This window comes from Hemiscyllium ocellatum, chromosome 20 (genome assembly GCF_020745735.1).
Source record: "Hemiscyllium ocellatum isolate sHemOce1 chromosome 20, sHemOce1.pat.X.cur, whole genome shotgun sequence".
Taxonomy (NCBI): domain Eukaryota; kingdom Metazoa; phylum Chordata; class Chondrichthyes; order Orectolobiformes; family Hemiscylliidae; genus Hemiscyllium; species Hemiscyllium ocellatum.
The window spans coordinates 74,210,548-74,282,636 of record NC_083420.1 but is presented as its reverse complement, the minus strand read 5'-3'; positions in this window follow the sequence as shown (position 1 = coordinate 74,282,636).

Here is a 72,089-nt window from a genome sequence, read left to right as displayed (position 1 = left end):
TTACTCTTTTATCCCCAATCTCCTACAGTCCAAAGATGTGAAGGTTAGGTGAATTGGCCAAGCTAAATTTCCCGTAGTGTTCAGGGATGTATAGATTCGGTGCATCGGTCAGAGGAAATTAGAATAATAGGGTCGGGAAATGGGTGTGGTTAAGAAACTCTACAGAGGGTTGGTGTGGACTTGTTGGGCCGAATGGCCTGTTTCCACACTGTAGGGATTCTAATTTTCCCACCTGCTGTCAGTTCTAATGTAGGGTCACTGGACCTAGAATGACCCTTGGTGTGTGCAGGAGGAGGAAACGGGAAAGGGGAGTTGGATCCAGTTTAGACTGGGAGGGTTTAATTACACTCTGTACAGGTAGTTCGGCTTGAATTAGAAACTCTTGGTCCCACGGTTACAGCAAATGCGAAAACGGCTGTGGCCCTCAGGCGGTGATAGGTCCTGGGGTATGGCCGCCATCTTTATTGGGGGCAAGATACAGCGAGGCACATGGACATGTCCTCTTCCTGGGTGGGGGAGAGGTGATTTGAAGAGGAACATTTATACATCAAACACATTCCAAGAGAAATATTTATCTTTACTGTTCAACCTGCACTGACTGTGAGTTTTGTTTTGTGAAATCATTTTATAGGATACTAATTGAGAATAATTGAGAGAGGGATCTCAAAAGCCATTTTCTATCGTCAGCAGGATCATCAGGATCTGAATACCATTGACATTTAACTGGAGAAAGTAGAAAGGTGTGTCTGTTCTGTCTGTGGAAAAGTATCTGCTTTTTTTTCAAGCAAAAAAAAACAGAAAGATATTCAAATTAGTGGTTGGATCACCCTTGGGGTTCGTGCTCAATTTTGGGCCCTGCAGCTGTGGAAGGAGGTTATTGGCCTGAGAGGGAGCACAGATTTATCCAAATTACACCTCGTCTCTTAATAGTAACTATCAGATTTAGACCCAATCACCTACTTCATAATGTTAACGTGTAAAATCCTCATTTTCAATTCCCTGCAAACTTCTCATTAAAATTCCTTATGGACTCAAATTCCCGCGCCATTTCGGGTGGATATGTTCCAGGTTCTGACAACTGTCTGTTCATTCAGAAACTGCTGAGGTCCATGACTATGGGGTTACAAAGGGCTGAATTCAAAGATGAGGTGCAGTTCCTGAGCTCCTATTGAGATGCATTGAAACAGTACAGGAAGTTAAGGGCAGTGTAGGTGTGAGCAGACAATGAATATGACAGGGCTGCACTGTGAGGGCTGCTTGGTTCAGTGAGAGTGTTTTGGATTTGGGTGTAAACCGAGCGAGGGGAGACAGGGAGAACGTGAACCAAGCTTCAGTTATAGTTGAGGCCATTCAGAGATTCACATGGTACCAATGGGAACAGCCAATTGGAAGCGATAACTGCTGAGTTTTTTTTAAACAGTTTTTAAAGTATAAAATGTCAGCTTAAGTAAAGATGGGGGCTTTTGATTATAATGGAAATGATTGAAGGAAGGTTGCTAGCTCATTTAAATTCTCCTAATGGGAATAACTAACTGAAGCTAGAGAGACATTGTGACAGGAATCCTCAGACCAATGGTGTGTTCCTCTTGCACAATGTGGGAAATAAGGGACACTTCCAGTGTCCGAGACGGTCATGTGTGCAGGAAGTGTGTCCATTTTCAGACACTGGGAAACTGCTTTTCAGACCTGGAATTGAGAGTGGACTCACTGTGGAGCAATATTGAGAATGTTATGGACAGCACATTTAGTGAGTTATTCACACTGCAGGTGAGGGTTACACAGGCAGAAAGGGAATGGGTGACCATCAGATCAACTAAAAGTGTCAGGAAGGATGTGCAGGACTCCCCAGTGATCGTTCCCCTTCTCAAACAGATATTGTGCACCGCTTGGGATTCTATAAGGGGGGAACAGGTGGGGTGGCCTCTCAGGGGAAATCAGCAACAGCCAGGTTCATGATACCACAGATAGCTCCGCTGCACAGAACGGGAGGAAGGAGAATGGCAGAGCTAGAGTGACAGGGGATTCAGTAGTCAGGGTCAGAGACAGGTGCGTCTGTGGCCACAGACATGAATTTAGGACAGTGGAATTGAACCCAGGTCCATTTATTGATAAGTGCACAGACCAATAAAGGTCAGCATCCCAAATGCAACCTTCAGCACTTGATCACCCTGAAACTCTACTTTCCGGGGTCTGTGCACTTGTTCTGAGCCCTTCAGAGGGATTGAATGCGATAAGGACAAAACAGGAACAGGGTTGTGTTGTAGATCTACAAAATAATGGTCACCCTTCCTTCTCGGTATCCCCCCTCTGTCTCCCACACCACCCACCCACCCCCACCCCCACATCGTACCTCCTCCCCACCGCATGGAAAATACCTTGTTTATTTACCATATCCATGCCCCTACTAATTTTATAAACTTCTATAAGGTCACCCATCAGCATCTGATGCTCCAGGGAAAACAGTGTATTCATCCTCGCCCTATAGCTCAAATCCTCCAACCCTGGCAACATGCTTGTAATAAATTTCTGACCCCTTTCAAGTTTTGCAATGTCGTTTTGATAGGAAGAAGACCAGAATTGCACGCAATATTCCAAGCGTGACCTAACCATTGTTCTGCACAGTCGCAATATGACCTCCCAACTCCTATACTCCGTGCTCTGACCAATAAAGGAAAGCATATTAAACACCTTCTTCACTATCCTATCTACTTGCGATTCTGCTTTCAAGGAGGTATGAACCTGCACTCCAAGGTCTCTTTGTTCAGCAGCACTCCCGACGACCTTACCATTAAGTGTATACATCCTGATAATATTTGCTTTTCTAAAATGCAGCATTTATGTAAATTAAACTCCATCTACCAGTCCTCAGCACATTCAACCATTTGATCAAGATCCCATTGTAATCTGAGGTAATCCTCTTCACTGTCCACTACACCTCCAATTTTGGTGTCATCTTATTAACAATACTTCCTATATTTACATCCAAATTATTTATATAAACAATGAAAATTAGTGGATCCAGCACCGATCCTTTGTGACACCCCACTGGTCACAGGTCTCCAATCTGAAAAGCAACCTTCCACCACCACCCTCTGTCTTCTAGCTTTGAGCCAGTTTTGTATCCAAATGGCTAGTTCTCTCTGTATCCCGTGAGATCTAACCTTGACAACCAGTCTCCCATGTGGCACGTTATTGAACACCTTACTGAAGACCATGTAGATCATTTCCACCGCTTTGCACTCATCAATCCTCTTTGTTGTTACTTCAAAAAAAAATGACTCATGTTCATGAGACGTGATTTCTCACATACAAAGCTGTTATTAATATCCAGGACTGAATTCTGTACATTGGGGTCTGCGTCACCCAGTTATGGGTGTTAATATTCTGGGTAATGTTAACGTACACCAGCTTGGTGTTAGTGACTTTGTATTGAGTCTTGTTATTATCACCAACACTGGTGAGTTCCTTTTTAAAGGCTATCCCTATATCCCTAACCCCGCTTCCATCTGCTCTGTCTCCTCCATCCCCACCATAGACAGTAAGTGGGAGGAACTCATGCAGTTTCCATGTGAGTGAGATTGAGAAAATCTTCCCTTCTTTCCACTAGCCCACCAGAAAATGGTGGCAGCGTCCTTACCTCTGAACCAGGAGGATCGGGCTCAGAGTTGAATAACAGCATCTTTGAAAAGGCTGATTGGAAAACATGCCCAAGCCACCAGGGCATACTGTCTCCCAGCTGTCCCTGCCTGAGCCTCCAAACAGAACCTTCCTGTAGTTTCTCCCCTGTCAGACACTCCCATTGCTGTTTGTCTAGGGTCCCCTCCTGCTGCTGCACTGCTCCTGTCCCTCACTGACCTATCCATCCCCCAGTGTTCTCTACATTCATTCATTGATTACAATCCCATTGTCCCAGTCCTCCAGCCCCGCCCCCTCCACCCTATTGGGCAGCAAATGCTGTCAATCACCCAGGCTCCTGTGTGATCTGGAGCATGTGCTGTTGGAGGGGAGACCAGTGCACGAACGCAGTGCTGGGCAATTGTTGGCGTATGTGCAGGGCGGGTCAGTGCCGGAAGGGAGGCTGTGGGTGTGTGGGATTAATCTGTCATTGGCAGTTTCCTCCCTCTGGGAACAGGACCCAGGGAAATGGCCCCTGCCCTGATATCGAGACAAGTGGTCGGCTATCGGTTGGGGAGCATTTTGCAGAAAGTTATCAGAACTCCTGTGAAGATTCAGGCATGTTATGGAAAGGAACAAGGATGGGCCTGTAACTAAAGTTCTAATTTTGTTCATTTTAGTTCAACCAGATATGATTTGGCCAGTGTGTGCAGGATGGTTCTCATGTGAGGGTCTGTGTGGGGCAAATAAATAAGATGTTCCAGATTGAAGGGAAAAAAATCAGTTTGGTTCGGACCAGGAAGGAAACCCTGGGAGGTGGGGGGAGGATTCACCAACATCCAGGAGGATCTGAGTCAGATTCATTGACTTGATTAGATTAGATTTCCTACAGTGTGGAAACAGACCCTTTGGCCCAACCAGTCTACACCGACCGTCGGAAGAGTAACCCTCCCAGACCCATTTCCCTCTGACTAATGCACCTAACACGATGGGCAATTTCGCCTGGCTGATTCACCTGACCTGCGCATATTTGATTGTGGGAGGAAACCTTTTTTTTGGTTATTAGTCTGGAGGCAGGAGCTTGGAAGCTGATTTCAAAGAGAAGAGAGATAGTGTGAGAACTGGGTGTGGAGGAAAAGGGGTGAGGAGATTGGTTTGGATTTCATTTCATAGAAGCGAGCAATTGTGAGACTGAGATTTAAAGCTTTGGGGGAACAAAGACACTACAATTTAATATTATAATTGTCTTATGAATTTCGATCCTGTGTAAACGTTGCTGACTTGTTTTCTCTGTTGTAGAGTACTGAAAGGGCGGATTTGTGGATGAGAAATTCCAGTTGAACTTCATGTTCAGTTTTGATAGTTACTTGACCCGTGCCGGTCTGAATATCATTGGCCTTTTCATGTGGAAGGAAAGGTGTGTATTCTGTCCGTGGGCGAATATTTCAAATGTCAGTGTGGACTGGAAAAATTAATGAGACACAGCCAAGTCCATGTTAGTGTGGCGACAGTTGAGAGAGATTTCATTTGTTTTTAAAAGTCTGAAAAACATGGCACATTTTCCAGAGACAATTAAGCCACAGATTTGTTTTGTATGAGGACAAGTTTTTAATTGACCATGCAACCAGAAAAGCCACAAGGATACCTGCACCATGGAAAATACTATGAAAACGGGATTGTTATTAAGGAGTTAATTATCAATCATGGCTTGTAATCCATTGGCGTTGTCACGTCGGTTCCAGTGCCGTGGGGAAACACTGGAAATGTGATGGATGCAGTGTAGGTTTCAGTTATTAAACTGGAAAACGTGCAGGCGAAATTTACAAGAATTTTTGTTAGGGCTCAGCGGTCTGAGTTATAGGGAGAGGTTCGACAAGCGAGAATTTTTTTTTTAAAGCAGAAGAAACAGAGGGGGGGAATCTTTTCTGGAAGTATATAAGACCATGAGAGGCTTGGGTACGGTGAGTGCACTAAGTCTCTTTCCCAGGGAATCAAGGAGGGGAGGGCATCAGTTTAAGGTCAGAGGAGAAATTATGAAAGGGAACATGAGAGGCACCTGTTTCACCAGAGGGTGGAATGGATATAGACTGAGCTGCCAGTGGAAGTGGTTGAGGTAGGTACATTAACAACATGTAAAAGACATTTGGACAAATACATGGATAGCAAAGGGTCAGAAGCAGATGGGCCAAGTGCAGGGAAATGGGGTTCGCGTGGATGGACATACTGGTCAGCATGGGCCAGTTTGGGCAAAAGGGCATGTCTCTGCTGTAGGACTCTGACTCCAAGTATATTTACTATTTCTCCCGCTATCTCTGGTAGCACCCTGGGATGTATTCCATCAGGGCAAAGAGACTTATCTACCTTTAGCTCCATTAGCTTGCCCAGCTCCAAATCTCTCGTGATAATAGTTGTTTCTTTGTCCTCATCTTCCTCAGTTTCCTTATCAATTACTGGCATGTTCCTCGTATCCTCCACTGTGAAGACTGACTGCTGTGTACTCATATTGCTAAACCCTGCTGTATAAGAATATCTAGGTACAGAACTCTGAGCGGTCTTCTTTGAATCTTTATTGATGAGACATGGCAGTCACCTGGATAGTGTACACGCAAAACACCTCCAGGTAGCATCAGGTACCTCCCCGCCTGTTCGATGTATGGCTCCCATTCTTATACCTTTGTGGTTTGTGGTTTTGAATGGATGCTGTCTCTCAATATTATCTCCATGGCAACGGCAGTTAAACAGTCGAGTTCAGCTCAGCAGTTTGTGATCAAACCACAAACCCCTCCCCCACGCCCCTGTGGCTCAGTCAGATTTCTGACAGGCACTTCAGTTTCAGTGGGGCTGTCTGTCAGGATTCTGATGTGGAAGAACTGGTGTTGTAGCGGGGTGGACAAAGTTAAAAGCCACACATAACCAGGTTATAATCCAACAGGTTTATTTGGAAGTTCAAGCTTTTGGAGTGTGCTGTGATTTTTAACTTGATCAGGATTATCTCTATGGTAACAGTTGAGTGCTTCAATAATTATAGAGGCCATATGTTCCCCACACAATAGGGGAACATGTGTCTAAACTGCTATTCTGGCCCTGGGGTTAGCTACTCCTCACTTTTCTCCCTCAATCCCATCTTGCTTTCTGTTGATCTGTAAAGTTTTTCTGATCTCCTAGTCTCTCATTGGTCTTTGGCAATTTGTATGCTTTCTATTTCAATTTGATAGACTCCCTTATTTCCTTAGCCACCCATGACAGATTACTACTTTTCCTAAAGTACCTTCATTTTCACTGATATACACTTTTTGTGAGCAGTTTGAAAAATTCTTTGATATTCCTCCACTGTCTGTCAACTGTCCCACCGTAAACCCTTTGCTTCCAGTCTACAACTCCTGCCTCATCCTATTGTAGTCTCCTTTATTTAAGCATAGGATCTGGATTGGATTTAATCTTCCCACTTTCCAACTGTATTCTAAATTTGACCATATTTATCACAAGTCTTTTGTCAGATTACGAGGTGAGGCGATGTTACCTGGGTGTTTTGGTTTTCATTGTCAGAGACCTTGGCTTTGTAATAAAGTACAGGATAAATATTCACAACAGAGTATTCTGGACGGTGTGAATGTAATGCACAGTCTAAAACCATAAATCACTGTCTCCCCTCAGTTTAAAATTACAAAATCATTATCTCCTACACGCTCCCTCACCTTCTAAGTTAGGAACGCTAATCCACCTGACTATCCTTCTTTTTCCATAAATCTAATTTGGTGAAGGTGGTGAGTTCTGAATTCAGCTTTCCAGTTATTACCGTAAGAAGATAAGCACTGGGCACAGGAGAGGCAATGCAGCCCTTCGAACCAGCCCTACCATTTAATACGGTGATGATTGAGCTCACCTCGGTCTCAGCTGGGTTTTCCCACCTGCTCTCTCTCACCCTTCAACTCATTACAAATTCAACATCTGTATCTCTTCATTAAATTTGCTCATTGTCCTGGCATCCACCACATTTTGAATAGGGAATTCCACAGATTCACAGCACGTTGAGATAAGTACATTCTTCTTCATGAGAATAGAACAGAGTCCCTAAAGTGCAGAACCAGGGTATTCGTCCATGGAGTCCACACCGACCCTATAATGAGCATCCCATTCAGACCCTGCATTTCCCGTGGCTAATTGCCTAACCAGCACATGCATGGAAACTGGGCAATTTCGCATGGGCAATCCACATAATCTGCATATATTTGGATTGTGGGAGGTAACTGGAGCACGGCTGGAAACTCGTGCAGACAATGGAACGTGTAAACTCCACACAGTTGCCTAAGGCTGGAATCAAACCCAGTTCGCTGACGCTGTGAGGCAGCAGTGCTAACCACGCAGCTACCTCTGCTTAAAGTCTGCTCCTCCTTATTAACCTCTCTATCACCCAATTTGCTAAATCTATATTCCTCACGTCAGAAATCAGGTCGTGGAAACGAATGTCTCAGTGAAACCCAATGACAGCCCACATGTCCTGTGTGTCTGAATGGGGATTTGATAGACAACACCCTTCAGCCCACACTTTTCATTCACTTTCCAGAGACAGGGCTCAAGTAGCTTCCTGGGGACTACAACTCCCACAATCCCTGAGGCAGGGACCACACGTGTGTGGGGAGACCCGGCACTGTACATGTACAGAATGTGGGCGGGTTTTGTAGCATTTGCTTTGGGGGAACAAGCGGAAAGTACTTCACATTGTTATTGGCTGGAGGCAGGACACATCCGCTTTTAGTATTGATCTGCTGGTGAGTTAAGGTGTCACCACACCCACGTGGGACCAAGTTCCATCCCCAATGCGTCATAATGCTTGGGAAACGAACAATGGGAAAGCAAGAAGGATCTAACCCATTCTCCCAGCCTGAAGGTTCCTCTTCTGTCTAGGATCTGCCACCTCCCTGTCTGTTTCCTTGTGTTTCATTCTGCTGTTACATTATTGACTTGCAGCAAGTGAAGGGAAAGGAAGTGAACCCAGAGAGGGTGCAGAGTCTTACCAGGACCTGAAGTTGGTGGCATGGATCTGTTTATCAGCAACTCCATGAGAATGGGGAGGGTGTACATTAGGGGTAGCAGAGTCAGAATGAAGGGAGAGAGTAAGTGGGCTGCAGGGTTACAACTTTAGGGGAAAAAGATATTCCAGAGAAACTAAAATTGTCTGTTCTGAATTTCTAATCTGTACATATTCATTTATTCAGGGTACTAGATGGTGAAAATTCACAGACTGAAATCTCAAAATCATGTGCAGATTATGATTAAGTTAACCAGCATTTGACGAACTAAAGACTGAGAATCACTCGGCTAAAATCCTGTAACATTCCCTCACAGCATTATCAGTCTATCTGCGCCAAATGAACTGCAAATGGTTCGAGACAGCAACTCACTACCATCTTCTGAAGGGTAACTAGAGATGGGGAATAAATGCTGGCTGAGCCAGTGATGCGCATGGTTGATGCCATGGTTGCCCATGAAAATGGTTTCTATCTCTATTTACTGAAACCCGATTGTTACTGCAGGATGATGAGGAATGCTGAGTGCATGCTTCAGGAGGCGGAATCATCACATTACCCCTGCCTACACCCACACATTAACACAGCAACGTCACTGCAACAAAAGGCAATGAAGCTAAAGGAGGACTTGATATAGTTCTTAAAGGTAAAGGCAGCAAAAGGGATTGGAATGCAGCAGGTACAGGAGACTGAGCTGGATGGTCAGATGTTTCCCATTGAATGGTGGCGCAGGATTGAAAAGCCGAAAACCCCCCTCCTGCCCCTATCTCCCAGGTATGTATATAACCATGGAGCCCGGGTAGGAAGAAGTAGGCAGGACAGGGACTCTCCAGGAGATTGCACTTCCACATCAGTTTTCAGTGAGGGATGGTTTGATGGATTTTGTTTAACATTTGTCTTCAATGCAAAGTTTGTAAATTTGGTTTTAAAAAATGTAAGAGTTTATTTCACGATAAATAGAACGAAAAGAAAAAAAAAACAAAACTGTTTGAATATAACAGTTATAAAATTTCAAACACCATATAAAACAAAATCACGACGACACCCAGACACTATCACTTTCCAGTTACTGAAACTCCAGGGAGATATTCCCTCCCTGTTGGAACCTTTGGTTTGATTTAACTGCTTTTCAGTTCTCGTTCTGTGAGCTGTGGAGTTTTATTTTTTTCCCCATTTCTCCGACCAAGAAGTGTTATCTCAGCAACTTTCCCACCATCATCATTGCACCATTATAGCAGTAAGCCACCCGAATAACCAATTGAATATTTACAAAGAAAGCCCATTACAGGCAAAGAAAACTATTACAAGTGGCAAAGTGGGAAAGGACGAAATCAAAGTAGAGTTGGGGGTGAGGGGTCAGCGGTGGAGATAAAGGGATGCCCACCTCTAGCTAAAGGCATCAAGAGCATTGGTACATACCACATGCTCCTTCTCCAAGGACACCCTGCTGTGTAGGCTTTATCCTCAATCATAGAATAGAATTCCGACAGGAAGGAGAGCATTGGCCTATCAAATCCCACTGACCATGCGAAGAGCATCCCACTCAGAGCAATCCATCGCTGTAACACTGCACTTCCCATGGCTGATCCAACTAGTCTTCACAAACCTCGACACTTTGGGCAATTTAGCACGACTGATCCACCAAACCTGCACATATTTAGCCGCTGGGAGGAAACCAGAGCACCTGGAGGGGACCCACACTATCATGGGGAGAATGTGGAAACTCCACACAGGCCGTTGACCAAGGCTGGACTCGAACCTTGTACTGGTGCTGTGAAGCAGCAGTGCTACAATAACAATTTAAATTAAAATAGATGCCCCCTGTTCATTGTCACATGGCTGTTTGTGGAGACTTGCTGCCAAAAGAGACATCCCAAAGTTCAGAAAGTGGCAATAAAAATTCAGTCAACTCCAGCCCAGTTAATGTGATTAACAAACACAAGATCAATACTCCAACAGTGTCACCATTAACAAGGTCCAATCCTGATTCTAATGAACAGTAACATCAGAATCAGAGTCCTGCAGTGATGTGAGAACTCTACCACACACGGAGCGGGGGATGACCACTTCCCTGTGTCCACTCACTGGCCTCACAGTCGTGGTGAAGATTCGGCAAAGCCCTTGTCACGCAGAGAAGAAAACACCTCCTACCCAGTGTGAACCTGCTGGGGTCTCGGAGGCAGGATGAATCACTGAATCCCCTCTCCCACACTGAGCATCTGAATGGCCTCTCCCCTGTGGGGGCTCACTGGGGTCTCAGGGGGCAGGATGAATCACGGAATCCCCTCTCCCACACTGATCATCTGAATGGCCTCACCCCTGTATGGGCTCACTGGGGTCTGAGTGGGGGGAAGGATGAATCACTGAATCCCTTTGCCCACACTGAGTATCTGAATGGCCTCTCCCGCTGTCTGGGCTCACTGGCGTCTCAGGGGGGCAGGATGAATCACTGAATCCTCTCTCTCACACTAAGCATCTGAAAGGGCTCTCCCCTGTGTGAGCTCACAGGGGTCTCAGGGGGCAGGATGAATGACAGAATCCCCTCTCACACACTGAGCATTTGAATGGCCTCTCCCCTGTCTGGGCTCACTGTGGTCTCGGGGGGGGGGGGGAAGGATGAATCACTGAATCCCCTCCCTCACACTAACCATCTGAATGGCCACTCCCCCAGTGTGGGCTCACGGTTCTGAGAAGGGCAGAAGGAATCACTGCATCTTCTCTCCGAAACTAAGCATCTGATTGATTTCTCCCCCTGTGTGTTCTCACTGGGGACTGAGGGGTGCATGATGAATCATTGAATCCCTTTGCCCACACTGAGCATCTCAATGGTCCCTTACACTGTGTGGGCTCACAGGGGTCTGAGGGGGGCAGGATAGATCACTGATTCCTCTCACACACTGACCATCTGAATGGCTTCTCCCCTGTGTGGGTTCACTGGGGTCTGAGGGGGGCACAATGAATCACTGAATCCACTCTCACACACTGAGTATCTGAATGGCCTCACCCCTTGTGTGAGCTCATTGAGGTCTCGGGGGGCAGGAAGAATCACTGAATCCCCTTTCCCACACTGAGTAACTGAATGGCCTCTCCCCCTTTGTGAGCTGACTGGGGTCTCAGGGGGCAGGATGAATCACTGAATCCCCTCTCACACACTGACAATCTGAATGGCTTCTCCCCTATGTGGGCTCACTGGGGTCTGAGGTGGGCAGGATGTATCACTGAATCTCCTCTCCCACACTGAGTATCTGAATGGCCTCTACCCCTGTGTGGGCTCACTGGGGTCTCAGAGGTGCCAGGATGAATCACTGAATCCCCTCTCACACACTGACCATCTGAATGGCCTCTCCCCTGATTGTCGTCACTGGGTTCGGACGGGAGCAGGATGAATCACTGAATCCCCTCTCACAGACTGACCATCTGAATGGCCTCTCCCCTGTGTGGGCTCACTGGGGGCTGAGGGGAGCAGGATGAATCACTGAATCCCCTCTCAAACAATGACCATCTGAATGGCCTCTCCCCTGTGTGGGCTCACTGGGGTCTGAGGGGAGCAGGATGAATGACTGAATCCCCTCTCAAACAATGACCATCTGAATGGCCTCTCCCCTGTGTGGGCTCACTGGTGTCTTTGGGGGCCAGGATGAATCACTGAATCCCCTCTCCCACACTGAGTATCTGAATGGCCTCTCCCCCGTGTGAGCTCACTGGGGTCTGAGGTGGGCAGGGTGTGTCACTGAATCCCCTCTCACAGGTTGACCATCTGAATGGCCTCTCCCCTGTGTGTCGTCACTGGGTTCGGAGGGGAGCAGGATGAATCATTGAATCCCCTCTCACACACTGACCATCTGAATGGCTTCTCACCCCTGTGTGGACTCTCTGGAGTCTGAGGGGGGCAGGATGAATCACTGAATCCTCTCTCCTTCACTGACCATCTGAATGGCCTCTCGCCTGTATGGGGTCACTGGGGTCTGAGGGGAGCAGGATGAATCACTGAATCCCCTCTCACACAATGACCATCTGAATGGCCTCTCCCCCTGTGAGGGCTCACTGGTGTCTGAGGGGAGCAGGATGTATCACTGAAACCTCTCTCCTCACTGAGTAAGTGAATGGCCTCTCCCATGCCTAGCTCACTGGGGTCTCAGAGGGGCCAGGATGAATCACTGAATCCCCTCTCCCACACGGAGTATCTGAATGGCCTCTCCCTCTCCCCCGTGTGAGCTCGCTGGGGTCTGAGGTGGGCAGGATGTATCACTGAATCCCCTCTCACACGCTGACCATCTGAATGGCCTCTCCCCTGTCGGGGCTCACTGGGGTCTCAGGGGGCAGGATGATTCACGGAATACCCTCTCCCACACTGACCATCTGAATGGCCTCACCCCTGTGTGGGCTCACTGGGGTCTGAGGGGTGGGGGAAGGATGAATCACTGAATCCCTTTGCCCACATTGAGTATCTGAATGGCGTCTCCCGCTGTTTGGGCTCACTGGCGTTTCAGGGGGGCAGGATGAATCACTGAATCCTCTCTCTCACACTAAGCATCTGAATGGCCTCTCCCCTGTGTGAGCTCACAGGGGTCTCAGGGGGCAGGATGAATGACTGAATCCCCTCTCACACACTGAGCATCTGAATGGCCTCTCCTCTGTGTGGGCTCACTGGGGTCTGAGGGTGGCAGGATGAATCACTGAATCCTCTCACCCACTCTGAGCATCTGAATGGCCTCTCACCTGTGTGGGCTCACTGTGGTCTCGGGGGGGGAAGGATGAATCACTGAATTCCCCTTCCTCAAACTGACCATTTGAATGGCCACTCCCCTTGTGTGGGCTCACCGGGATATGGGGTGGGGGGGGGGTCGAGATAGGATAGGTTATTGAATCCCCTCTCATACACTGAGCATCTCAATGGTCTCTTACACTGTGTGGGCTCACTGGGGTCTCAGGGGGCAGGATGAATCACTGAATCCCCTCTCACACACTAACCATTTTAATGGCCTCTCCCCTGTGTGGGGCAGTTTGGTCTGAGGGGAGTAGAATGAATCACTGTATCCCCTCCCACACACTGACCATCTGAATGGCCACGCCCCACCCACCCCTTGTGGGCTCACTGGGGTCTGAGTGGGGCAGGATGAATCACTGAATTCTCTCTTCCACACTGACCATCTGAATGGCCTCTCCCCTGTGTGTGCTCATTGGGGTCTCAGGGGGCAGGATGAATCACTGAATGCCCTCTCACACACTGACAATCTGAATGGCCTCTCCCCATGTGTGGGCTCACTGGGTATGAGCGGTGGCAGGATGAATCATTGAATCCTCTCTCCCACACTGACCATCTGAATGGTGTCTCCCCTGTGTGGGCTCACTGTGGTCTTGGGGGGGGATGAATCACTGACTCCCCGACCTCACACTGACCTACTGAATGGCCACTCTCCCAGTGTGGTCTCACGGTACTGCAAAGGGCAGAAGGAATCACTGAATCCTCTCTCCGAAAGTGAGCATCTGAATCGTCTCTCCCACTGTGTGGTCTCACTGGAGTCTGAGGGGGGCAGGATGAATCACTGAATCCTCTCTCCCTCACTGACCATCTGAATGGCCTCTCGCCTGTGTGGGCTCACTGGGGTCTGAGGGGAGCAGGATGAATCACTGAATCCCCTCTCACACAATGACCATCTGAATGGCCTCTCCCGCTGTGAGGGCTCACTGGTGTCTGAGGGGAGCAGGATGTATCACTGAAACCTCTCTCCTCACTGTGTAAGTAAATGGCCTCTCCCCTGCCTAGCACACTGGGGTCTCAGAGGGGCCAGGATGAATCACTGAATCCCCTCTCCCACACGGAGTATCTGAATGGCCTCGCCCTCTCCCCCGTGTGAGCTCGCTGGGGTCTGAGGTGGGCAGGATGTATCACTGAATCCCCTCTCCCACACGCTGACCATCTGAATGGCCTCTCCCCTGTGTGGGATCACTGGGGTCTCAGGGGGCAGGATAAATCACTGAATCCTCTCTCACACACAGACAATCTGAATGGCCTCTCCACCTGTGTGGGCTCACTGGGGTCTCAGGGTGCAGGATGGATCCTGAATCCATTCTCACACACTGACCATCTGAACGGCCTCTCCTCTGTTTGGGCTCACTGTGGTCTCGGGGTGGAAGGATGAATCACTGAATCCCCTCCCTCACACTAACCATTTGAATGGCCTCTCCCCCAGTGTGGGCTCACTGGGGACTGAGGGGGGCATGATGAATCATTGAATCCTTTTGCCCACACTGAGTATCTGAATGGCCTCTCCCCCTGTGTGAGCTCACTGGGGTCTCAGGGGGCAAGATGAATCACTGAATCCCCTCTCACTCACTGACCATCTGAATGGCCTCTCCCCTGTGTGGGCTCACTGGGGTCTGCGGGGGGCCGGATGAGTCACTGAATCCCCTCTCCCACACGCTGACCATCTGAATGTCCTCTCCCCTGTGTGGGATCACTGGGGTCTCAGGGGGCAGGATAAATCACTGAATCCTCTCTCACACACAGACAATCTGAATGGCCTCTCCACCTGTGTGGGCTCACTGGGGTCTCAGGGTGCAGGATGGATCCTGAATCCATTCTCACACACTGACCATCTGAACGGCCTCTCCTCTGTTTGGGCTCACTGTGGTCTCGGGGTGGAAGGATGAATCACTGAATCCCCTCCCTCACACTAACCATTTGAATGGCCTCTCCCCCAGGGTGGGCTCACTGGGGACTGAGGGGGGCATGATGAATCATTGAATCCTTTTGCCCACACTGAGTATCTGAATGGCCTCTCCCCCTGTGTGAGCTCACTGGGGTCTCAGGGGGCAAGATGAATCACTGAATCCCCTCTCACTCACTGACCATCTGAATGGCCTCTCCCCTGTGTGGGCTCACTGGGGTCTGCGGGGGGCCGGATGAGTCACTGAATCCCCTCTCCCACACGCTGACCATCTGAATGTCCTCTCCCCTGTGTGGGATCACTGGGGTCTCAGGGGGCAGGATAAATCACTGAATCCTCTCTCACACACAGACAATCTGAATGGCCTCTCCACCTGTGTGGGCTCACTGGGGTCTCAGGGTGCAGGATGGATCCTGAATCCATTCTCACACACTGACCATCTGAACGGCCTCTCCTCTGTTTGGGCTCACTGTGGTCTCGGGGTGGAAGGATGAATCACTGAATCCCCTCCCTCACACTAACCATTTGAATGGCCTCTCCCCCAGGGTGGGCTCACTGGGGACTGAGGGGGGCATGATGAATCATTGAATCCTTTTGCCCACACTGAGTATCTGAATGGCCTCTCCCCCTGTGTGAGCTCACTGGGGTCTCAGGGGGCAAGATGAATCACTGAATCCCCTCTCACTCACTGACCATCTGAATGGCCACTCCCCCAGTGTGGGCTCACTGGGGTCTGAGGGGAGCAAGATGTATCACAGAATCCTCTCTCCCTCACAGAGTATCTGAATTGCCTCTCCCCTGTGTGGGCTCATTGTGGTCTCAGGGGAAAGGATGAATCACTGAATGCCCTCTCACACACTGACAATCTGAATGGCCTCTCCCCATGAGTGGGCTCACTGGGTCTCAGCGGGGGCAAGATGTATCACTGAATCCTCTCTCCCACACTGAACATCAGAATGGCCTCTCCCCTGTGTGTCCTCACTGGGGCCTCAGGGGGCTGGATGAATCCTGAATCCCCTCTCACACACAGAGCATCTGAATGGCCTCTACTCTGTTGGGCTCACTGGGGTCTGAGGGGGTCATGATGAATCACTGAATCGTCTCTCCCACTCTGAACATCCGAATGGCCTCTCCCCTGTGTGGGCTCACTGTAGTCTCGGGGGGGAGGAAGGATGAATCACTGAATCCCCTACCTCACACTAACCCTCTGAATGGCCACTCCCCCAGTGTGGTCTCATGGTTCTGAGAAGGGCAGAATGAATCACTGAATCTTCTCTCCGAGACTGAGCATCTGAATGGCCCCACCCCCTGTGTGGTCTCACGGGGGACTGACGGGGGCAGGATGGATCACAGGATCCTCTCTCCCTCACAGAGTATCTGAATTGCCTCTCCCCTGTGTGGGCTCACTGGGGTATGAGGGGAGCAGGATGAATCACTGAATCCCCTCTCACACAATGACCATCTGAATGGCCTCTCTCCCTGTGAGGGCTCACTGGTGTCTGAGGGGGACAGGATGTATCACTGAATCCTCTCTCCCTCACTGAGTAAGTGAATGGCCTCTCCCCTGCGTAGCTCACTGGGGTCTCAGAGGGGCCAGGATGAATAACTGAATACCCTCTCCCACACGAAGTATCTGAATGACCTCTCCCCCGTATGAGCTCGCTGGGGTCTGTGGTGGGCAGGATGTATCACTGAATCCCCTCTCACACGCTGGCCATCTGAATGGCCTCTCCCCAGTGAGGGCTCACTGGGGTCTCAGAGGGCAGGATGAATCACTGAATCCTCTCTCCCGCTCTGAACATCTGAATGGCCTCTCCCCGTCTGGGCTCACTGTGGTCTCAGGGGGGGAAGGATGAATCACTGAATCCCCTCCCTCACACTAACCATCTGAATGGCCACTCCCCCAGTGTGGTCTCGCTTCGGTCTCAGGGGGCAAGATGTCTCACTGAATCCCTACTCACACACTGATCATCTGAATGGCCTCTCTCCTGTGTGGGCTCACCGGGGTCTGCGGGGTGCAGGATGAATCACTGAATCCCCTCTCACATACTGACCATCTGAATGGCCTCGCCCCCTGTGTGGGCTTACTGGGGTCTGCCGGGAGGAGGATGAATCACTGAATCCCCTCTCACGCACTGAGCAACTGACTGGCCTCGCTCCCCGTGTGGGCTCACTGAGGTCTGAGGGGGGCAGGATGAATCACTGAATCCTCTCTCCCTCACTGAGTAAGTGAATGGCCTCTCCCCTGCGTAGCTCACTGGGGTCTCAGACGGTCCAGGATGAATCCTGAATACCCTCTCCCACACGGTGTATCTGAATGACCTCTCCCCCGTATGAGCTCGCTGGGGTCTGTGGTGGGCAGGATGTATCACTGAATCCCCTCTCACACGCTGGCCATCTGAATGGCCTCTCCCCGGTGAGGGCTCACTGGGGTCTCAGAGGGCAGGATGAATCACTGAATCCTCTCTCCCGCTCTGAACATCTGAATGGCCTCTCCCCGTCTGAGCTCACTGTGGTCTCAGGGGGGAAGGATGAATCACTGAATCCCCTCCCTCACACTAACCATCTGAATGGCCACTCCCCCAGTGTGGTCTCGCTGGGGTCTCAGGGGGCAAGATGTCTCACTGAATCCCCACTCACACACTGATCATCTGAATGGCCTCTCTCCTGTGTGGGCTCACTGGGGTCTGCGGGGTGCAGGATGAATCACTGAATCCCCTCTCACATACTGACCATCTGAATGGCCTCGCCCCCTGTGTGGGCTTACTGGGGTCTGCCGGGAGGAGGATGAATCACTGAATCCCCTCTCACGCACTGACCATCTGACTGGCCTCGCTCCCCGTGTGGGCTCACTGAGGTCTGAGGGGGGCAGGATGAATCACTGAATTCTCTCTCCCACACTGACCATCTGAATGACCTCTCCCTTTTGTGGGCTCACTGGGTTCTCAGAGGGGGCAGGATGAATCACTGAATCCTCTCTCACACACTGAGCATCTGAATGACCTCTCCTCTGTTTGGCTCAATGGGGTCTGAGGGGGGCAGGATGAATCGCTGAATCGTCTCTACCACTCTGAGCATACGAATGGCCCCACCCCTGTGTGGGCTCACTGTGGTCTGAGGGGGGCAGGATGATTCATTGAATCCTTTTGCACACACTGTCTCCCCCTGTCTGGGCTCACTGGGGTCTGAGGAGGGCAGGATAGATCACTGAATCCACTCACACACTGACCACCTGAATGGCCTCTCCCGTGTGCGTTCACTTGGGTCTGAGGGGGGCACAATGAATCACTGTCCCCTCTCACACAATGACAATCTGAATGGCCTCTCCCCCTTTGTGAGCACAATGAGGTCTCAGGGGGCAGGATGAATAACTAAATCCCTTCACCCTCACTCTCAATCTGAATTGTCTCTCCCCTGTGTGGGCTCAATGGGGTCTCAGGGGGCAGGATGATTCACTGAATCCCCTCTCACACATTGACCATCTGAATGGCCTCTCCCCTGTGTGGGCTCACGGGGTTCGGAGGGGAGCAGGATGAATCACTGAAACCCCTCTCAAACACTGACCATCTGAATGGCCTCTCCCCTGTCTGGACTCACTGGGGTTTGAGTGGGGCAGGATGAATCACTGAATCCTCTTTCCCTCACGAAGTAAGTGAATGGCCTCTCCCCTGTGTAGCTCACTGGGGTCTCAGAGGGGCCAGGATGAATCACTGAATCCCCTCTCACACACAGACAATCTAAATGGCCTCTCCCCTGTGTGGGCTCACTGGGGTCTCAGGGGGCAGGATGAATCCTGAATCCACTCTCACACACTGACCATCTGAACGGCCTCTCCCCTGTGTGGGCTCACTGTGGTCTCGTGGGGGAAGGATGAATCACTGAATCCCCACCCTCACACTAACCATCTGAATGGCCACACCCCAAGTCTGGTCTCATGGTTCTGAGAAGAGCAGAATGAATCACTGAATCTTCTCTCCGAAACTGAGCATCAGAATGTCCCCTCCCCCTGTGTGGTCTCACTCGGGACTGAGGGGGGCAGGATGGATCACAGAATCCTCTCTCCCTCACAGACTATCTGAATTGCCACTCCCCTGTGTGGGTTCACTGGGGTCTGAGGGGGGCAGGATGAATCACTGAATCCTCACTCCCACACTGACAATCTGAATGGCCTCTCCCCTGTGTGTGCTCACTGGGGACTCAGGGGCTGTATGAATTCTGAATCCCCTCTCACACACTGAGCATCTGAATGGCCTCTACTCTGTTGGGCTCACTGGGGTCTGAGGGGGGCAGGATGAATCACTGAATCGTCTCTCCAACTGTGAGCATCCGAATGACCTCTCCTCTGTGTGGATTCACTGTGGTCTCGGGGGTGTAGGATGAATCACTGAATCCCCACCCTCACACTAACCATCTAAATTGCCACTCCCCCAGTATGGTCTCATGGTTCTGAGAAGGGCAGAATGAATCACTGAATCTTCTCTCCGAGACTGAGCATCTGAATGGCCCCACCCCCTGTGTGGTCTCACGGGGGACTGACGGGGGCAGGATGGATCACAGGATCCTCTCACCCTCACAGAGTATCTGAATTGCCTCTCCCCTGTGTGGGCTCACTGGGGTCTGAGGGGAGCAGGATGAATCACTGAATCCTCACTCCTTCACTGAGTAAGTGAATGGCCTTTCTCCTGCGTAGCTCACTGGGGTCTCAGAGGGGCCAGGATGAATCACTGAATCCCCTCTCCCACACGGAGTATCTGAATGGCCTCTCCCCCGTGTGAGCTAGCTGGGGTCTGAGGTGGGCAGGATGTATCACTGAATCCCCTCTCACACGCTGACCATCTGAATGGCCTCTCCCCTGTGTGGGCTCAATGGGGTCTCAGGGGGCAGGATAAATCACTGAATCCCCTCTCACACACAGACAATCTGAATGGCCTCTCCCCCTGTGTGGGCTCACTGGGTCTGAGGGGGGCAGGATGAATCACTGAATCATCTCACCCACTCTGAGCATCCGAATGGCCTCTCCCCCGTGTGGGCTCACTGTGGACTCGGGGTGGGGGGGAAGGATGAATCACTGAATCCCCGACCTCACAAAAACCATCGGAATGGCCACTCCCCCAGTGTGGTCTCACGGTACTGAGAAGGGCAGAAGGAATCACTGAAACCTCTCTCTGAAAGTGAGCATCTGAATGGCCCCGCCCCTTGTGTGGTCTCACTGGGTTCGGAGGGGAGCAGGATGAATTACTGAATCCCCTCCCCCACACTGAGTATCTGAATGGCCACTCTCCCTGTGTGAGCTCACTGGGGTCTCAGGGGGAAGGATGAATCACTGAATCCCCTCTCACACACTCTCAATCTGAATGGTCTCTCCCCTGTGTGTGCTCACTGGGGTCTCAGATGTGCCAGGATAAATCACTGAATCCCCTCTCACACACAGACGATCTGAATGGCCTTCCCCCACTGTGGGCTCACTGGGGTCTGAGGGGAGCAGGATGTATCACTGAATTCTCTCTCCCTCACTGAAAATCCGAATGGCCTCTACACAGTTCAGGTTCACTGTGGACTCAGTGGGGAGGATGAATCACTGAATCTCCTCTCACACACTGACCATCTGAATGGCCTCTCCCCGGTGTGGGCTCACTAGGGTCGGAGGGGGGCAGGATGAATCACTGAATCCCCTCTTACACACTGACCATCTGAATGGCCTCTCCCCCCGTGTGGACTCTCTGGGGTCTCAGGGAGGCAGGATGAATCCCTTAATCCTCTCTCCCTCACTGACCATCTGAATGGCCTCTCCCCTGTGTGGGTTCACTGGTGTCTGTGGAGAGCAGGATGAATCACTGAATCTCCTCCCACACAATGACCATCTGAAAGGCCACTCCCGCTGTGAGGGCTCACTGGTGTCTGAGGGGGACAGGATGAATCACTGAATCCTCTCTCCCTCACTGAGTAAGTGAATGGCCTCTAACCTGTGTAGTTCACTGGGGTCTCAGGGGGACAGGATGAATCGCTGAATCCCCTCTCCCATACGGAGGATCTGAATGACCTCTCCCCTGTGTGTGCTTACTGGGGTCTCAGAGGGGCCAGGATGAATCACTGAATCCCCTCTCACATGCTGTCTATCTGACTGGCATCTCCCCTGTGTGGGCTCACTGTGGTCTCAGAGGGGGCAGGATGAATCACTGAATCCTCGCTCCCACACTGACCATTTGAATGGCCTCTCCCCTGTGTCGGCTCACTGGGGTCTCAGGGGACAGGATAAATCACTGAATCCCCTCTCACACACTGATCATCTGAACGGCCTCTCCTCTGTGTGGGCTCACTGTGGTCTGTGGTGGGGCAAGATGAATCACTGAATCCTCTCTCCCACTCTGAGCATCTGAATGGCCTCTCCCCTGACTGGGCTCACTGTGGTCTCGGGGGGGAAGGATGAATCACTGAATCCCCTACCTCACACTAACCATCTGAATGGCCACTCCCCCAGTGTGGTCTCACTGGGGACTGAGGGGGGCAGGATGGATCACAGAATCCTCTCTCCCTCACAGAGTATCTGAATTGCCTCTCCCCTGTGAGGGCTCACTGGTGTCTCACGGGGAAGGATGAATCACTGAATCCCCTCTCCCACACTGAGTATCTGAATGGCCTCCCCCCTGTTTGAGCTCACTGGGGGCTGAGGGGGTAGGATGAATCACTGAATCCCCTCTCCCACACTGACCATATGAATGGCCTCTCCCCCTGTGTGGGCTCACTGGGGTCTGAGTGGAGCAGGATGTATCACTGAATCCTCTCTCACTCACTGAACATCCGAATGGCCTATACACAGTTCAGGCTCACTGAGGTCTCGGCGGGGAGGATGAATCACTGAATCTCCTCTCACACACTGATCATCTGAATGGCCTCTCCTCTGTGTGGGCTCACTGGTGTCTCAGGGGGACAGTATGTATCACTGAATCCTCTCTCCCTCACTGAGTAAGTGAATGGCCTCTAACCTGTGTAGCTCACTGGGGTCTCAGGGGGGCAGGATGATTCACTGAATCCCCTCTCACACACTGAGTATCTGAATGGCCTCTCCCCCTGTGTGAGCTCACTGGGGTCTCAGGGTGCAGGATGAATCACTGAATCCCCTCTCACACACTGACCATCTGAATGGCCTCTCCCCCTGTGAGGTCTCACTGGAGTCTGAGGGGGGCAGGATTTATCACAGAATCCTCTCTCCCTCACAGAGTATCTGAATGGCCTGTCCCCTGCGTGGGGTCACTGAGGTCTGTGGGGAGCAGGATGAATCACTGAATTCTCTCTCCCACACTGACCATCTGAATGACCTTCCCCTGTGTGAGCTCATTGTGGTCTCAGGGAGCAGGATGAATCACTGAATGCCCTCTCACACACTGACAATCTGAATGACCTCTCCCCTGTTTGGGCTCACTCAGGTCTAAGGGGACAGGATCAATCCTGAATCACCTCACACACTGAGCATCTGAATGGCCTCTCCTCTGTGTGGGCTCACTGGGGTCTGAGGGGGACAGGATGTATCACTGAATCCTCTCTCCCTCACTGAGTATCTGAATGGCCTCTCCCCCTGTGTGTGCTCAATGGTGTCTCAGAGGGGGCAGGATGAATCACTGAATCCCCTCTCACACACTGAGTATCTGAATGGCCTCTCCACTGTGTGGGCTCACTGTGGTCTCCGGGGGGAAGAGTGAATCACTGAATCCACTCCCTCACACTAACCATCTGAATGGCCACTCCCACAGTGTGGTCTTATGGTTCTGAGAAGGGCAGAAGGAATCACTGAATCTTCTCTCCGAAACTGAGCATCTGAATGGCTCCTCCCCCTTTGTGGTCTCACTGGGGACTGAGGGGGGCAGAATGGATCACAGAATGCTCTCTCCCTCACAGAGTATCTGAATAGGCCCACCCCTGTGTGGGCTCACTGGGGTCTGAGGGGGGCAGGATGAATCACTGAATCATCTCTCCCACTCTGAGCATCCGAATGGCCTCTCCCCTGTGTCGGCTCAATGTAGTCTCGGGGGGGAAGGATGAATCACTGAATCCCCACCCTCGCACTAACCATCTAATGGCCACTCCCACAGAGTGGTCTCACGGTTCTGAGAAGGGCAGAAGGAATCACTGAATATTCTCTCCGAAACTGAGCATCAGAATGGCCTCTGCCCCTGTGTAGGTTCACTGGGTTCTGAGGGGGGCAGGATGATTCATTGAATCCCTTTGCACACACTGAGTATCTGAATGGCCTGTCCCCTGTATGGGTTCACTGGGTCTGAGGGGGGCACAATGAATAACAGCATCACCTCTCACACACTGAGTATCTGAATGGCCTCTCCACCTGTGTGAGCTCACTGGGGTCTGCGGGGAGCAGGATGAATTACTGAATCCTCTCTCCCACACTGACCATCTGAATCGACTCTCCCCTGTGTGGGCTCCCTGGGCTCTGCGGGGAGCAGGATGAATCACTGAATCCTCTCTCACACACTGACCATCTGAATGGCCTCTCCCCCCTTGTGTACTCTCTGGCGTTTGAGGGGGGAAGGATGAATCACTGAATCCTGACTCCCTCACTGACCATCTGAATGGCCTCTCCCCTGTGTGGGCTCACTGGGGTCTGAGGGGAGCAGGATGAATCACTGAATCCCCTCTCCCACACTAAGTATCTGAATGGCCTCTCCCGCTGTGTGAGCTCACTGGGGTCTCAGGGGGAAGGATGAATCACTGAATCCCCTCTCACACACTCTCAATCTGAATGGTCTCTCCCCTGTGTGTGCTCACTGGGGTCTCAGATGTGCCAGGATAAATCACTGAATCCCCTCTCACACACTGACCAACTGAATGCCCTTCCCCCCGTGTGGGCTCACTGGGGTCTGAGGAGAGCAGGATGTATCATTGAATTCTCTCTCCCTCACTGAAAATCCGAATGGCCTCTACACAGTTCAGGCTCACTGTGGACTCAGTGGGTAGGATGAATCACTGAATCTCCTCTCACACACTGACCATCTGAATGGCCTCTCCCATGTGTGGGCTCACTGGGCTCGGAGTGGTCAGGATGAATCACTGAATCCCCTCTCACACACTGACCATCTAAATGGCCTCTCCCCCGTGTCGGCTCACTGGGGTCTGAGGGGGACAGGATGTATCACTGAATCCTCTCTCCCTCACTGAGTAAGTGGATGGCCTCTCCCCCTGTGAGGGCTCACTGGTGTCTGAGGGGGACAGGATGAATCACTGAATCCCCTCTCACACACTGACCATCTGAATGGCCTCTCCCTCCGTGTGGACTCTCTGGGGTCTGAGGGAGGCAGGATGAATCCCTTAATCCTTTCTCCCTCACTGACCATCTGAATGGCCTCTCCCCTGTGTGGGTTCACTGGTGTCTGTGGAGAGCAGGATGAATCACTGAATCTCCTCCCACACAATGACCATCTGAATGGCCTCTCCCCCTGTGAGGGCTCACTGGTGTCTGAGGGGGACAGGATGAATCACTGAATCCTCTCTCCCTCACTGAGTAAGTGAATGGCCTCTAACCTGTGTAGTTCACTGGGGTCTCAGGGGGGCAGGATGAATCGCTGAATCCCCTCTCCCACACGGAGTATCTGAATGGCCTCTCCTCTGTGTGTGCTTACTGGGGTCTCAGCGGGGACAGGATGAATCACTGAATCCCCTCTCACATGCTGTCTATCTGACTGGCATTTTCCCTGTGTGGGCTCACTGTGGTCTCAGAGGGGGCAGGATGAATCACTGAATCCTCTCTCCCACACTGACCATTTGAATGGCCTCTCCCCTGTGTGGGCTCACTGTGGTCTCAGGGGGCAGGATAAATCACTGAATCCCCTCTCACACACAGACAATCTGAATGGCCTCTCCCCTGTGTGGGCTCACTGGGGTCTCAGGGGGCAGGATGAATCACTGAATCCCCTCTCACATGCTGTCTATCTGACTGGCATTTTCCCTGTGTGGGCTCACTGTGGTCTCAGAGGGGGCAGGATGAATCACTGAATCCTCTCTCCCACACTGACCATTTGAATGGCCTCTCCCCTGTGTGGGCTCACTGTGGTCTCAGGGGGCAGGATAAATCACTGAATCCCCTCTCACACACAGACAATCTGAATGGCCTCTCCCCTGTGTGGGCTCACTGGGGTCTCAGGGGGCAGGATGAATCCTGAATCCCCTCTCTCACACTGACCATCTGAACGGCCTCTCCACTGTGTGGGCTCACTGTGGTCTGAGGTGGGGCAGGATGAATAACTGAATCCTCTCTCCCACTCTGAGCATCTGAATGGCCTCTCCCCTGACTGGGCTCACTGTGGTCTCGGGGGGGAAGGATGAATCACTGAATCCCCTACCTCACACTAACCATCTGAATGGCCACTCCCCCAATGTGGTCTCATGGTTCTGATAAGGGCAGAATGAATCACTGAATCTTCTCTCCGAAACTGAGCATCTGAATGGCCCCTCCCCTTGTTTGGTCTCACTGGGGACTGAGGGGGGCAGGATGGATCACAGAATCCTCTCTCCCTCACAGAGTATCTGAATGGCCTCTCCCCTGTGTGGGCTCACTGGTGTCTGAGGGGGACAGTATGAATCACTGAATCCTCTCTCCCTCACTGAGTAAGTGAATGGCCTCTAACCTGTGTAGCTCACTGGGGTCTCAGGGGGGCAGGATGAATCACTGAAACCCCTCTCCCACATTGAGTATCTGAATGGCCTCTCCCCCTTTGTAAGCTCACTGGGGTCTCAGGAGGAAGGATGAATCACTGAACCCCCTCTCACACACTCTCAATCTGAATGGTCTCTCCCCTGTGTGTGCTCACTGGGGTCTCAGAGGTGCCAGGATGAATCACTGAATCCCCTCTCACACACTGACCATCTGAATGACCTCTCCCCCTGTGAGGGCTCACTGGTGTGTGAGGGGGGCAGGACTTATCACAGAATCCTCTCTCCCTCACAGAGTATCTGAATTGCCTCTCCCCTGTGTGGGTTCACTGGGGTCTGAGGGGGACAGGATGTATCACTGGATCTCCTCTCCCTCACTGAGTATCTGAATGGCCTCTCCCCCTGTGTGTGCTCAATGGTGTCTCAGAGGGGGCAGGAAGAATCACTGAATCCCCTCTCACACACTGAGTATCTGAATGGCCTCTCCACTGTGTGGGCTCACTGTGTTCTCCGCGGGGAAGGGTGAATCACTTAATCCACTCCCTCACATTAACCATCCGAATGGCCACTCCCGCAGTGTGGTCTAATGGTTCTGAGAAGGGCAGAAGGAATCACTGAATCGTCTCTCCGAAACTGAGCATCTGAATGGCTCCGCCCCCAGTGTGGTCTCACTGGGGACTGAGGGGGGCAGAATGGATCACAGAATGCTCTCTCCCTCACAGCGTATCTGAATGGGCTCTCCCCTGTGTGGGCTCACTGGGGTCTGCGGGGAGCAGGATGAATCAATGAATCCGCTCTCACTTACTGACCATCTGAATGGCCTCTCCCCCTGTGTGGGCTCATTGGGGTCTGAGGGGGGCAGGATGATTCACTGAATCATCTCTCCCACTCTGAGCATCCGAATGGCCTCTCCCCTGTGTCGGCGCAATGTAGTCTCGGGGGGGACGGATGAATCACTGAACCTCCACCCTCACACTAACCATCTGAATGGCCTCTCCCACAGTGTGGTCTCACGGTCCTGAGAAGGGCAGAAGGAATCACTGAATAGTCTCTCCGAAACTGAGCATCAGAATGGCCTCTGCCCCTGTGTGGGTTCACTGGGGTCTGAGGGGGGCAGGATGATTCATTGAATCTCTTTGCCCACACTGAGTATCTGAATGGCCTCTCCCCTGTGTGGGTTCACTGGATCTGAGGGGGGCACAATGAATCACAGCATCCCCTCTCACACACTGACCATCTGAATCGCCTCTCCCCTGTGTTGGCTCCCTGGGCTCTGCGGGGAGCAGGATGTATCACTGAATCCTCTGGCCCACACTGACCATCTGAATGGCCTTCCCCGTGTGGGCTCAATGGTGTATGAGGTGGGCAGCATGTATCACTGAATCCTCTCACCCTCACTGAAAATCCGAATGGCCTCTCCCCTGTGTGGGCTCACTGGGTTCTCAGAGGAGCCAGAATGAATCAGTGAATCCCCTCTCACACACTGACCACCTGAATGGCCTCTCCCCCTGTGTGAGCTCACTGGGTCTCTGGGGGCAAGATGAATCACTGAATCCCCTCTCACACACTGACCATCTGAATGGCCTCTCCCCCTGTGAGGGCTCACTGGTGTCTGAGGGGGGCAGGATGAATCACAGAAACCTCTCTCCCTCACAGAGTGTCAGAATGGCCTCTCCCCTGTGTGGGCTCATTGGGGTCTGAGGGAAGCTGGATGAATCATTGAATCCCCTCTCACACACTGACCATCTGAATGGCCTCGCTCCCCGTGTGGGCCCTCTGAGGTCTGAGGGGGGCAGGATGAATCACTGAATTCTCTCTTCCACACTGACCATCTGAATGGCCTCTTCCCTCTGTGGGCTCATTGGCGTCTCAGGGGGCAGGATTAATCACTGAATGCCCTCTCGCGCACTGACAATCTGAATGGTCTCTCCCCATGTGTGAGCTCACTGGGTCGGAGCGGCAGCAGAATGAATCACTGAATCTTATCTCCCACACTGACCATCAGAATGGGCTCACCCCTGTGTGGGCTCACTGGGGACTCAGGAGGCCGGATGAATCCTGAATCCCTTCTCACACGCTGAGCCTCTGAATGGCCTCTCCTCTGTTGGGCTCACTGGGGTCTGAGGGGGGCAGGATGAATCACTGAATCGTCTCTCCCACTCTGAGCATCCGAATGGCCTCTCCCCTGCGTCGGCTCACTGTAGTCGCGGGGGGGAAGGATGAATCACTGAATCCCCTACCACACACTGACAAACTGAATGGCCACTCCCCCAGTGTGGCCTCACGGTTCTGAGAAGGGCAGAAGGAATCACTGAATCCTCTCTCGGAAAGTGAGCATCTGAATGGCCTCTCCCCCTGTGTGGGCTCACTGGTGTCTGAGGGGGGCAGGATAGATAACTGGATCCTCTCACACACTGACCATCTGAATGGCCTCTCCCCCTGTTTGAGCTCACTGGGGTCTGAGAGGGGCCACGATGAATCACTGATCCCAATCTCACACACTGACCATCTGAATGGCCTCTCCCCTGTGTGGGCTCACTGGGGTCTCAGGGGGCAGGATGAATCTTGAATCAACTCTCACACACTGAGTATCTGAATGGCCACTCCCCCTGTGTGAGCTCACTGGGGTCTCAGTGGGAAGGATGAATCACTGAATGCCCTCTCACACACTCTCAATCTGAATGGTCTATCCCCTGTGTGTGCTCACTGGGGTCTCAGATGTGCCAGGATAAATCACTGAATCCCCTCTCACACACTGACAATCTGAATGGCCTTCCCCCCGTGTGGGCTCACTGGGGTCTGAGGGCAGCAGGATGTATCATTGAATTCTCTCTCCCTCACTGAAAATCCGAATGGCCTCTACACAGTTCAGGCTCACTGTGGACTCAGTGGGTAGGATGAATCACTGAATCTCCTCTCACACACTGACCATCTGAATGGCCTCTCCCCCGTGTCGGCTCACTGGGGTCTGAGGGGGACAGGATGTATCACTGAATCCTCTCTCCCTCACTGAGTAAGTGGATGGCCTCTCCCCCTGTGAGGGCTCACTGGTGTCTGAGGAGGACAGGATGAATCACTGAATCCCCTCTCACACACTGACCATCTGAATGGCCTCTCCCTCCGTGTGGACTCTCTGGGGTCTGAGGGAGGCAGGATGAATCCCTTAATCCTCTCTCCCTCACTGACCATCTGAATGGCCTCTCCCCTGTGTGGGTTCACTGGTGTCTGTGGAGAGCAGGATGAATCACTGAATCTCCTCCCACACAATGACCATCTGAATGGCCTCTCCCCCTGTGAGGGCTCACTGGTGTCTGAGGGGGACAGGATGAATCACTGAATCATCTCTCCCTCACTGAGTAAGTGAATGGCCTCTAACCTGTGTAGCTCGCTGGGGTCTCAGGGGGGCAGGATGAATCGCTGAATCCCCTCTCCTACACGGAGTATCTGATTGGCCTCTCCTCTGTGTGTGCTTACTGGGGTCTCAGAGGGGCCAGGATGAATCACTGAATCCCCTCTCACATGCTGTCAATCTGACTGGCATCTCCCCAGTGTGGGCTCACTGAGGTCTCAGAGGGGGCAGGATGAATCACTGAATCCTCTCTCCCACACTGACCATTTGAATGGCCTCTCCCCTGTGTGGGCTCACTGGGGTGTAAGGGGGCAGGATGAATCACTGAATCCCCTCTCACACACAGACAATCTGAATGGCCTCTCCCCTTGTGTGGGCTCACTGGGGTCTCAGGGGGCAGGATGAATCCTGAATTCCCTCTCACACACTGACCATCTGAACGGCCTCTCCACTGTGTGGGCTCACTGTGGTCTGAGGTGGGGCAGGATGAATCCTTAATCCCCTCTCACACACTGACCATCTGAACGGCCTCTCCTCTGTGTGGGCTCAATGTTGTCTGAGGTGGGGCAGGATGAATCACTGAATCCTCCCTCCCACTCTGAGCATCTGAATGGCCTCTCCCCTGACTGGGCTCACTGTGGTCTCGCGGCGGGAAGGATGAATCACTGAATCCCCTACCTCACACTAACCATCTGAATGGCCACTCCCCCAGTGTGGTCTCATGGTTCTGATAAGGGCAGAATGAATCACTGAATCTTCTCTCCGAAACTGAGCATCTGAATGGCCCCTCCCCTTGTGTGGTCTCACTGGGGACTGACGGGGGCAGGATGGATCACAGAATCCTCTCTCCCTCACTGACCATCTGAAAGGTCTCTCCCCTGTGTGGGCTCACTGGTGTCTGAGGGGGGCACAGTGAATCACTGAATCCTCTCTCCCACACTGAACATCTGAATGGCCTCTCCCTTGTGTGAGTTCACTGGGGTCTGAGGGTAGCACAATGATTCACTGAATCCCCTCTCACACACTGATCATCTGAATGGTCTCTCCCCCTGTGTGAGCTCACTGGGGTCTCAGGGGAAGGATGAATCACTGAATCCCCTCTACCACACTGAGTATCTGAATGGCCTCTCCCCCTGTTTGAGCTCACTGGTGTCTGAGGGGGAAGGATGAATCACTGCATCCCCTCTCCCACACTGAGTACCTGAATGGCCTCTTCCCCCTTTGTGAGCTCACTGGGGTCTCAGGGGGAAGGATGAATCACTGAATCCCCTCTCACACACTCTCAATCTGAATGGTCTCTCCCCTGTGTGTGCTCACTGGGGTCTCAGAGTGGCCAGGATGAATTACTGAATCCCCTCTCACACACTGACCATATGAATGGCCTTCCCCCTGTGTGGGCTCACTGGGGTCTGAGTGGAGCAGGATGTATCACTGAATCCTCTCTCACTCACTGAAAATCCGAATGGCCTGTACACAGTTCAGGCTCACTGAGGTTCAGGGGAGAGGATGAATCACTGAATCTCCTCTCACACACTGATCATCTGAATGGCCTCTCCTCTGTGTGGGCTCACTGGTGTCTGAGGGGGACAGTATGTATCACTGAATCCTCTCTCTCTCACTGAGTAAGTGAATGGCCTCTAACCTGTGTAGCTCACTGGGGTCTCAGGGGGGCAGGATGAATCACTGAATCCCCTCTCACGCACTGACCATCTGAATGGCCTCTCCCCCTGTGAGGGCTCACTGGTGTCTGAGGGGGGCAGGACTTATCACAGAATCCTCTCTCCCTCACAGATTATCTGAATGGCCTCTCCCCTGTGTGGGCTCACTGAGGTCTGAGGGGAGCAGGATGAATCACTGAATTCTCCCTCCCACACTGACCATCTGAAAGGCCTTCCCCTGTGTGAGCTCATTGTGGTCTCAGGGGGCAGGATGAATCACTGAATGCCCTCTCAGACACTGACAATCTTAATGACCTCTCCCCTGTTTGGGGTCACTGGGGTCTAAGGGGGCAGGATGAATCCTGAATCACCTCTCACACACTGAGCATCTGAATGGCCTCTCCTCTGTGTGGGCTCACTGGGGTCTGAGGGGGACAGGATGTATCACTGAAACCTCTCTCCCTCACTGTGTATCTGAATGGCCTCTACACTGTGTAGGCTCACTCTCGTCTCAGGGGGGCAGGATGAATCACTGGATCCCCTCTCCCTCACTGAGTATCTGAATGGCCTCTCCCCCTGTGTGTGCTCAATGGTGTCTCAGAGGGGGCAGGATGAATCATTGAATCCCCTCTCACACACTGAGTATCTGAATGGCCTCTCCACTGTGTGGGCTCACTGTGGTCTCCGCGGGGAAGGGTGAATCACTGAATCCACTCCCTCACACTAACCATCTGAATGGCCACTCCCCCAGTGTGGTCTTATGGTTCTGAGAAGGGCAGAAGGAATCACTGAATCGTCTCTCCGAAACTGAGCATCTGAATGGCTCCGCCCCCAGTGTGGTCTCACTGGGGACTGAGGGGGGCAGAATGGATCACAGAATGCTCTCTCCCTCACAGCGTATCTGAATGGGCTCTCCCCTGTGTGGGCTCACTGGGGTCTGCGGGGAGCAGGATGAATCAATGAATCCGCTCTCACTTACTGACCGTCTGAATGGCCTCTCCCCCTGTGTGGGCTCATTGGGGTCTGAGGGGGGCAGGATGAATGACTGAATCATCTCTCCAACTCTGAGCATCCGAATGGCCTCTCCCCTGTGTCGGCTCAATGTAGTCTCGGGGGGGGACGGAAGAATCACTGAATCCCCACCCTCACACTAACCATCTGAATGGCCTCTCCCACAGTGTGGTCTCACGGTCCTGAGAAGGGCAGAAGGAATCACTGAATACTCTCTCCGAAACTGAGCATCAGAATGGCCTCTGCCCCTGTATGGGTACACTGGGGTCTAAGGGGGAAGGATGAATCACTGAAACCCCTCTCACACACTCTCAATCTGAATGGTCTCTCCCCTGTGTGTGCTCACTGGGGTCTCAGATGTGCCAGGATAAATCACTGAATCCCCTCTCACACACTGACCATCTGAATGGCCTTCCCCCTGCGTGGGCTTACTGGGGTCTGAGAGGAGCAGGATGCATCACTGAATCTCCTCTCTCCCTCACTGAAAATCCGAATGGCCTCTACACAGTTCAGGCTCACTGTGGACTCAGTGGGGAGGATGAATCACTGAATCTCCTCTCACACACTGACCATCTGAATGGCCTCTCCCCTGTGTGGGCTCACTGAGTTCGGAGGGGGGCAGGATGAATCACTGAATCCCCTCTCACACACTGACCATCTGAATGGCCTCTCCCCGGTGTGGGTTCACTGGGGTCTGAGGGGGACAGATGTTTCACTGAATCCTCTCTCCCTCACTGAGTAAGTGGATGGCCTCTCCCCCTGTGAGGGCTCACTGGTGTCTGAGGGGGACAGGATGAATCACTGAATCTCCTCTCACACACTGACCATCTGAATGGCCTCTCCCCCCGTGTGGACTCTCTGGGGTCTGAGGGAGGCAGGATGAATCCCTTAATCCTCTCTCCCTCACTGACCATCTGAATGGCCTCTCCCCTGTGTGGGTTCACTGGTGTCTGTGGAGAGCAGGATGAATCACTGAATCTCCTCCCACACAATGACCATCTGAATGGCCTCTCCTCCTGTGAGGGCTCACTGGTGTCTGAGGGGGACAGGATGAATCACTGAATCCTCTCTCCCTCACTGAGTAAGTGAATGGCCTCTAACCTGTGTAGCTCACTGGGGTCTCAGGGGGGCAGGATGAATCGCTGAATGCCCTCTCCCACACGGAGTATCTGAATGGCCTCTCCCCTGTGTGTGCTTACTGGGGTCTCAGAGGGGCCAGGATGAATCACTGAATCCCCTCTCACATGCTGTCTATCTGACTGGCATCTCCCCTGTGTGGGCTCAATGTGGTCTCAGAGGGGGCAGGATGAATCACTGAATCCTCTCTCCCACACTGACCATTTGAATGGCCTCTCCCCTGTGTGGGCTCACTGGGGTCTCAGGGGGCAGTATAAATCACTGAATCCCCTCTCACACACAGACAATCTGAATGGCCTCTCCCCTTGTGTGGGCTCACTGGGTCTGAGCGGGGGCAGGATGAATCACTGAATCCTCTCTCCCACACTGACCATCTGAACGGCCTCTCCTCTGTGTGGGCTCACTGTGGTCTGAGGTGGGGCAGGATGAATCACTGAATCCTCTCTCCCACTCTGAGCATCTGAATGGCCTCTCCCCGACTGGGCTCACTGTGGTCTCGTGGGGGAAGGATGAATCACTGAATTCCCTACCGCACACTAACCATCTGAATGGCCACTCCGCCATCGTGGTCTCATGGTTCTGAGTAGGGCAGAATGAATCACTGAATCTTCTCTCCGAAACTGAGCGTCTGAAAGGCCCCTCCCCTTGTGTGGTCTCACTGGGGACTGAGGGGGGCAGGATGGATCACAGAATCCTCTCTCCCTCACAGAGTATCTGAATTGCCTCTCCCCTGTGTGGGTTCACTGGGGTCTGAGGGGGGCAGGATGAATCACTGAATCCTCTCTCCCACACTGACCATCTGAATAGCCTCTCCCCTGTGTGGGCTCATTGGGGTCTGAGGGGGGCAGGATGAATCACTGATTCATCTCTCCCACTCTGAGCATCCGAATGGCCTCTCCCCTGTGTCAGCTCAATGTAGTCTCGGGGGGGGAAGGATGAATCACTGAATCCCCACCCTCACACTAACCATTTGAATGGCCACTCCCCCAGAGTGGTCTCACGGTTCTGAGAAGGGCAGAAGGAATCACTGAATAGTCTCTCCGAAACTGAGCATCAGAATGGCCTCTGCCCCTGTGTGGGTTCACTGGGGTCTGAGGGAAGCAGGATGATTCATTGAATACCTTTGCCCACACTGAGTATCGGAATGGCCTCTCCCCTGTATGAGTTCACTGGGTCTGCGGGGGGCACAATGAATCACAGCATCCCCTCGCACACACTGAGTATCTGAATGGCCTCTCCCCCTATGTGAGCTCACTGGGATCTGCGGGTAGCAGGATGAATTACTGAATCCTCTCTCACACACTGACCATTTGAATCGCCTCTCCCCTGTGTGGGCTCCCTGGGCTCTGCGGGGAGCAGGATGAATCACTGAATCCTCTCACCCTCACTGAAAATCCGAATGGCCTCTCCCCTGTGTGGGCTCACTGGGGTCTCAGGGGGCAGGATGAATCACTGAATCCCCTCTCACACACTGAACATCTGAATGGCCTCTCCCCTTTGTGTGCTCACTGGGTTCTCAAAGGAGCCAAAATGTATCACTGAATCCGCTCTCCCACTCTGAGTATCTGAATGGCCTCTCCCCCTGTGTGAGCTCACTGGGGTCTCTGGGGGCAAGATGAATCACTGAATCCCCTCTCACACACTGACCATCTGAATGGCCTCTCCCCTGTGAGGGCTCACTGGTGTCTGAGGGGGGCAGGATGAATCACAGAAACCTCTCTCCCTCACAGAGTATCAGAATGGCCTCTCCCCTGTGTGGGCTCATTGGGGTCTGAGGGGAGCAGGATGAATCATTGAATCCCCTCTCACACACTGACCATCTGAATGGCCTCGCTCCCCGTGTGGGTTCTCTGAGGTCTGAGGGGGGCAGGATGAATCACTGAATTCTCTCTTCCACACTGACCATCTGAATGGCCTCTCCCCTGTGTGGGCTCATTGGCGTCTCAGTGGGCAGGATGAATCACTGAATGCCCTCTCACGCACTGACAATCTGAATGGTCTCTCCCCATGTGTGAGCTCACTGGGTCTGAGCGGCAGCAGAATGAATCACTGAATCCTATCTCCCACACTGACCATCAGAATGGGCTCACCCCTGTGTGGGCTCACTGGGGACTCAGGAGGCCGGATGAATCCTGAATCCTCTCTCACACGCTGAGCCTCTGAATGGCCTCTCCTCTGTTGGGCTCACTGGGGTCTGAGGCGGGCAGGATGAATCACTGAATCGTCTCTCCCACTCTGAGCATCCGAATGGCCTCTCCCCTGTGTCGGCTCACTGTAGTCGCGGGGGGGGGGGGGGGGATGGATGAATCACTGAATCCCCTACCACACACTGACCAACTGAATGGCCACTCCCCCAGTGTGGCCTCACGGTTCTGAGAAGGGCAGAAGGAATCACTGAATCCTCTCTCGGAAAGTGAGCATCTGAATGGCCTCTCCCCCTGTGTGGGCTCACTGGTGTCTGAGGGGGGCAGGATAGATAACTGGATCCTCTCACACACTGACCATCTGAATGGCCTCTCCCCCTGTTTGAGCTCACTGGGGTCTGAGAGGGGCCACGATGAATCACTGAATGCCAGTCTCACACACTGACCATCTGAATGGCCTCTCCCCTGTGTGGGCTCACTGGGGTCTCGGGGGCAGGATGAATCTTGAATCTCCTCTCACACACTGCCCATCTGAACGGCCTCTCCTCTGTGTGGCCTCACTGGGGTCTGAGAGGGGGTGGCAGGATGAATCACTGTTTCCTCTCTCCCACTCTGAGCATCTGAATGGCCTCTCCCCTGTCTGGGCTCAATGTGGTCTCGGGGGGGCAGGATGAAACTCGGAATCCCATCTCCCAGACTGAGTATCTGAATGGCCGCTCCCCCGTGTGAGTTCACTGGAGTCTCAGGGGGCAGGGAGAATCACTAAATCCTTTAACACACAATGACAATCTGAATGGCCTCTCCCCTGTGTGTGCTCACTGGGATCTGAGAGGGGCCAGGATGAATCACTGAATCCCCTCTCACACACTGACCATCTGATTGGCCTCTCCCCATTTGTGGGCTCACTGTGGTCTCGTTGGGGGAAGGAATAATCACTGAATCCCCTGCCTCATACTGTCTATCTGAATGGCCTCTCCCCCTGTGTGGGCTCACGGGTCTGAGGGGGGCAGGATGAATCACTGAATCCTCACACATACACTGAGCATCTGAATTGGCTCTCCCCCTGTGTGGGCTCACTGGTGTCTGATGGTGGCAGGATGAATCACTGAATCCCCTCTCACACACTGAGTATCTGAATGGCCTCTCCCCTGTGTTTGCTAACTGGGGTCTCAGAGGGGCCAGAATGAATCACTGAATCCCCTCTCACACACTGACCATCTGAATGGCCTCTCCCCATGTGGGCTCACTGGGGTCTGAGCGGGGGGAGGGGAGGTTGGATAAATTACTGCATCCCCTTTCATACACTGAGCATTTGAATAGCCTTCCCCCGTGAGGGCTCACTAGGGTCTGAGGGGGGCAGGATGAATCACTGAATCCCCTCTCAGACACTGAGTATTTGAATGGCCTCTCCCCTGTGTGAGCTCACTGGGGTCTCAGGGGCAGGATGAATCACTGAATCCCCTCTCACACACTGACCATCTGTATGGCCTCTCCCCTGTGTAGGTTCACTGGGGTTTAGGGGGCAGAATGAATCACTGAATCCCCTCTCACACACTGACCACTTGAATGGCCTCTCCCCTGAGTGAGCTCACTGGGGTATCAGGGGCCAGGGTGAATCGCTGAATCCCCTCTCACACACTGACCACCTGAATTGTATCTCCCCTGTGTGAGCTCACTGGGGTCTCTGGGGGCAAGATGAATCACTGAATCCCCTCTCACACACTGACCATCTGAATGGCCTCTCCCCCTGTGAGGGCTCACTGGTGTCTGAGGGGGGCAGGATGAATCACAGAAACCTCTCTCCCTCACAGAGTATCTGAATGGCCTCTCCCCTGTGTGGGCTCATTGGGGTCTGAGGGGAGCAGGATGAATCATTGAATCCCCTCTCACACACTGACCATCTGAATGGCCTCGCTCCCCGTGTGGGTTCTCTGAGGTCTGAGGGGGGAGGGGGGCAGGATGAATCACTGAATTCTCTCTTCCACACTGACCATCTGAATGGCCTCTCCCCTGTGTGGGCTCATTGGCGTCTCAGGGGGCAGGATGAATCACTGAATGCCCTCTAACGCACTGACAATCTGAATGGTCTCTCCCCATGTGTGAGCTCACTGGGTCTGAGCGGCAGCAGAATGAATCACTGAATCCTATCTCCCACACTGACCATCAGAATGGGCTCACCCCCGTGTGGGCTCACTGGGGACTCAGGAGGCCGGATGAATCCTAAATCCCCTCTCACACACTGAGCTCTGAATGGCCTCTCCTCTGTTGGGCTCACTGGGGTCTGAGGGGGGCAGGATGAATCACTGAATCGTCTCTCCCACTCTGAGCATCCGAATGGCCTCTCCCCTGTGTCGGCTCACTGTAGTCGCGGGGGGGGAAAGGATGAATCACTGAATCCCCTACCACACACTAACCATCTGAATGGCCACTCCCCCAGTGTGGTCTCACGGTTCTGAGAAGGGCAGAAGCAATCACTGAATCTTCTCTCCGAAACTGTGCATCTGAATGGCCTCTCCCCCTGTGTGGGCTCACTGGGGACTGAGGGGGGCAGGTGGAATCATTGAATCCCTTTGCCCACACTGAATATCTGAATGGCCTCTCCCCCTGTCTGGGCTCACTGGAGTCTGAGGGTGGCTGGATAGATCACTGAAACCTCTCTCCCACACTGACCATCTGAATGGCCTCTCTCCTGTGTAGGTTCACTGGGGTCTGAGGGGGGCAGGATGAATCACTGGATCCCCTCTCACACACTGAGTATCTGAATGGCCGCTCCCCCGTGTGAGCTCACTGGGGTCTCAGGGGGCAGGATGAATCACTAAATCCTCTAACACTCACTGACAATCTGAATTGCCTAGCCCCTGTGTGAGCTCACTGAGGTCTCAGGGGGCAGGATGAATCACTGAATTCCCTCTCACACACTGATCATCTGAATGGCCACTCCCTTTGTGTGAGCTCACTGGGGTCTGAGGGGAGCAGGTTGAATCACTAAATCCCCTCTCACACACTGACCATCTGAATGGCCTCTCCCCCTGTGAGGGCTCACTGGTGTCTGAGGAGGGCAGGGTGTATCACTGAATCCTCTCTCCCTCACTGAGTATCTGAATGGCCTATTCCCTGTGTAGGCTCACTGGGGTCTCGGGGGGGGGGGGGGCAGGATGAATCAGTGAATCTCCTCTCACACACTGACCATCTGAATTGTATCTCCACTGTGTGTGCTTACTGGGGTCTCGGAGGGGCCAGGATGAATCACTGAATCCCATCTCACGCACTGACCATCTGACTGGCCTCTCCCCCGTGTGGGCTCACTGGGGTCTGAGGGGGAAAGATGAATCACTGAATCCCCTCTCACACACTGATCATCTGAATGGTCTCTCCCCCTTTTTGGTCTCACTGGGGTCTGAGGGGGGCAGGATGAATCCCTGAATCCTCTCTCCCACAATGACCATCTGAATGGCCTCTGCCCCTTTGTGGTCTCACTGGGGTCTGAGGGGGGGCAGAATGAATCCCTGAATCCACTCTCACACACTGACCATCTGAATGGCCTCTCCCATGTGTGGGCTCACTGCTGTCTCATGGGGCAGGATAAATCCTGAATCCCCTCTCACACACTGAGCATCTGAATGGCCTCTCCTCTGTGTGGGCTCACTGGTGTCTGAGGGGAGCAGGATGAATCATTTAATCCCATCCCTCACACTTACCATCTGAATGGCCACTCCCCCTGTGTGGACTCACGGGTCTGAGAAGGGCAGAAGGAATCACTGAATCCTCTCTCCAAAACTGAGCATCTGAATGGCCTCTCCCCCTGTGTGGGCTCACTGGGGTCGGAGGGGGGCAAGATGAATCATTGAATCCCTTTGCCCACACTGAGTATCTGAATCGCATCTCCCCTGTGTCTGCTCACTAGGTACGGAGGGGAGCAGGATGAATCACTGAATCCCCTCTCACACGCTGACCATCTGAATGGCCTCTCCCACTGTGTGGGCTCTCTGGGTTCTGAGGGGGGCATGATGAATCATCGAATCCCCTCTCCCACACTGATCATCAAAATGTCCTCACCCCCTGTGTGGGCACACTGGGGTCTGAGAGGGGAACGATGAATCACTGAATCCCCACTCACATACTGACCATCTGAATCGCATCTCGCCTGTGTGGGCTCACTGGGTTCGGAGGGGAGCAGGATGAATCACTGGATCCTCTCTCACACACTGACCATCTGAATGGCCTCTCCCCTTTTTGGTCTCAGTGGGGTCTGTGGGGGGGCAGGATGAATCATTGAATCCTCTCTCCCACACTGATCATCAGAATGTCCACTCCCCATGTCTGGTCTCAATGGGGTCGGAGGGAGTGGGGGGCTGGGGGCTGGTAAGAGGAATCACTGAATCCTCTCTCCCACTCTGAGCATCTGAATGTCCTCTCCTCTGTGTGGGCTCACTGTGGCCTCGTGTGGGGAAGGATGAATCACTGAATCCCCTCCCCCATACTGACTACCTGAATGGCCTCTACCCCTGTGTGGGCTCACGGGTCTGAGGGGGCAGGATGAATTGCTGAATCCCTTCGCCCACACTGAGTATCTGAATGGTCGCTCCCCCTGTGTGGGCTCACTGGTGTCTGAGGGGGACAGGATGAATCACTCAATCCTCTCTCCCACTCTGAGCATCTGAATGTCCTCTCCTCTGTGTGGGCTCACTGGGGTCTCGTGGTGGGAAGGATGAATCACTGAATCCCCTCCCTCATACTGACTATCTGAATGTCCTCCACCCCTGTGTGGGCTCACGGGTCTGAGGTGGGCAGGAGGAATCACTGAATCCTCTCTCACACACTGAGCATCTGATTGGCCTTTACCCCTGTGTGTGCTCACTGGGGTCTCAGAGGGGGCAGGATGAATCACTGAATCCCCTCCCACACACTGAACGTCTGAATGGCCTCTCCCCCCGTGTGGGCTCACTGGGGTCTCAGAGGAGGCTGGATGAATCACTGAATTCTCTCTCACATTCTGACCATCTGAATGGTCTCTCCCCTGTGTGGGCTCACTGGTGTCTCAGAGGGGGCTGGATGAATTACTGAATCCTCTCTCCCACACTGACCATCTGAATGGCTTCTCCCCTGTGTGGGCTCACGGGTCTGAGAAGGGCAGAAGGAATCACTGAATCGTCTCTCCGAAACTGAGCATCTGAATGACCTCTCCCCCTGTGTGGGCTCACTTGGGTCTCAGGGGCCAGGACGAATCATTGAATCCGCTCTCGGACACTGACCATCTGATTGGCCTCTCCCTGTGTGTGTTCACTGGGGTCAGAGGGGGCAGGATGAATCACTGAATCCTCTCACATACACTGAGCATCTGAATTGGCTCCCTCTCTGTGTGGGCTCACTGGTGTCTGAGGGAGGCAGGATGAATTACTGAAACCCTTCGCCCACACTGAGTATCTTAATGGTCGCTCCCCCGTGTGGGCTCACTGGTGTCTGATGGGGGCAGAATGAATCACTGAATCGCCTCTCACACACTGAGTATCTGAATGGCCTCTCCCCTGTGTGTGTTAACTGGGGTCTCAGAGGGGCCAGAATGAATCAATGAATCCCCTCTCACACACTGACCATCTGAATGGCCTCTCCCCCTGTGGGCTCACTGGGGTCTGAGGGGGGGAGGGGAGGTTGGATAAATTACTGCGTCCCCTTCCATACACTGAGCATTTGAATGGCCTTCCCCCTGTGAGGGCGCACTGGTGTCTAAGGGGGGCAGGATGTATCTCTGAATACTCTCTCTCTCACTGTAAATCTGACTGGCCTCTCCCCTGTGTGGGCTCACGGGGTCTCAGACGGGGCAGGATGAATCCTGAATCCCCTCTCACACACAGACCATCTGAATGGCCTCTCCTCTGTGTGGTCTCACTGGGGTCTGAGGGAGTTCAGGATGAATCACTGAATCAACTCCCTCACACTAACCATCTGAATGGCCACTCCCCCAGTGTGGTCTCACGGTTCTGAGAAGGGCAGAAGGAATCACTGAATCTTCTCTCCGAAACTGTGCATCTGAATGGCCTCTCCCCCTGTGTGGGCTCACTGGGGACTGAGGGGGGCAGGTGGAATCATTGAATCCCTTTGCCCACACTGAATATCTGAATGGCCTCTCACCCTGTCTGGGCTCACTGGAGTCTGAGGGTGGCTGGATAGATCACTGAAACCTCTCTCCCACACTGACCATCTGAATGGCCTCTCTCCTGTGTAGGTTCACTGGGGTCTGAGGGGGGCAGGATGAATCACTGAATCCCCTCTCACACACTGATCATCTGAATGGCCGCTCCCTGTGTGCGCTCACTGGTGTCTGAGGAGGGCAGGGTGTATCACTGAATCCTCTCTCCCTCACTGAGTATCTGAATGGCCTCTCCCCTGTGTAGGCTCACTGGGGTCTCAGGGGAGCAGGATGAATCACTGAATCCCCTCTCACACACTGACCATCTGAATGGCCTCTCCCCTGAGTGAGCTCACTGGGGTCTCAGGGTCCAGTATGAATCACTGAATCTCCTCTCACACACTGACCATCTGAATTGTATCTCCACTGTGTGTGCTTACTGGGGTCTCAGAGTGGCCAGGATGAATCACTGAATCCCCTCTCACACACTGACCATCTGACTGGCCACTCCCCTGTGTCGGCTCACTGGGGGCAGGATGAATTACTGAATCCTCTCACATACACTGAGCATCTGAATTGGCTCTCCCCCTGTGTGGGCTCACTGGTGTCTGAGGGGGACAGGATGAATCACAGAATCCCCTCTCACACACTGACCATCTGAATGGCCTCTCCCCCTGTGTGGGTTCATTGGGGACTCAGGGGGCAGGAAGAATCACTGAATCCCCTCTCACTCGCTGACACCTGACTGGCCACTCCCATGTGTGGGCTCACTGGGGTCTCAGAGGGGGCAGGATGAAACCTGAATCCCCTCTCACACACTGTCCATCTGAAGGGCCTCTCCTCTGTGTGGTCTCACTGGGGTCTGAGGGGGGTCAGGATGAATCACTGATTCCTCTCTCCCACTCTGAGCATCTGAATGGCCTCTCCCCTGTCTGGGTTCACTGTGGTCTCGGCGGGGAAGGAAGAATCACTGAATCCCCTCCCTCACACTAACCATCTGAATGGCCACTCCCCCAGTGTGGTCTCACGGTTCTGAGAAGGGCAGAAGGAATCACTGAATCTTCTCTCCGAAACTGAGCATCTGAATGGCCTCTCCCCCTGTGTGGGCTCACTGGGGACTGAGGGGGGCAGGATGAATCATTGAATCCCTTTGCCCACACTGAGTATCTGAATGGCCTCTCCCCCTGTCTGGGCTCACTGGAGTCTGAGGGGGGGCAGGATAGATCACTGAATCTCTCTCTCCCACACTGACCATCCGAATGGCCTCTCCCCTGTGTAGGTTCACCGGGGTCTGAGGGGGGCGGGATGAATCACTGAATCCCCTCTCACACACTGAGTATCTGAATGGCCGCTCCCCCTGTGTGAGCTCACTGGGGTCTCAGGGGGCAGGATGAATCACTAAATCCTCTAACACTCACTGACAATCTGAATTGCCTAGCCCCTGTGTGAGCTCACTGAGGTCTCGGCGGGCAGGATGAATCACTGAATCCCCTCTCACACACTGATCATCTGAATGGCCACTCCCTTTGTGTGAGCTCACTGGGGTCTGAGGGGAGCAGGTTGAATCACTAAATCCCCTCTCACACACTGACCATCTGAATGGCCTCTCCCCCTGTGAGGGCTCACTGGTGTCTGAGGAGGGCAGGGTGTATCACAGAATTCTCTCTCCCTCACTGAGTATCTGAATGGCCTCTCCCCTGTGTAGGCGCACTGGGGTCTCAGGGGGGCAGGATGAATCAGTGAATCTCCTCTCACACACTGACCATCGGAATTGTATCTCCACTGTGTGTGCTTACTGGGGACTCGGAGGGGCCAGGATGAATAACTGAATCCCATCTCACACACTGACCATCTGACTGGCCTCTCCCCTGTGTGGGCTCACTGGGGTCTGAGGGGGAAGGATGAATCACTGAATCCCCTCTCACACACTGATCATCTGAATGGTCTCTCCCCCTTTTTGGTCTCACTGGGGTCTGAGGGGGGCAGGATGAATCCCTGAATCCTCTCTCCCACAATGACCATCTGAATGGCCTCTGCCCCTTTGTGGTCTCACTGGGGTCTGAGGGGGGGCAGAATGAATCCCTGAATCCACTCTCACACACTGACCATCTGAATGGCCTCTCCCATGTGTGGGCTCACTGCTGTCTCATGGGGCAGGATAAATCCTGAATCCCCTCTCACACACTGAGCATCTGAATGGCCTCTCCTCTGTGTGGGCTCACTGGTGTCTGAGGGGAGCAGGATGAATCATTGAATCCCATCCCTCACACTTACCATCTGAATGGCCACTCCCCCTGTGTGGACTCACGGGTCTGAGAAGGGCAGAAGGAATCACTGAATCCTCTCTCCAAAACTGAGCATCTGAATGGCCTCTCCCCCTGTGTGGGCTCACTGGGGTCGGAGGGGGGCAGGATGAATCACTGAATCCCCTCTCACACACTGACCATCTGAATGGCCTCTCCCACTTTGTGGGCTCTCTGGGTTCTGAGGGGGGCATGATGAATCACCGAATCCCCTCTCCCACACTGATCATCAAAATGTCCTCACCCCCTGTGTGGGCACACTGGGGTCTGAGAGGGGAACGATGAATCACTGAATCCCCACTCACATACTGACCATCTGAATCGCATCTCGCCTGTGTGGGCTCACTGGGTTCGGAGGGGAGCAGGATGAATCACTGGATCCTCTCTCACACACTGATCATCTGAATGGCCTCTCCCCTTTTTGGTCTCAGTGGGGTCTGTGGGGGGCAGGATGAATCATTGAATCCTCTCTGCCACACTGATCATCAGAATGCCCACTCCCCATGTCTGGACTCAATGGGGTCGGAGGGAGTAGGGGGGTGTGGTAAGAGGAATCACTGAATCCTCTCTCCCACTCTGAGCATCTGAATGTCCTCTCCTCTGTGTGGGCTCACTGTGGCCTCGTGTGGGGAAGGATGAATCACTGAATCCCCTCCCTCATACTGACTATCTGAATGTCCTCGACCCCTGTGTGGGCTCAAGGGTCTGAGGGGGGGGGGCAGGATGAATTGCTGAATCCCTTCGCCCACACTGAGTATCTGAATGGTCGCTCCCCCTGTGTGGGCTCACTGGTGTCTGAGGGGGACAGGATGAATCACTGAATCCTCTCTCACACACTGAGCATCTGATTGGCCTTTACCCCTGTTGGGCTCATTGGGGTCTTGGGTGGTGAGGTAGGATAAATTACTGAATCCACTCTCATACACGAAGCATATGAATGGCATTCCCCCTGTCAGGGCTCACTGGTGTCTGAGGGGGCAGGATGTATCACTGAATCCTCTCTCCCTCACTGAGTATCTGAATGGCCTCTCCCCCTGTGTGTGCTCACTGGGGTCTCAGAGGGTGCAGGATGAATCACTGAATCCCCTCCCACACACTGACCGTCTGAATGGCCTCTCCCCTGTGTGGGCTCACTGGGGTCTCAGAGGGGGCTGGATGAAGTACTGAATCCTCTCTCCCACACTGACCATCTGAATGGCCTCTCCCCTGTGTGGGCTCACGGGTCTGAGAAGGGCAGAAGGAATCACTGAATCGTCTCTCCGAAACTGAGCATCTGAATGACCTCTCCCCCTGTGTGGGCTCACTGGGGTCTGAGGGTGAGGGGAGATAGGTTAAATTATTGAATCCCCTTTCATTCACTGAGCATCTGAATGGCCTTCCCCCTGTGAGTGCTCACTGGTGTCTGAAGGGGGCAGGATGTATCACTGAATCCTCTCTCCCTCACTGAGTATCTGAATGGCCTCTCCACTGTGTAGGCTCACTGTCCTCTCAGGCGGGCAGAATGAATCAGTGAATCCACTCTCCCACACTGACCATCTGAATGGTCTCTCCCCTGTGTGGGCTCACTGTGGTCTCAGAGGGGGCTGGATGAATCACTGAATTCTCTCTCCCACACTGACCATCTGAATGGCGTCTCCCCTGTGTGGGCTCACAGTAGTCTCAGAGGGGGCTGGATGAATCACTGAATCCTCTTTCCAACACTGACCATCTGAATGGCCTCTCCCCTGTGTGGGCTCACTGGGGTTGAAGGGGGGCAGGATGAATCATTGAATCCCTTTGCCCACACCGAGTATCTGAATGGCCTCTCCCCCTGTGTGGGCTCACTGGGGTCTGAGGAGGGCAGGATGAATCTTTAAATCCTCTCTCCCACACTGACCATCTGAATGGCCTCTCCCCTGTGTGGGGTCACTGGTGGCTGAGGGGAGCAGGATGAATCACTGAATCCCCTCTCACACACTGACCATCTGAATGGCCTCTCCCCCTGTGTGGGCTCACTGGGACCTGAGGGGGGAGGATGAATCACTGAATCCCCTATCCCACACTGAGCATCTGAATGGCCTCTCCCCTGTGTGGGCTCGCTGGGGTCTCTGTAGGTAGTATGTTTGAGTGAATGTCTCCTCACGCTGTGAGTAAGTGAATGCTCTCTCTCTCTGTAAATAAAGTTTCTCCTTGTCATTATTACAACTCCCAACCCCAGCTCTCCCGTCAGTTCTCCTGAATTACTAATTTTGGACTAATGCAATGACCTCAGTAATGTGTCTTTCTCTCACTTGTTTCTGAAAGTAAATTAGGACCATTTTGAATAACCTTAGAAAAAGGACCTACACCTATTCTATCATGTACGGGTTCTAACCCATGGGAAGTTTGTTACCAGCTCCGATAGCTGTCATAATGCTCTGACCACTTCGCTGGAGCCAGTGCAAGTCAATTCTAACAATTATCAATACATTTTATCGACACAGGATGCCCCCACAATGGACACTCAATGCCCACAATTTTTTTTCTTAAAGCCCCTCATGTGTCTGGCAATCTGGCAATACAGTTGAAGATATTTTATACAGGGACCTTCCAATCTCAGTTGCCAATTCCAATCCATGAACCAGTCAGTAACATGCCGCAGTGAATTGAATTCTAACAGCAGCATTGCCCTGGCTGGAGAGATTGAGGAGAATGAAACTGTCTTCTCTGGAGTATCTAAAATGAAACACTTGAAATGAACAAAATTCTTCAAGAGCTCGATAGGACAGATACAGGAAGTATGTGCTCCCTGGCTGATGTGTCTGGAATGAAATCAGCACTAACTGTGGTATCTTTACCCAGCATCCCCTTCAGCTGCATAAATGTTTAAAGATTTAGTTGCTGCTCTTATTTCACTCTCTTGATCACTCCTGTTTGTAACTGCAGTAATGTTGCTGGTCGTGCGAATTGATAACATTTGATTCAATCCATCCCAAAACCTTTCTGTATCTGTGTCTCACTTTTGTTCACCAAGACCCTCATTCAATCTGACCTCTTTGCAAACCCTGCCCTGATATTTCCTTAGAAGGCTCAGAATTAATTGGTCACAGAATTATCACTGTGCAAAAGGAGGCTTAATGGCTCATAAGTTCTCCAAAGGACCACCGCGCTGAATGCTATTCTTCTGCCTTTACCCCAATAACTTCCCATTCATCCTCTTCCAGTAACTGTTCAACTCTATTCTCTTCATTGTACCTGACTCCACCACACTCTTTTGCAATGCATTCCTGATTGTAAACTTTCTCTGCATGAAAAGATTTTGTCTCATGTCACATGTGCTTCTTTGTGACAGTCCCTTTAATTAGTGCCTCATCATTATTGAGTCTTTCATGAATGTGAAAAGTTTGTCCTGATCTACTCTCAGTAGATCCCTTTTGGAGATATCTTTACCCACCACACCCTGGAATAGTGACTACATCTCTCCCGGTCATACGAGAGCAGTGCAAGAGCATTCAGGTGCTCTCATTCTGGAGTTTGGGTACAGGACATTATTCAGCCTCACTGTACTCCAGTGAAAACACAACAGGGAGAGGCCATTCATCTGCTCTGAATGTGGGAAGAAATTCACGCAGCTATCCAGCTTGATGAAACACCGGCGAGTTCACAAGTAACCACAGCGACTGGATTTATTTTGTTTGTTCATGGGATCACGGCATCACTTCCTGGGGCAGCATTTGTCATCCATTCTCACTGCCGAGAAGATGGTTCTGAGGCAACCCCATTATTCAGGGTCTAGATTCACATGCCAGCTGGACCAGGGAAGTAACAGTTTCATAGACCCAGTGACATTAAGAGTTGATTTCTGGTCTATTATCCTATTTTGGAAATGATAAATTTTGCAGTTGAATTAAAAGTGCAAGACCAAAATGGGTTTTAGTGCTGAAAATGTGTTGCTGGAAAAGCGCAGCAGGTCAGGGAGCATCCAAGGAGCAGGAGATTCGACATTTCGGGCATGAGCCCTTCTTCATTCCCGAAGAAGGGCTCATGCCCGAAACGTCAATTCTCCCGCTCCTTGGATGTTCCCTGAATGCTGTGCTTTTCCAGCAACACATTTTCAGCTCTGATCTCCAGCATCTGCAGTCCTCACTTTTTACAAAACGGGTTTTATTCTAACTGAGTGTGTCCTCCTGTTTTCTCAGTTGTTATTGACAATCTCATCCCCCCCCGCCACCCCCTCCAGCACCACCACCACCACACACCAGAACCTGTTCCAGAGAGTGTTACAGAAAAGGCAGAATGGTCAGCTGCAGCTTGTCACCTGACCCAAAATGTTCACTCTCCACAGATGCTATCAAATCTGCTGAATTTTTCCAGCCATTTCTGTTTTTGTGTCTGATTTCCCAGCATTTGCAGATCGTTAGTTTTTCAATATTGATCTTGTCTGTTGCAGAGGAGTTTATTGATGAGTTTGGAGAGTTTTGAAAATTGCAAGTTAGGCCAGAAATCAGCCATGATCATCCGGAATGGTAGAGAAGGGTTGGAGTGTTGAATAGCTCCCTCCTGTTCCAATGAAAGTTGTTCATCTGCAGCTTGTGACAACATTTCCGCTCACTGCTCACTTCACATCCATGTCGAACACACTGTTACTGACTGAACAAACCTCCTGTGTTTGAACTAAACCTGCTAATGTTCAATGGCTCCGTCTCCTGCCACCCGGTTTTAACTCTCATCATGGAATTGGATAGTGGTGCTGGACGAGCACAGCAGTTCAGGCAGCATCCAAAGTTCAGAGAAAGCCCTTCGTCTGAAATAAAGGCAGTGAGCCTGAAGCGTGGAGAGATAAGCTAGAGGAGGGTGGGAGTGGGGAGAAATTAGCATAGAGTACAATGGGTGATTGAGGGAGGGGATGAAGGTGATAGGTCAGCGAGGAGAAGGTGGAGTGGATAGGTTGAAAAGGAGCTCGGCAGGTAGGACAAGTCCAGTCAAGTCATGGGGACAGTGCTGAGCTGGAAGTTTGGAACTAGGGTGAGGACGGGGAAGGGGACATGAGGAAACTGTTGAAGTCCACATTGATGCCCTGGGGTTGAAGTGTTCCGAGGCGGAAGATGAGGTGTTCTTCTTGTATTACTGCGGGAATGCTCACAAAGGACTCAGCCTGGAGTCTGTATCCCCTGAGATCCACAAACCTGGTTTATTTACTTCTTCCTCTTTGATTTTGGCTATTGAACTCTCGGTTTAATCCATTCTCCTGTCAAGCTTTTCAACATGCCCATGTGGGTGCACTAGAGGCAGCTGGGATTTAATGAAGGGAAGTGGGAATTAGGCAGAAGCACCAGGAGAGGTGACAGCAAAGACAGTTCTCATTGTAACGGCAGAGTTTCTCTGTGACCCAGTGAGCGCGGAGACACCTGAGATTGTGGGGGAGGCAGATTCAATCAGGGATTTGGGAAAACACTCAGCCACTGATCTGTCCATCTGATTGTTAACTCAGACAGATAGACAAAAAGAAAGATGCACATTTAGGTAGCAACGTTGATGACCTGGGGCAGTGAACCATGCTTCAGACCCAATGATTCCAACATCAAATCTCTGAACATACAAACACAAAGCTTCATACATAGAAAAGGCTGTCTCTCAGCCTCCCATTTTCTTGGGAAAAGCGTTTTGAGATGTTCAGCATTTCCTGGTAGTTATAACCTCCATGCTCCTGTAAGTTTTGTGACTGAACTTTTATTTTCCTGCTGAGTGACGGCAGCAGCAGAAACAGGTCCTGACCTGAGAGTGGTTTTGGTTGGAATATTTGTATTTACAAATTCATTCTCAGCCTCACCTACAGTGAGAAATTGATGTGAATAGAAGGAAAGGAGTGAGTGAGCAACCACAGAAACACAAAGGCAGTATGTGTACCTGTGCTGAACAAACCGGGCATCAGAAAAATGTGATGACAATCACAACTCGTTCGAATCCCTGAGGTGCAGAGTCTGCAATGACCTGCTCTCCCACCCTATCCCCATAACCCCACATTTACCATGGCTAACCCAACCCACCTAACCTGCACACTACAGACCATGTTAGCACAACCAATAGAGCAACCCTGCACATCTGTGGGAGAGTCACAGATTACATCCAAATGCTTGGAATTGTGGATGAATTCTCACAAATACTTGACTGACGCAAATGCTGTGTTTTAGATTTTATTTTCAATGTGAAACTGCAGCCAGAAAGATTTCCGATTATCTCTGGAGGAAGAGAATTCAAAACTCGTGCCATTGTTTCAGGGGGGCGCAGTGAAAGTTACAAAGGTCTGGGAACCATCAGAAATGTAACAGGTTGTGAGGAAGGTCGGGGTGAGACAAAGACAAAATGACAGTCTGTCACACGGGAGAAGGCAAGAGAGATTAAACAACAGAAATGGTAGTCCATCAAGGCAACGTGGAATGGAGTTCGGGCTGGGAAACAAATAAAGAAACAAGATATACAGCTGTCAATGAAAAAAACAGATTAGAACACAAAAGGCAGAATTCAGAGTCTGAAATTATTGCTCTCATTGGTGAGTACAGAATGCTGTAAAGCCTGGGTAGTTCTATTACAGCCAACACAGACAAGGACTGATTAGGGATAGTCAACATGGCTTTGTGCATGGGAAATCATGTCTCACAAACCTGATCGTGATTTTTGAAGAAGTACTGAAGAGGATTGATCAAAGCGGAGCAATAGATGTGATCTATATGGACTTCAGTAAGGCATTCGATAAGGTTGTCCATGGGAGACTAATTAGGAAGGTTTGATCTCATGGAATACAGCAAGAACTAGCCATTTGGATATAGAACTGGCTCAAAGGTAGAAGACAGAGGGTGATGGTGGAGGGTTAATTTTCAGACTGGAGGCTTCTGAAAAGTGGAGTGCCACAAGAATCGGTGCTGAGTCCTTTACTTTTTGTTATTTACATAAATGATTTGGGTGCGAGCATAAGAGGTACAATTAGTAAGTTTGCAGATAAGAGCAACATTGGAGGGGTAGTGGACAGCAAAGAAGGTTACCTCAGATTTCAGCAGGATATGGACCAGATGGGAAAATGGGCTGAGAAGTGGTGATGGAGTTTAATTCAGATAAATGTGAGGTGCTGCGTTTTGGGAAAGCAGTTCTGAGCAGGACTTATTCACTTAATGATAAGGTCCTAGGGAGTGTTGCTGTCACTCCATCACCATCACCTCGACTCCCTCAAATTCACTCCTTCAGTGTCACCCTGACCTTCTCACACTCACTCCTTCTCTGTCTCCCTGACAACCTCACACTCACTCCACCACCGTCACACTGGTCCCCTCATACTGACTCCATCACAGTCATCCTGACAATCTCACACTCACTCCATCACCATCACACTGGTCCCCTCATACTGACTCCATCACCGTAACGCAGACACCCTCACACTCACACCATCTCCGTCACCATGACACCCTCACACTCACTCCATCACCGTTACACTGACCCCCTCACACTCACTCCATCATCGTCAACCTGACAACCTCACACTCACTCCATCACCGTCTCCCTGACTCCCTCACATTCACTCCATGAGTGTCACCCTGACCCCCTCAAACATCCTTCACCATCACCCTGATGCGCTCACACTCACTCAATCACCGTAACCCTGATCCCAACACACACTCACTCCACCATCGTCACCCTGGCCCCCTCACACTCACTCCATCACCGTCACCCTGATCCCCCCACAAACACTCCATCATCGTCACCCTGACCCCCTCACACTCACTCCGTCACTGTTACCCTGACCCCCACACACTCACTCCACCATCGTCACCCTGGCCCCCTCACACTCACTCCATCACCGTCACCCTGATCCCCCCACAAACACTCCATCATCGTCACCCTGACCCCCTCACACTCACTCCGTCACTGTTACCCTGACCCCCACACATTCACTCCAACACCATCACACTGATCCCCTCATACTGACTCCATCACCGTAACGCAGACACCCTCACACTCACACCATCTCCGTCACCATGACACCCTCACACTGACTCCATCACTGTCACCCTGGCCCCCTCACAGTCACTCCGTCACCGTCACCCTGACCCCCACCCACTCACTCCAACACCATCGCACTGATCCCCTCACCCTCTCTCCATCAAAGACACACTCATTCCCTCACACTCACTCCGTCACTGTCACCCAGACTGCCTCACCCTCACTCCAACATCCTCACCCTCACTCCCTCACACTCATTCCTTCGCCATCACACTGACCCCTTCGCACCCATCCCATCACCGGCACCCTGACCCCCTCACACTCACTGCATCAACGGCACCCTGACCCCCTCACACTGACTCCATCTCCATCACACTGACCCCCACACACTCACTCCGTCACCGGCACCCTGACTCCCACACACACACACTCACTCCATCATTGTCACCCTGGCCCCCTCACAGTCACTCCGTCACCGTCACCCTGACCCCCACCCACTCACTCCAACACCATCACACTGATCCCCTCACCCTCTCTCCATCAAAGACACACTCTTTCCCTCACACTCACTACGTCACTGTCACCCAGACTGCCTCACCCTCACTCCCTCATCCTCATTCTGACACCCTCACACTCGCTTCTTCACCGCCACCCTGATTCCCTCATACTCACTCCTTCACCGTCACCATGACGACCTCATACTCACTGCAACACCATCACCCTGACTCCCTCACATTGCAATAACATTAGCAAATTTGCTGAAGACACAAAGCTGGATGGCAGGGTGAAATGGGATGAGGATTTTAGGAGATTACAGGGTGACGTGGACAAGTTAGGTGAGTGGGCAGATGCAATGCAAATGCAGTTTAATGTGGATAAATGTATGGTTATCCACTTTGGTGGCATGAACAGGAAGGCAGATTACTACCTCAATGGAATCAATTTAGGGAAAGGTGCAGTACAGAGAGATCTGGGTGTTCTTGTACACCAGTCAATTAAGGCAAGCATGCAGGTACAGTAGGCAGTGAAGAAGGCTAATAGCATGCTGGCCTTCAGAACAAGAGGAATTGAATATAGAAGCAAAGAGGTGCTTCTGCAGATGTACAGGGCCCTGTTGAGACCACACCTGGAGTATTGTGTGCAGTTCTGGTCTTCAAATTTGAGGAATGGCATTCTGGCTATTGTGGGAATGCACCCTAGCTTCACGATAGCGGGATTACCTTACACTGAAAGACTGAAGCGACTGGGCTTGTATACCCTTGGGTTTATAAGACTGAGAGGGGATCTGATTGAGACATAGAAGATTATGAAAGGATTGGACACTCAGGGGGCAGGAAACATGTTTCCGTTGATGGGTGCATGCTGATCCACAGGACAGTTTAAAAATACGGGGTAGACCATTTAGGACAGAGATAAGGAGAAACTTCTTCACCCAGAGAGTGGTGGCTGTGTGGAATGCTCTGCCCCAGAGGGCAGTGGAGGCTCAGTCTCTGGATTCATTTAAGAAAGAGTTGGATAGAGCTCTCAAAGATAGTGGAATCAAGGGTTATGGAGATAAGGCAGAAAGAGAATACTAATTAGGAATGATCAGCCATGATCATATTGAATGGCGGTGCAGGCTCGATGGGCTGAATGGCCTACTCCTCCACCTATTGTCTATTGTCAATTGTCTATTGACTCCCTCACATTCACTCCATCAGTGTCACCCTAACCCCCACTCAAACACTCCTTCACCATCACCCTGACCCCATCACACTCACTCCATAACCGTCACCCTGACCTCCACTCACTCACTCCAACACCATCACACTGATCCCCTCACCCTCTCTCCATCAACGTTAAACTCATCCCCTCACACTCACTCGATCACTGTCACCAAGAACGCCTCACACTCACTCCATCATCCTCACACTGGCTGCCTCACCCTCACTCTATCATCTACACCCTGACCCCCTCCCACTCACTCCGTCACCGTCACCATGACCCCACACACGCACTCCAACACCATCACACTGATCCCCTCACCCTCTCTCCATCAACGTTACACTCATCCCCTTATCCTCACTCCATCACTCTCACCCTGACCTCTTCACACTCACACCATCATCTTCACCTTGACTCCCTCAAACTCACTCCTTCTCTGACTCCCTTACAACGTCACACTCACTCCACTACCTTCACACTGACCCCCTCACACTCACTCCATCACAGTCACCCTGACTCCCACATACACTCACTCCATCACCATCACCCTGGCCCACTCCAACTCTGTCACCGTCACCCTGACCCCTTCACCCTCAGTTCATTATCCTCACCTTGCCCCCCTCACATTCACTCCATCATCCTCACGCTGATCCACTCACACTTACTCCATCACCATCACCCTGACCTCCTCACACTCATTCCATCACCGTCACACTCATCTCCCCACACTCACTCAATCCCCACCGCCCTGACACACTCACCCTCACTCCATCACCGTCTCCTTGAACACCTCACAGTCACTACTTCCTGACCCCCTCAACCTCACTCCATCACGGTCACCCGTACCCTCTAACACTCACTCCTTCACCGTCACCCTGACCCCCTCACACTCGCACCATCAACATCACCATGAACCCTTCACACCCATGCCATCACCGTCACCTTGACCCCCTCACACTCACTCCACAATGATCACCCTGACTCCCTCACACTCGTTCCATCACCGTCACCATGACCCCATCACATCACTCCATCACCATCACCCTAACTCCCTCACATTGACTCCATCAGTGTCACCTTGACTTCCTCAAACTCACTCCATCAGTGTTACCCTGACCCCCTCACAAACACTTCTTCACCAACACCCTGACCCCTCACACTCACTTCATCACGGTCCCCCTGACCCCCTCACACTCACTGCATCACCGTCTCCCTGGCCCCCTCACACTCACTGCATCACCGTCTCCCTGGCCCCCTCACACTCACTGCATCACCATCACCATGACCCCCTCACACTCACTCCATCACCATCACCATGACCCCCTCACACTCACTCCATCACCAACATCCATGTAGTCCGGGGCCTGATGGTCTACATCCCAGGGTACTGAAGGAGGTGGGTCAGGAAATCGTGGATGCGTTGGTGTTTAATTTCCAGAGTGCGATAGATTAGGGGTTGGTTTCGGAGGATTGGAGGATGGCTAATGTTATACCACTTTTTCAGAAAGGTGTGAGAGAGAAATCAGGAAATTATAGACCAGTTAGTCTGACCTCGTGGTGGGAAAGATGCTGGATTCTATTATAAAGGATGAAATTACGGCACATCTGGATAGTAGTAACAGGATAGGACAGTGTCAGCATGGATTTATAATGGGAAAATTATGCTTGACTAATCTTCTTGAATTTTTTGTGGATGTAACTCTGAAGATGGACGAGGCAGATCCAGTAGATGTAGTGTACCTGGGCTTTCAGAAAGCTTTTGATAAAGTCCCACACAGAAGGTTAGTGAGTAAAATTAGGGCGCATAGTATTGGGGGAAAAGTACTACTTGGATTGAAAGATGGTTGGCTGATAGGAAACAAAGGGTAGTGAAAAACGGCTCCATTTTGGAATGGCAGGCAGTGACCAGTGGGGTACGGCAGGGATCCGTGCTGGGACCGCAGCTTTTTACAATACATGCTAATGATATAGAAGATGGTAACAGCAATACCATTAGCAAATTTAGAACATAGAACATAGAAGGATACAGCGCAGTACAGGCCCTTCGGCCCTCGATGTTGCGCCGACCGAATCCTACCTAACCTATACTAGCCCAATAACTTCCAAATGCCTATCCAATGCCCGCTTAAATGACCATAAAGAAGGAGAGTTCACCACTGATACGGGCAGGGCATTCCATGAACTCACAACCCGCTGTGTGAAGAATCTACCCCTAACATCTGTCCTATACCTACCACCCCTTAATTTAAAGCTATGTCCCCTAGTAACACCTGACTCCATTAGCGGTAAAAGGTTCTTAGTATCTACCCTATCTAAACCCCTAATCATCTTATACACTTCTATCAGATCTCCCCTAAACCTTCTCTTCTCCAATGAGAACAGCCCCAAGTGCCTCAGCCTTTCCTCATAAGATTTTCCTACCATTCCAGGCAACATCCTGGTAAACCTCCTCTGCACTCGTTCTAAAGCTTCCACATCCTTCCTATAGTATGGCGACCAAAACTGCACACAATACTCCAGATGAGGCCTCACCAGAGTCTTATACAACTGCAACATGACCTCAGGACTCCGGAACTCAATTCCTCTGTCAATAAAGCCCAGTACACCATATGCCTTCCTCACAGCACTATTTACCTGGGTGGCAACTTTCAGAGATCTGTGTACATAGACACCAAGATCCCTCTGCTCATCCACACTACCAAGTAGCCTACCATTAGCCCAGTAATCCGTCATCTTGTTATTCCTCCCAAAGTGAACGACTTCGCACTTAGCTACATTGAATTCCATTTGCCACATTTCCGCCCAGCTCTGCAACTTATCTATATCCCGCTGTAACCTACCACTTCCTTCCTCACTATCCACAACTCCACCGACTTTTGTGTCACCCGCAAACTTGCTTACCCAGCTTTCAAGTCCTTCCTCTAGATCATTTATAAAGATAACAAAAAGCAATGGTCCCAAAACAGATCCTTGTGGTACACCGCTAGTAACTGCACTCCAAGATGAACATAATCCATCAACTACTACCCTCTGTCTCCTTCCAGCCAGCCAATTCCTAATCCAAACCTCTAATGTATCCTCAATGCCATACCTCCGAAGTTTTAGCATTAGCCTACCATGGGGAACCTTATCGAACGCCTTACTAAAATCCATATACACAACATCTACTGCTTTACCCTCATCCACTTCCTTAGTCACCTTCTCAAAGAACTCAATAAGGTTTGTGAGGCACGACCTGCCCTTCACAAAACCATGCTGGCTATCCCTGATCACGTTATTCCTACCCAGATGTTCATAAATCTTATCCCTTACCATTCTCTAAGACTTTGCCCACCACTGAAGTCAGACTCACTGGCCTATAGTTACTAGGACTATCCCTACTCCCTTTCTTGAACAAGGGGACCACATTCGCTATCCTCCAGTCCTCTGGTACTATTCCCGTTGACAATGACGACATAAAAATCCAGGCCAATGGCTCTGCTATCTCCTCCCTAGCTTCCCATAGGATCCTGGGGTAAATGCCATCAGGCCCAGGAGACTTATCTATATTCATCCTTTCCAATATTCCCAAAACCTCTTCCCTGCATATTTCCAGGGCATCCATTCTAATTATTTGTGATTCCATATTCACATCAACAACAGTGTCCTGTTCCTGAGTGAATACTGATGAAAAGTACTGATTTAATTCTCTCTCCAATCTCCTCCGCCTCCACACACAACTTCCCACTACTATCCTTGACTGGACCGATACCTACCCTAGTCATCCTTTTATTCCTGACATACCTATAGAAAGCCTTTTGGTTTTCCCTAATCCTACCAGCTAAAGACTTTTCATGTCCCCTTCTCGCTTCTCTTAGCTCCCTCTTTAGCTCCTTCCTGGCTACCTTATAACTCTCAATCGCCCCTACTGAACCTTCACGCCTCATCTTTACATATGCCGCCTTCTTCCCTTTCACAAGGGACTCCAATTCCTTACTAAACCACGGCTGCCTCACAAGGCCCTTTACACCATGCCTGACTGGTACATACCTATCGAGGACACGCAGTAGCTGCTCCTTGAACAATCCCCACATCTCATTAGTGTTCTTCTCTTGAAGCCTGTTTTTCCAATCCACACATACTAAGTCATGCCTCACTGCATCATAATTTCCCTGCCCCCAGCTATAGCTCTTGCCCTGCAGCGCACGATTATCCCTCTCCATCACTAAAGTAAAAGTCACCGAGTTGTGGTCACTGTCCCCGAAGTGCTCACCTACCTCCAAGTCTAACACCTGGCCTGGTTCATTACCTAGAACCAAATCTAATATAGCCTCCCCTCTTGTTGGCCTGTCGACATATTGTGTCAGGAAACCCTCCTGCACACATTGTACAAACACCGACCCATCTAATGAACTCGAGCTATAGCTCTCCCAGTCAATATCTGGGAAGTTAAAGTCCCCCATAACAACCACCCTGCTACCTTCACTCTTTTCCTGAATCATCCTCGCAATATTATCCTCTACTTCTCTAGGACTATTAGGAGGCCTGTAGAAAACACCTAACAGGGTGACCTCACCTTTGCTATTTCTAACCTCAGCCCAAACTACCTCAGATGGCAAGTCCTCTTCCATCGTCCATTCCACTGCTGTGATACTGTCTTTGACAAGTAATGCCACGCCTCCCCTTTTTTACCCCCATGTCTGATCCTACTAAAACATTTGAACCCTGGAACGTGCAACAGCCATTCTTGTCCCTGTTCTACCCACGTCTCTGTAATGGCCACAACATCGAAGTCCCAGGTACCAACCCACGCTGCAAGTTCACCTACCTTATTCCTTATACTTCTGGCATTGAAGTATACACACTTCAATCCACCTTTCTGGTTACAGGCACCCTCCTTAGAGATCGCTGCATTATTCCTAACCTCCCTACACTCAAGGTCCTGTACCCTAAAGCTACAGTCCTGATTCCCATGCCCCCGCGGAGTTAGTTTAAACCCTCCCAAAGAGCACTAGCAAACCTCCCCCCAAGGATACTGGTGCCCCTCAGGTTCAGGTGTAGCCCATCCTTTTTATAGAGGTCCCACCTTCCCCAGAAAGGACCCCAGTTGTCCAGAAACCGGAATCCCTCCCTCCTGCACCATCCCTGTAGCCACGCATTTAACTTCTCTCTCTCCCTATTCCTCGACTCTCTATCACGTGGCACGGGTAACAAACCAGAGACTACAACTCTGTTTGTTCTAACTCTGAGCTTCCAACCTAGCTCCCTGAAAGCCTATCTGACATCCTCACCCTTCTTCCTACCTATATCGTTGGTGCCAACGTGGACCACGATCTGGGGCTGCTCCCCCTCCCCCTTAAGGACCCGGAAAACACGATCAGCGACATCACGTACCCTTGCATCTGGGAGGCAACATACCAAACGTGAGTCCCTGTCGCCCCCACAAAACCGTCTGTCTGTACCCCTCACTATCAAGTCCCCAAGAACTATTGCTCTACCTTTCTCCACCCTACCCTTCTGAGCAACGGGGCCAGGCTCCGTGCCAGAGGCCTGAACCTCGTTGCTTGCCCCTGGTAAGTCACCCCGCCACAAGTATCCAAAACGGTATACTTGTTCTTGAGGGGAATGACCGCAGGGGGTCCCTGCACTGGCTTCCTCCTCCCACTCCCCCTCACTGTCACCCATCTATCTTGAACTTTCGGAGTAACTACTTGCCTAAAGCTCCGATCTATGACCTCCTCTGCCTCCCGAATGATCCGCAGTTCATCCAACTCCAGCTCCAGTTCCCTAACACGGGTTTGGAGGAGCTGGAGATGGGTGCACTTCTTGCAAGTGTACTCAGCAGGGACGCTAATGGCTTCCCTCACCTCATACATGTTGCAAGAGGAACATTGCCCTCTCTGCACTGCCATCCCTCTAAAAGTGAGCTTTCCTTAAAAAAAACAACAAAAACCAACTAAATCTAAAGAAACAAACAAGGAAAATGCAGCACTTACCCGCTAGTCACAATTTGTCTTATTATTAGGTTAGAGGAGGTGGAAGGGTGGGAGGCACTACTCGTGTAGTGCCTCAGGTGACTCGCCTACGCGTTTAAATAAGGGGAGAAAAAAAACCTTACCCAGGTAACCTAGCGCGCCTTCCGGGTCTGCTACCGCTTTTTTGAAGGAAAACTTTAAATTTTTAACTATTAAATAAACGGCCAAACTTACCCACCAGCCGTCGCGAAGTCTTCCGAGAGACTGAGGCCTAAAACTCGGAGCCCGCGTTTAAATAAGGGGAGAAAAAAAACTTACCCAGGTAACCTAGCGCGCCTTCCGGGTCTGCATTTGCTGATGATACAAAGCTGGATGGCAGGGTGAAATGTGATGAGGATTTTAGGAGATTACATGGTGACGTGGACAAGTTAGGTGAGTGGTCAGATGCATGGCAGATGCAGTTTAATGTGGATAAACGTATGGTTATCCACTTTGGTGGCAAGAACAGGAAGGCAGATTACTACCTCAATGGAATCAATTTAGGTAAAGGTGCAGTACAGAGAGATCTGGATGTTCTTGTACACCAGTCAATGAAGGCAAGCATGCAGGTACAGCAGGCAGTGAAGAAGGCTAATAGCATGCTGGCCTTCATAACAAGAGGAATTGAATATAGAAGCAAAGAGATGCTTCTGCAGCTGTACAGGTGGTGAGACCACACCTGGAGTACTGTGTGCAGTTCTGGTCTCCAAATTTGAGGAAAGATATTCTGGCTATTGAGGGAGTGCAGCTTAAGTTCACGAGGTCAATTCCTGGAATGGCGGGAATACCTTACACTGAAAGACTGAAGCGACTGGGCTTGTATACCCTTGAATTTTGAAGTCTGAGAGGGGATCTGATTGAGACATGTAAGATTATGAAAGGATTGGACACTCTGGAGGCAGGAAACATGTTTCCGCTGATGGGTGATTGCCGAACCAGAGGACTTAGCTGAAAAATACGGGGTAGGCCATTTAGGACAGACATGAGGAGAAACGTCTTCACCCAGAGAGTGGTGGCTGTGTGGAATGCTCTGCCCCAGAGGGCAGTGGAGGCTCAGTCTCTGGATTCATTTAAGAAAGAATTGCATAGAGCTCTCAAAGATAGTGGAATCAAGGGTTATGGAGATAAGGCAGGAAGAGGATACTAATTCGGAATGATCAGCCATGATCATATTGAATGGCGGTGCAGGCTCGATGGGCTGAATGGCCTACTCCTGCACCTATTGTCTATTGTCAATTGTCTATTGACTCCCTCACATTCACTCCATCAGTGTCACCCTAACCTCCACACAAACACTCCTTCACCATCACCCTGACCCCATCACACTCACTCCATCGCCGCCACCCTGACCTCCACTCACTCACTCCATCTCCGTCACCCTGGCCTCCTCACACTCACTCCAACACCATCACACTGATGCCCTCACCCTCTTTCCATCAACGTTACACTCATCCCCTCACACTCACTCTATCTCTGTCACCCATACCGCCTCACAAACACTCTATCACTGTCACCCAGAACGCCTCACACTTACTCCATCATCCTCACCCTGACGCCCTCGCATTCACTCCATCAGTGTCACCCTGACCCCGTCCCACTCACTCCTTCTCTGTCACCCGGCCAACCTCACACTCACTCAATCACCATACCATGACTCCCTCACACTGACTCCCTCACCCCCTCTCTATCAACATCACACTGATCCCCTCAGCCTCTCTCCATCAACGTCATACTCATCCCCTCACACTCGCTCCATCACTGTTGCACAGACCGCCTCACACTCACAGCATTATCCTCACCCTGACCACCTCACCCTTATTCCATCATCCTTACACTGTCCCCCTCACACTCACTCCATTATCCTCAACCTGACCCCCTCACACTAACTCCTTCACTGTCAATCTGACCCCCTCACACTCACTCCATCACTGGTTCCCTGACCCTCTCACACTCACGCCATCACTGTCTGCCTAACCCACTCGCACTCACTCGGTCATCGCCACCCTGATTCCCTCAAACCCACTCTTTCACCGTCACCATGACGACCTCACACTCACTCCATCACCATCACCCTGACTCCCTCACATTCACTCCATCAGTGTTACCCTGACCCCTTCACACTCACTCCTTTTCTGTCTACATGACAACCTCACTCTCACTCCATCACCTTCACACTGGTCCCCACGCACTCACTCCATCACCGTCACACTCATCTCCCCACACTCACTCCATCCCCACTGCAATGACCGCCTCACACTCACTCCATCACCGTCACCCTGACCCCCTCACAATCACTCTATCACCGTCAACCTGATCCCTTTACACTCACTCACTCACAGTCACCATCACCGTCACACTCACTCCATCACCGTCACCCTGACCCTCTCACATTCACTGCATCACCATCACCCTGACAACGTCACACTCACTCCATTACCGTCACCCTGACCCCCTCACACTCACTCCATCACTGTCTCCCTGACCCCCTCACACTCATGCGATCCCAATCACACTGAACCCCTCACAGTCATTCGGTCACCATCACCCTGATTCACTCACACTCACTCCATCACCGTCTCCCTGACCCCCTCACACTCGCTCCATCACTGTCACCATGAACCCCTCACACTCTCTGCATCACCGTCTCCCTGACCCGCTCACACTCACTTATTCTCCTTTAAATTGACCCTCTCATACTGACTCGGTCAACGTCTCCCTGACCCCCTCACAATCACTCCATCACCGTCTCCCTGACACCCTCACACTCACTCCATCTCCGTCACACTGACCCCATCACATTCACTTCATCACCGTCACCATGACCCCCTCACACTCAGCGCATCACCGTCATCCTGACCCTCTCGCACTCACTCCATCAACTTCACACTTATCCCCTAACACTCACTCCATCACCGTCATCCTACAACCTCACACTTACTCCATCTCTGTCACCCTGACTCCCTCACACTCACTACATCACCATCTCCTGAACCCCTCACACTCACTCCATCACCGTGACACCAACCACCTCACACTCACTCCATCATCTTCACGATGATCTCCTCACAGTCACTCCATTATCGTCACACTTATCCCCTCACACTCACATCATCACGGTCACCCTGACCCTCTCATATTACTCTATCTCAATCGCACTGAACCCCTCACACTCACACAATTAACCTCAACCTTACCCCCTCACACTCACCTCATCACCCTCACCCTGACCCACTCACACTCACACCATCACCGTCACCCTAACCCCCTCACACTCCCTCTATCACTGTCACCCTGAAACACTTCATACTCATTCCATCAACGTTTCCCTGACCCTCTCAGACTCACGCTATCCCAGTCACACTGAACCCTCACACTCACTCAGTCACCGTCACACTGATTCCCTCACACTCACTACGTCACCATCTCCCTGACTCCCTCACACTCACTCCACCACCGTGACACTGATCCCCTCACACTCACTCCATTACCGTCACACTTATCCCCTCACGCTCACATCATCACGGTCACCCTGACCCTCTCACAGTTACTCTATCTCAATCTCACTGAACCACCCACACTCACACCATTATCCTTTCCCTGACCCCGTCACACTCACTCCATCAACCTCACCCTTACCCACTCACACTCTCACAATCACCATCACTCAGACCCTCTCACACTCACTCCATCTCCGTCACACTGACCCCCTCACACTCACTCCATCACCGTCAGTCTGACCATCTCACACTCACACCATCACCATAACCCAGATCCCCTCACACTCACTCCATCACCATAACCCAGATCCCCTCACACTCACTCTATCATCATTACCCTCACCCCCTCACACTCACACCATCTCCATCACACTGACCCCCTCACACTCACGCGATCACAGCCACTTTGATCCCCTCACATTCACTCCATCACCGTCACCATGACTTCCTCACACTCGCTCCTTCTCCGTCACACTGACCTCTCACACTCACTTCATCACTATCATTCTGACCACCGCACACTTTCTCAATCACCGTAACCCTGACTCAATCATACTGAGGTGTGACTCCTCGCACTTACTGCATTACCGTCACCCTGACATTCTCACATTCACTCCATCACCGTCACCCTGACCTGCTCACACGCATTCCATCTCCGTCACCCTGACCCAGTCTTACTCACTCCTTCACTGTTACACTGACACCCTCACGCTCAATCCATCACCGTCACACTGACCCCCACACACTCAGTCCATCACCGTCGCCCTGGTCCCCTCACACTGACTCAATCAACCTCACCCTGATCCCACACACGTACTCCATCACGGTCACACGGACCCCCTCACAGTCACTCCATCACCATCACCCTGACCCTCTCACACTCACTCCGGCACCATCACCCTGACCCCCCTCACACTCTCTCCATCACCGTCATGGTGACCCCCTCAAAACTCACTCCATCACCATTGCCCTTACCCCCATAATCTCTCAATCACTGTCACCGTGATTCCCTCACACTCACTGCATCACCGTCACTCTGACCCCCTCACACTCACTCCATCACCGTCACCCTGACCCTTTCACTCTCACTCCATCGCTGTTACACTGGCCACCTCACACCCACTCCATCAACGTCACACTGACCCCCTACACACTCAATCCATCACTGTCACTCTGTTCCCCTCCCACTCACTCCATCACCGTAATCCTGACCAACTCACTCTCACCCCATCACAGTCACCCTGACCCAATTGCACTCACTGCATCACCGACACCCTTAACCCCTCATACACACACCACAATCACCATCATCCTGACCCCCTCACATTCACTCCATCACCATCGCCCTGACCGGCTCACACTCACTCCATCACCGTAAACCTGAACCACTCACTCTCACACCCTCACAGTCACCCTGACCCCCTCACACTCACTCCATCACCATCACTGTGACGCCCTCACACTCACTCCATCACTGTCAACCTGACCCCCTCACACTCCCTCCATAACCGTCATCCTCACCCCCGCACACACTCCATCACCCTCACCCTGACCCACTCACACACTCTCCATCACCGTTATCCTGACCCATTCACACGCAGTCCGTAACCCTCACCCTGACCCCCTCACACACTCTCCATCACCGTCATCCTGACCCCCTCACAATCACTCCATCACTCTCGTCCGGACCCCCTCACACTCACTCTATCACTATCACCCTGACCCCCTCACCCTCACTCCATCACTATCAATCTGAACCCTCACACTTACTGCATTACCGTCACTCTGACACTCTCACACTCACTCCATCACCGTCTCCCTGACCTGCTCACACGCATTCCATCTCCATCACCCTGACCCAATCGCACTCAATCCATCTCTGTTACACTGACCCCCTCACACACACTCCATCACCCTCACACTGACCCCCACACACTCACTCCATCATTGTCGCTCTGGCCCCCTTACACTCACTCAATCACCCTCACCCTGACCCCACACACGTACTCCATCACGGTCACAGTGACCCCGTCACACTCACTCCATAACGGTCACCCTGACTCTCTCACACTCTCTTCATGACCGTCATGCTTACCCCTGTAATCACTCAATCACTGTCACCGTGATTCCCTCACACTCACTACGTCACAGTCACTCTGACCCCCTCACACTCACTCCATCACCGTAGTCCTAACCAACTCACTCTCACCCTATCACAGTCACCCTGACCCAATTGGACTCACTGCATCACCGCCACCCTTAACCCCTCATACACACACACCATCACCATCATTCTGACCGCCTCACCCTCAATCCATCACTGTCAACCTGACCACCTCACACTCCCTCCATACCTGTCATCCTCAACCCCGCACACACACTCCATCACCCTCACCCTGAGCCCCTCACACACTCTCCATCACCGGTATCCGACCCCTCACACTCCCTCAATCACTGTCATCCTGACCCCCCTCACCCCCCATCACCGTCATCCTGACCCATTCACACACAGTCTGTAATCCTCACCCTGACCCCCTCACACACTCTCCATCACTGTCATCCTAACCCCCTCACACTCACTCCATCACTATCACCCTTACCCCCTCACACTCACTCCATCACCGTCATCCTGACTCCCTCACACTCACTCCATCAACATCAATCTGACCCCACACACTCACTGCATTAACATCATCCTGACACTCTCACACTCACTCCATCACCGTCACCCTGAACTACTCACACGCATTCCATCTCCGTCACCCTGACCCAATCGCACTCACTCCATCACTGTTACACTGACCCCCTCAAACTCACTCCATCACCGTCATCCTGACTCTCTCACACTCACTCCATCACCGTCATCCTGTCTCCCTCACACTCACTCCATCACCATCAAACTGACCCCACACACTCACTCCATCTCCGTCACCCTGACCCAATCGCACTCAATCCATCACCGTCACACTGACCCGCACACACTCACTCCATCACCGTCACCCTGGCCCCATTACACTCACTCAATCACCCTCACCCTGACCCCTCACACATACTCCATCACGATCACACTGACCCTCTCACACTCACTCCAGCACCATCACCCTGACCCCCTCACACTCACTCCATCACCGTTGCCCTTACCCCGGGTAATCACTCAATCACTGTCACCGTGATTCACTCACACTCCCTACATCACCGTCACTCTGACCCCCTCACACTCACTCCATCACCATCACCCTGACCCTCTCACTCTCACTCTATCACGTTTACACTGGCCCCCTCACACCCACTCCATCACTGTCACACTGACCCCTACACTCTCACTCCATCACTGTCACCCTGACCCCGTCTCACACATTCTATCACCATCACCCTGACCCTCTCACTCTCACTCTATCATGTTTACACTGGCCCCCTCACACCCACTCCATCACCGTCACACTGACCCCTGCACATTCAATCCATCACTGTCGTCCTGACCCCCTCACACTCACTGTATCACTATCACCCTGACCCCCTCACACACACTCCATCACCCTCACCCTAACCCCCTCACACACTCTTCATCCCCGTCATCCTGACCCCCTCACACTCCCTCCATCACCGTCATCCTGACCCACTCACTCTCCCTCCATCACCGTCATACTGACCCACTCACACTCACTCCATCACTGTCGTCCTGACCCCCTCATACTCACTGCATCACCATCACTCTGACCCCTTCACACTCACTCCATCACCGTTACCCTGACCTTCTCACTCTCACTCCATCGCCGTTACACTGGCCCCCTCACTCCCACTCCATCACCGTCACAATGACCCCTACACACTCTATCTATCACTGTCACCCTGACCCCCTCTCACTCACTCTATCACCATCATTCTGATCCCCTCCCACTCACTCCATCTCCGTAAACCTGACCCACTTACTCTCACCCCATCACAGTCACCCTGAATGCCTCACACTCACTCCATCTCTATCATCCTGACCCTGTCACTCTCACTCCATCACCATCAACCTGACACCCTCACATTCTCTCCATCACACTCAACCTGACCCCCTCACACTCCCTCCATCACCATCACTGCTACGCCCTCACACTCACTCCATCTCTGTCAACCTGACCCCCTCACACTCCCTCCATTTCCATCATCCTCAACCCCGCACACACACTCCATCACCCTCACCCTGACCCCCTCACACACTCTCCATCACCGTTAACCTGACCCCTCACACTCACTCAATCACTGTCATCCTGACCCCCTCACACTCCCACCATCACCGTCATCCTGACCCATTCACACACACTCCGTAACCCTCACCCTGACACCCTCACATTCCCTCCATCACCGTCATCCTGATGCCCCTCACACACACGGCATCATACTGACCCTGACCCTGTCACACACTCTCCATCACTGTCATCCTGACCCCCTCACACTCACTGCATCACCGTCATCCTGACCCCCTCGCACTCACTACATCACTATCACCCTTCCCCCTCACATTCACTCCAACACCATCATCATGACTCCCTCACACTCACTCCATCACCATCAATCTGACCCTTCACACTTACTGCATTACCGTCACCCTGGCACTTGCACACTCACTCCATCACCGTCACCCTGACCTGCTCACACGCATTCCATCTCTGTCACCCTGACCCTGTCACTCTCACTCCATCACTGTTACACTGACCCCCTCACAGTCCCTCCATCACCATCACTGTGACGCCCTCACACTCCCTCCATAACCGTCATCCTCACCCCCGCGCACACACTCCATCACCCTCACCCTGACCGCCTCACACTCACTCCATCACCATAAACCTGTCCCACTCACACTCACCCCATCACAGTCAACCTGATCCCCTCACACTCACTCTCTCACCATCATCCTGACCCACTCACGCACACACCATCACCGTCTCCTGACCCCCTCACACTAATTCCATCACTGTCATCCTGACCCCCTCACTCACTGGGTCACCGTCATCCTGACACCCTCACACTCACTCCATCACTATCACCCTTACCCCCTCACATTCATTCCATCACTGTCATCCTGACTCTCTCACACTCACTCCATCACCATCAATCTGACCCCACACACTCACTGCATTATCATCACCCTGACACTCTCACACTCACTCCATCACTGTCACCCTGACCTGCTCACACGCATTCCATCTCCGTCACCCTGACCCAATCGCACTCACTCCACCACTGTTACACTGACCCCCTCACAATCACTCCATCACCGTCACACTGACCCCCACACACTCACTTCATCACCGTCGCTCTGGCCCCCTCACACTCACTCAATCACCCTCACTCTGACCCCTCACACAAACTCCATCACGGTCACACTTACCCTGTCACACTCACTCCATCACGGTCATCCTGACCCTCTCACACTCACTCCAGCACCATCACCCTGACCCCTTCACACTCTCTCCATCACCGTCACGCTGACCCCTTCAAACTCACTCCATCACCGTTGCCCTTACCCCCGGTAATCACTCAGTCACTGTCACCGTGATTCACTCACACTCCCTACATCACCGTCACTCTGACCCCTCACACCCACTCCATCACCATCACCCTGACCCTCTCACTCTCACTCTATCACGTTTACACTGGCCCCCTCACACCCACTCCATCACTGTCACACTGACCCCTACACTCTCACTCCATCACTGTCACCCTGACCCCCTCTCACACATTCTATCACCATCACTCTGATCCCCTCACACTCACTCCATCACCGTAATCCTGACCAACTCACACTCACCCCATCACAGTCAGCCTGACCCACTTGGACTCACTGCATCACCGCCACCCTTACCCCCTCACACGCACACACCATCATCATCATCCTGACCCACTCACTCTCACACCATCACAGTCACCCTGACCCCCTCACACTCACTCCATCTCTATCATCCTGACCCAGTCACTCTCACTCCATCACCATCATCCTGACACCCTCACATTCTCTCCATCACACTCAACATGACCCCCTCACACTCCCTCCATCACCTTCACTGTGACGCCCTCACACTCACTCCATCACCGTCATTCTCACCCCCTCAAACTGACCCCCAGCACACTCTCCATCGCCGTCACCCTGAGCCCCTCACACACTCTACATCACAGTCACCCTGACCCCCTCACACTCACTCCATCTCTATCATCCTGACCCAGTCACTCTCACTCCATCACCATCATCCTGACACCCTCATATTCTCTCCATCACACTCAACATGACCCCCTCACACTCCCTCCATCACCTTCACTGTGACGCCCTCACACTCACTCCATCACCGTCATTCTCACCCCCTCAAACTGATCCCCTAGCACACTCTCCATCGCCGTCACCCTGAGCCCTTCACACACTCTCCATCACCGTTATCCTGACCCTCACACTCACTCCATCACTGTCATCCTGTACCGCTCACACTCACTGTATCACCGTCATCCTGCTTCCCTCACACTAACTCCATCACTATCACCCTGACCCTCTCGCAGTCACTCCATCACCGTCACACTGACCCCCTCACACTCACACCATCACCATCAATCTGACCCCCTCACAGTCACTGCATTACCATCACAGTGAACCCCTCACACTCCCTCCATCACCGCCACCCTGATCCCCTCACACTTAATCCATCACCGTCCTCCTGACCTCCTCTCACTCACTCCATCACCCTCACCCTGACTTCCTCACACTCACTCCACACGTTGCCATGACCCCTAGTGACTCCATCACCATCACACTGACCCCATCACATTCACTCCACCACCCACACCCTGACCCCCTCACACTCACTCCACATGTTGCCCTGACCCCCTCACACTCACTCAATCACCGTCACCATGAGCCCTTCACACATTACTCATTCACCATAATCCTGACACCCTCTCACTCAATACATCATCGTAATCCTGACCCACTCACTCTCACACCAACACATTCACCTTGACCCACTCACACTCACTGCATCACCGCCCCCCTTACCCCCTCACACACACTCCATCACCATCACCCTGACCCCCTGACACTCACACCATCACCATCGCCCTGACCACCTCACACTCACTCCATCACAGTCAACCTGATCCCCTCACACTCGCTCCCTCACCATCATCCTGACCCCGTCACTCTCCTTCCATCACCATCACACTGACACCCTCACATTCTCTACATCACACTCACCCTGACCCCCTCACACTCCCGCCATCATTGTCACCCTGACACCCTCACACTCACTCCATCACAGTCAATCTGATCCCCTCACACTCACTCCATCACCGTCACACTGACCCCAACACACTCACTCCATCACCATCAATCCGACCCCCTCACACTCACTGCATTACCGTCACACTGACTCCCTCACACTCACTCCATCACCACCACCCTGACCCCCTCACTCTCACTCCATCACCGCCACCCTGATCCCCTCACACTCACTCCATCACCGTCACCCTGACCCTTTCACTCTCACTCCATCGCTGTTACACTGGCCACCTCACACCCACTCCATCAACGTCACACTGACCCCCTACACACTCAATCCATCACTGTCACTCTGTTCCCCTCCCACTCACTCCATCACCGTAATCCTGACCAACTCACTCTCACCCCATCACAGTCACCCTGACCCAATTGCACTCACTGCATCACCGACACCCTTAACCCCTCATACACACACCACAATCACCATCATCCTGACCCCCTCACATTCACTCCATCACCATCGCCCTGACCGGCTCACACTCACTCCATCACCGTAAACCTGAACCACTCACTCTCACACCCTCACAGTCACCCTGACCCCCTCACACTCACTCCATCACCATCACTGTGACGCCCTCACACTCACTCCATCACTGTCAACCTGACCCCCTCACACTCCCTCCATAACCGTCATCCTCACCCCCGCACACACTCCATCACCCTCACCCTGACCCACTCACACACTCTCCATCACCGTTATCCTGACCCATTCACACGCAGTCCGTAACCCTCACCCTGACCCCCTCACACACTCTCCATCACCGTCATCCTGACCCCCTCACAATCACTCCATCACTCTCGTCCGGACCCCCTCACACTCACTCTATCACTATCACCCTGACCCCCTCACCCTCACTCCATCACTATCAATCTGAACCCTCACACTTACTGCATTACCGTCACTCTGACACTCTCACACTCACTCCATCACCGTCTCCCTGACCTGCTCACACGCATTCCATCTCCATCACCCTGACCCAATCGCACTCAATCCATCTCTGTTACACTGACCCCCTCACACACACTCCATCACCCTCACACTGACCCCCACACACTCACTCCATCATTGTCGCTCTGGCCCCCTTACACTCACTCAATCACCCTCACCCTGACCCCACACACGTACTCCATCACGGTCACAGTGACCCCGTCACACTCACTCCATAACGGTCACCCTGACTCTCTCACACTCTCTTCATGACCGTCATGCTTACCCCTGTAATCACTCAATCACTGTCACCGTGATTCCCTCACACTCACTACGTCACAGTCACTCTGACCCCCTCACACTCACTCCATCACCGTAGTCCTAACCAACTCACTCTCACCCTATCACAGTCACCCTGACCCAATTGGACTCACTGCATCACCGCCACCCTTAACCCCTCATACACACACACCATCACCATCATTCTGACCGCCTCACCCTCAATCCATCACTGTCAACCTGACCACCTCACACTCCCTCCATACCTGTCATCCTCAACCCCGCACACACACTCCATCACCCTCACCCTGAGCCCCTCACACACTCTCCATCACCGGTATCCGACCCCTCACACTCCCTCAATCACTGTCATCCTGACCCCCCTCACCCCCCATCACCGTCATCCTGACCCATTCACACACAGTCTGTAATCCTCACCCTGACCCCCTCACACACTCTCCATCACTGTCATCCTAACCCCCTCACACTCACTCCATCACTATCACCCTTACCCCCTCACACTCACTCCATCACCGTCATCCTGACTCCCTCACACTCACTCCATCAACATCAATCTGACCCCACACACTCACTGCATTAACATCATCCTGACACTCTCACACTCACTCCATCACCGTCACCCTGAACTACTCACACGCATTCCATCTCCGTCACCCTGACCCAATCGCACTCACTCCATCACTGTTACACTGACCCCCTCAAACTCA